At 32.6% G+C, this 69,053-nt stretch overlaps 2 long non-coding RNA genes across 2 annotated transcripts; both read left to right on the top strand.

The window, feature by feature from the left end:
- Nucleotides 1-14,437: 14,437 nt before the first annotated feature.
- Nucleotides 14,438-21,788, top strand: LOC134713924 (uncharacterized). The gene is made up of 4 exons (XR_010106426.1): nucleotides 14,438-15,729; nucleotides 16,271-16,313; nucleotides 20,105-20,186; nucleotides 20,976-21,788. It is a non-coding gene; the product is annotated as an uncharacterized LOC134713924 (long non-coding RNA).
- Nucleotides 21,789-26,990: 5,202 nt separating this feature from the next.
- Nucleotides 26,991-29,248, top strand: LOC134715288 (uncharacterized). The gene is made up of 3 exons (XR_010106649.1): nucleotides 26,991-27,006; nucleotides 28,171-28,267; nucleotides 29,210-29,248. It is a non-coding gene; the product is annotated as an uncharacterized LOC134715288 (long non-coding RNA).
- The last annotated feature ends 39,805 nt before the right edge of the window (nucleotides 29,249-69,053 follow it).

Raw genomic sequence — 69,053 nt, 5'->3', positions numbered from 1 at the left:
TACCCCTAAGAATCAAATGGAAGCTCCCTTTATTGACAACACAAATGGCGATCGCTCTACTGACTGCCGGGGTAAGTATCTTTTAAGATCTTTTAACTGTATAAACACATTATGAATGTTTAACTGTAATGCCGTGGACGAGTTTAAAACTCTAGAAGAACTAGATTATGTATGGTACGATCCCTTTAAAATATATTTATGGTACGACAATTTGTTTTTCATTTGAGGGAATTTCAGTTTTCACGGACGGATTTTGTTCGCCTGTTGCTGGGCCTTTTGTTCAAATTATTTTATTGTTCATATTATGTATTTTGTTCGGCAGAATAAACATATCCCTCTTATTTATGGCTAGATTACTGTCTCTTACTGTTACAAGTCCACGATATTTATGTTAGTCAAAAATCCTGTCAAAAAATAAACATAAATTTATGATCGAATACACCGATATGACTGCTGTTATTTAAAATGTAAATCGATAATTTGTGTAAAAAAACAATTCAAGAACACAGAATTTGCACCCACTCTGTAGAGAATGTAATATTTTTATGTTATTTTATTTTATTTTATTTTATTTTGAAATTTTATTTTATTATATATTAAAAATAATGTAGCCCTGCATACAGTTATAATCAGTTATTAGTTCTGAAAAATTAAAAAAATCTAAAGTGATGTGTAAATTAATTTCCAAGAGTATATATAATAATATATTTTGTACAATGTGTCTCATAAGCTAAATAGATATGGCTGGGTTTTTATTGTTCTATTCACAGGCACTTGTTTCTGTCAATGTGCAGGCACGGATACAGGGGGAAAAGGGGGGGGGGAGTTTCGGGGGTTGGACCCCCCTTTTTAATAGACAATCAATGCATTTGAATGGTGACATATAGTTAGAACCCCCCTTTGTCCTGGGTAAGAATCCCCCCCCCCCTTTTTTTTAAATTTCTGGATCCGCCCCTGATGGGTGGCTTACTTTCCACATGGTGACACCTGTACCAAAAATTAATGAGTGTGTGGATGGTAAACCACATGTCTATTAGGTTCTATTAGGTTTCAATCTATGTATGCCAAGCAACAGGTTGGGAACAAACCCTCTATATGGTGATTATACCTGTATAGAGGGACAATCCTTCTATAGAGGGATAAAATTATCCCTCTGTACTCTATAGAGTGGTATTTTTGTTTAGACTGGATTCATATCAAAATAGGGCAGAATGACATTTTTTACTAATTGATGGCAGTAACTTGCAACAGTTGATACACAAATTGATGTACTTAATTTAAAATGCACATGCCCAGTTTGTTGCTTATCTGACTAAATATACAATCTATTGTTCTCACCATGATTGAAAGCTGTTATGATCAGGTGAATTCCACTCACTTATGCCTCACTGAACAGAATTTCTATTGTTAGCTTTAACATGAAATTTAAAGGTCAACTATTCCTTATGTTGTTGATGATAGGTCTACAATAGATTGCATGTTTTGTCACTTCAACAGAAAACTGGTCATCCCAATTTTTAGTTAGGGAGCTACCATTTGATTTTTAATGTGTGTGTGTTTGTGGGGGGGGGGGGGGGGGGGGGTGAGGGGGGCTAGGATGAAAGATTTTGTCCTGCCTTTTGTTTTAATTGTAATCTCTGTCCTGCCTTTTTATTTTTCAGTCTACACGGTCCTGCCTGTTTTTTTTATTAACTTATCCTGACTTTTTACAACAAATGTTGTCCTGCTTTTTTTTTTGCCAAGTTACTCATCCTGCTTTTTTTTACTCAAAATCCTGTCCTGCCTTTTTTTTCAAATTTCATCCTAGCCCCCCCCCCCCCCCCCCCCCCCCCCCCCCCCCCCCCCCCCCCCCCCCCCCCCCCCCTAAAAATCAAATGGTAGCTCCCTTAAGAGCATATGTTGCACATACATGTATAATGCTAGAGATTATATCTTTATTCAATATAACTAGAAAATGCCATTCTGCCCTAATTTGCTTTTAACCCATTGTAAACAAAAATACCCCTCTACAGAGGGACAATTTTATCCCTTTAAAGAATCATCTCTCCCCCCTAATCCGCCTCTGGGCTTTGAGTCTTACCTGTGTCTTTCTGTACGTATGGAAGTCTATCCACACATTCCAAAGTTGGTTTCTGTTCTTTAACATTAAATTTCTAAACAAAATGTCATGAAACTTGTACACAGATGGTCTGATTAATCATTTTAAAGTTTTAATTGAAAAAACAAAACAAAACAAAAGTGGGAGGGAGGGGGCAAATATGCCCTCTATGCTCCCGTCTCAATCCACCACTGCATAAATTTAAATTTTCTAAAAGGGTGTATACTTGGTTTTGTTAATTTAAAGTCAATAAAGATGTAGACATTCTCAATTTCAATTTGATGATCAAACTTTCTATCGCTTTTAAACATATGCAGAAGAAAGTTCCAAAAACTACACCAATACAATATGAATGACATGTTTTTAAAAGACCACAAAATATTTTGTGTTTGTATATAAATGGTACCGTACATGTATGATGTTGTCGTCATCTGGATCGTCAGGTGACACATTTGTTATCCAAATGATAACTTTAGTTTTAAGGGCATATCCAATAGTTTATTTCTGACTGTGAGATTTTTTCCCTTTAAGATATTTTATTCTTCAATTGACAGAGAATCAAATTTTACCAAAAAAAATATATGTTGTTGATTTCGTTTTTGCAAAAAATGCTGCTGAAAATTGAACATTTTTGCATATTTGGAGTGAAAAACGTTTTTTATTTAAAAAAATTAATTATGATTTTTTTTTCAATATAAACTTATATAATTGGGCACAAATTGAATCTAAATAATTTAAGATGGTAAGAAAAATCTAACTTTACCATTTAAAGCATTAATTCTTACTCAATTAAAGCCAAAAACGTCATGGTGAACCAAAACAACGCCAAGAAATAAAAATTTGAAATGCACATTTTTTATTTTTTTTAAATATTTCTAACGGTGTCAATTTGGCCAAAGTAAGATATGTTATTCTTTGAAAAAAATTAAATGTCATAAGGTTTTGAAAAATATTTGTCACCATACTCGTTTTTGAGGAAAATTGAGAAATATGATATTGTTTACTCTATCCCTTCTGTGAGCCTCACAAATTGCGCCAAAAAATTAAGACGTTTTCCGAAAATAACGTTATATTTCCCCGCTAATTTTCCAAAGGCAGTGCGACGTATGGTGTGGCAGACAAATGTATTTACACTGTGACTTTGTTGGGTAGTTGTCTATATGTCTATATGGCACTCATATCGCATCTTCTTATTTATAATGAACCAGTATCTGGACGAGATAACAATTCAGTTAGTTTAACTATTGTGTTCGTCAAAATTGTGAAACCTACAAACTGTGGAATTACAGACTATTTAAATAGTCCCTCTGGTAGCTTTCATCCCTCTTTCAAAAACAAAAGTATTACGCGTTAGAAATTCGTTTCTGTGTCTCGATCTATAGCACATTAAGCAGGGTTAATTTTCATATTATATTTCCATTTGATTTTATTGTTCTGAATATTCATATAGTATGCCACTTGACGTCCGTCATCCATAATAATTATTTATTTTACCCTTACTTTACAATGAAGCGTTTTGCGTATATCGAAATTAACAAAGAGCACGTGCAATTTCGCAACCAAACACTTGTCTTAAAACTCACTGACTCCGTATTATTTATTCATTTTGCAGTTTCGGGCTTTTTGTTCTTTATGGCTTCTAGCTATAACAAGTCTCTATGTTGACTCTTAGTGTTTTGAGTTATATGGGTTGTTGGGTTGCTGTCATATTAATGTATACTTTTAAATCTTTTTTCAAAACAAAAGGATTAATTTCGGTATGGGCCTTTTATAGCTGACTACGCGGTATGGGCTTTGATCATTGTTGAAGGCCGTACAGTGACCTTTAGTTGTTAATGTTTGTGTCATTTTGGTCTTTTTGTGGGTAGTTGTCTCATTGGCAATCATACCACATCTTTTTATATATATATTCACATCTCTGTACTTATCCGACAGTATATCTTTGCTAAAATTGGGTGCGGCCGTTAAGTTGCTCGGATGTATTAATTTGCAGCTTTGTTTAGGCGAAATAAAAATGCGGTATATCCTATGCATAGTGCAGTGAGAGTCTCGCTTATCTATACGTTAAACAAACATCTAAATGAATGGTTGGAAGGATATACGAACTTCGAATAAAATCTTTAAACAACAACAAAGGGTACATGAATCTTCAAATAAGTCACAATTCTGATTTTAACACATATGCTGCGCCTTTTGCAGTTGTAGATGAAAAAAACCTTTATTAAACAAAAGAGATCAGTAAAACAATAAATTGAGAATAAACGAAAGGGCTGAAAATCAAGCATGACTGTCGTTGTTTTACGCTTCAATATATGAGTTACTGCATATACACAATGGAGATTGTTTTCTGTTCTACAGCCCTCCACTTAGTTTGGCTGCATACAATGTCACTACTGATGTTGACTTCTATTTTATTATTGATTATATTCAAGCAAATGAATTGAAAGAAAAACAAAATATAAATAAAAACAAAATCCCAAAACTGAAAAACTGTTTGAGACAATTATCATTTGCGAACTAATGATTATGCATCACTATATAAAACTGATAAATTGATTGCTCCTGTGATCCAGTGGCAAATATATCACGCATATTTACGACGAGGCGAAAGTGAATCTAAAGTAAATCATTGATACATTATTATGATAAAGAGTTTGCTAGTGGTAATCAAATGTCGTACCAGAATAAAGTTGAATAAGATCAAAATCTTGAGTTAAGCTATTACCCCCCCCCCCCCCCCCCTTTTTTCACCAATTTTGTATTATGGAATTTCGATGGCTGTTTTTTTACCCTATCCTATTTTGGATCCGCGGAGTTTGTGAGGCCTTATCAACTAGTCAAGACCTTCATGAAGACCTACACCTCTTTTTTTTTTTGCTAAATTACATTAGTTTCTTCAAACACCTCAAACACCAATATGTCAGATATTTTCTACTTGTATGTCAGTGTATATATTACAATGTTATCCTATTTCATTTTTTTTTTTAAATATTACAGTGTCATCTTTTGTTTTATAACGTACATTGTTGACGAGTTAAAGGTCGTATTCATTTAAAAAGCTACTGTACATTAATAACACTTCAACTCAAAGCTTGGTGAATGTTAGTTTACGCCGTATTTAATTTTTCTCAAGAAACCTTTTTTTTCCATCTTTCTCAAGTTGAACCAGTTTTCTATTCTGAATGACAAAATCTCTGAAAAGTTTGGTAAAGACTTAATTTCAATTTGCATTCTAATGCAGTAATAAATCATTATGCAGTTGTTCTCTTGTTCCTTCCTGCATGTATTGCCGATAATTTCAATCAAACGGGAACTAAGTGAGTATGGTCTATAATGATCAAGATAACTGCATTTCTTTTATGATAGATCAATAGGACAAACATATCTATAAAGATTTGAGGTCTAATTTCTGTTAATATTTTGTATTAGTTTATGGCCGATTCCCGCCTTGCTCTTTTCTTTGATGAAAGCACCCTCCCTTTCCAGACGGCCATAGCAATATTCCAATGGTGATTCCGTTATGACGTCGTTGAAACAACGTTAAATTACGGGAAACAATAGATGACGTTTACGTTTGTTATTACCTCCCCTGAAACTGTTGGATATGCCCTTAAGTGAATCAATCTCTATGAAATCTTTTAAAAGGTTCAATACCACAAAAAGAAGGTTGGGATTGATTTTGGGGAGGATCATGTCCCAAGCGTTTTGGAATTAGGGGTCCCAAAGGGGCCCAAAAAAGCATTTTTTTTCTACTTTCAGGATATCATCTTGTGTATAAGTATTTCAATTGCTCTGAAATTTTACCACAATATTTGATAACACAGGTAGAAGGTTCATATTGATTTTGGGGGTAATGGTCTCATTAGAGAGTACTTCGAATACTCTCAGATCTGTTCATTGTGTCTTTTTGCGTCGGGATGTATAAGTACCCGGCCACGTCCACTTGTATATTTTGTCTCTCTGATGAGTTAAGCCTTAAAAAAGAATACTGTTTTATATATATATATATATATGTTTGATGAACTCCCTTCACTGCTTAAAAATTACGTATTAAGAAATGATGATTGTCTTGAGATGGTTAGATGTAGATTTATATTTAGACATGTTAGAAGTTACTATTAATTAGTATTAATTTTAACCATGTCTGTACGTCATTTTATATTTTGATATTTTATGGTATTTTCTTCAACATGTTATTTTTGCAAACTCCTTTTGAGGGGATTAATATTCAACAGCTGGTTCATTAGACCACATTCATCATGTTCATTTCTGTGTCAGAAACTTATGCTGTGTAAACTATTTAATCGCAATCCAAATTCAGAGCTGTATCAAGCTTAAATGTTGTGTCCATACAATGTACTTGCCCCAACTGCTCAGGGTTCATCATCTGTGGCCGTAGAAAGCTGCGCCCTGCAGAGCATCTGGTTTTGAAAGTAAAACAAACTTTTGGTGTACAAAATTTGGTTCGTGATAGCAAAATTAACTTGAAATAACTGTCACTTTCTCCCTAGTACCCAGTTAACCCCTAGTAATGCCCTATATATAACTTATGAATTGTGAACCATTTCAACCAATTGAGTTGAATCTTACACAATTTGATTGGATAAAGCTACAATCAATTTACTTTCAAACTGTTAATTAATTTTTTTTCACACGCATATATATTGAGGAAATCAGAACATGCATGAATCAAACAAAAGTTTTCCTATAATTGAATGCATGTTTGATAAATTTAAATGCAAATATATTTGCTGCAACTCATTTAAAACCTTCTTCCCTGATGAGAACGGTAAATATGCTAGATATTTTTACTGGAGGTTTGATGAGATTATTGATGCTGTTATTATTTTTTCCTTGATAATGAACATTTCAGCAACACAGTTCGATCATCAACAAGTTGTAGGTATTCCTTTGGGCACTTATTGTGCCCCTTTTATAGCAGACTTGATTTTGTACTGTCTTAAATCACAGTTCATGACTAAACTCTGTAAAAACCTGATTAAATTGCATTTTATTGATAAATTCAACAACATTTACTCATAATTATCTTGATGCTATTTTCCCGTTTAATAATCAAGAATTTGCTCAATATACTGTGGAAATTTACCCAAACAAACTTACTTTAAATAAACCAAATTTTAACAGTAACAACGGTCCTTATTGTCGATTTTTCAATCCTTATTGTTAATTTTACCTTTTTGGATTGTGATGTTCCTTTGGCACCATCTTACAGTGTTCATATGTCACTACTTGTTCGCTTAATGCCCGTGTCTGTAGTGATGTTTTTCATTTTAACAAATGTAATCTATATATATTATTGGTAAATTACTAAGCCAGGGATTTCGTTACCAAAAATTACTTAAAACCAAATACTAAATTCTTTAGTAGACACAAAGATTTGGTTTTGAATTTTTGTTTAAGGCTAAGTGAGTGTAATTGCACGTCTCTAGCATAATACGGGATTAAAAATGTTATTCATTAGTTATGGCAGTTATCTCCCTTACTCCAAGAAAGAAAAATGGACACACAAAAGAGAAATTTTCTACTTTGTGCGGTCTATCATCATCATCAGACAGAATCCAGAAAGCATGTCTGTGCTGTCGTAAAACCTCATAGAGGATACCTGAATTACTCCAGTTAGAAATCTGTTTTTATTTTTTACGGCACACGTAGGAGAAGGCATTTCAAGATTTTTTATATCAACAGAAAGTAAAAACGCCTCATGCACAACAAAATTACAAACAAATGTGATAATCCTTTTTCTATAGATATCAATAGAATAACATGAAACCTGAATTGATCCAACAATATCGTGTTATGAAGTAGCACTTTTGAACGAAAAATATTGGTGCAACACTTTTAAAGTCAGACATTTGTCAGAAGAACAAAGACGGAAAAAAAAAAAAAAAGATGAGGCCCACAAAAATTTACTCAAAAACCATTAAGAGATCTGTATCATCACTCTATCAATTATCTTAGAATAAGTTAATACTATATGTCATTCAAATCCCATTTTCAAACTTATTTTATATGTGCAGAAATTAAACAGGTGTCTTGAAATTGAAAGTACAAATGTAAGATAAAAATATAACGTGTCATTTTTTCTTGATCAAATTCCAATTTTTTTTGCCAGTATGTTCATTATTCAAAATGAGAATGATTAGAGAATGTAATTTTTTTGTAGATTCTAACATTTTTATTCTCACTAGTCTCAATATTCAAGATTATGAATGAATAAAATATAAGTAGTATTACAGTTAAAGAAAAGAGGTAAGGGAAGTTATGTGACACTTGTAACTGCAATCTAATATTTAATGTAATGAGAGGTGAAATGAGTTAAGACTAACTTTTCGATACCATTTTAAAGTTTTTTTTTTAAATAAATCAAAGTTTCCTGCAACGGATGTTTAACGATCTCAGTGATTATACATGAGGATCTTGCACGGTAAGCTCTATGCTTTAGATCTCACAAAACAAGTTTAACCCCACCGCAATTTTGCGCCTGTCCGAAGTCTGGAACCTCTGGCCTTTGTTCATGTTGTTAGTCTTGTACGATTTTTAAATTTAGTTTCTTGTGTATAATTCGGAGGAGTTAAGTATGATGTCCTTTATCACTGTACTAGTATACATATTTTCAAGGGGCCAGCTGACAGACGCCTATGGGTGTGGAAGTTTCTCCCTTCATTGAAGACCAATCGGTGGCCTTCAGCTGTTGTCTGCTCTATGGTCGGGTTGTTGTCGCTTTGACACATTCCCCATTTCCTTTCTCAATTTTATTTAACCTACTTCATGATTATATAAGAATTGAGAAGCCCGTGGTTTACTGATGGTCATTCATTTTGGTTCATGTCTTTCACTTCACAACATAGTATTTATTTTTCGTAAATATTTTGTTTGAAATATTATTTGGCTGTTGATTTTCTCTGTTTTAATTTTTTTCTCATTTTTTAAGTCCCAATCTTTAATAGCTTACACATTATGGTTTTAATAGCCATGCTTTAAAAAAGGGGGGTATACTGTTTTACCTCTGTCTGTCCTTCCCTCAGTCCATCCGTCCCATGAATATTTTTCGGCGCATTTTTCTCAGGCCCCGACCCTGTCATTTAAACAATTTTACTAATTCATACTCTTTATTTTTCTTTCAGATGCTGTAGGGAAAGCGTACAGAAGAAGAAAATTGAAAGTTGAGTATAGATTACTTTACATAGGCCCCTACCCTGTCATTTAAACAATTTTATTAATTCATACTCTTTATTTTTCTTTCAGATGCTGTAGAGAAAGCGTACAGAAGAAGAAAATTGAAAGTTGAGTATAGTTTACTTTACATAGGCCCCTACCCAGTCATTTAAACAATTTTACTAATTCATACTCTTTATTTTTCTTTCAGATGCTGTAGAGAAAGCGTACAGAAGAAGAAAATTGAAAGTTGAGTATAGTTTACTTTACATAGGCCCCTACCCTGTCATTTAAACAATTTTACTAATTCATACTCTTTATTTTTCTTTCAGATGCTGTAGGAAAAGTGTACAGAAGAAGAAAATTGAAAGTTGAGTATAGTTTACTTTACATAGGCCCCTACCCTGTCATTTAAACAATTTTACTAATTCATACTCTTTATTTTTCTTTCAGATGCTGTAGAGAAAGCGTACAGAAGAAGCAAATTGAAAGTTGAGTATAGTTTACTTTACATAGGCCCCTACCCTGTCATTTAAACAATTTTACTAATTCATACTCTTTATTTTTCTTTCAGATGATGTAGAGAAAGCGTACAGAAGAAGAAAATTGAAAGTTGAGTATAGTTTACGTAGGCCCCTACGTGCAAAATATACCCTGTCATTTAAACAATTTTACTAATTCATACTCTTTATTTTTCTTTCAGATGCTGTAGAGAAAGCGTACAGAAGAAGAAAATTGAAAGTTGAGTATAGTTTACTTTACATAGGCCCCTACCCTGTCATTTAAACAATTTTACTAATTCATACTCTTTATTTTTCTTTTAGATGCTGTAGAGAAAGTGTACAGAAGTAGAAAATTGAAAGTTGAGTATAGTTTACTTTACATAGGCCCCTACCCAGTCATTTAAACAATTTTACTAATTCATACTCTTTATTTTTCTTTCAGATGATGTAGAGAAAGCGACTACAGAAGAAGAAAATTGAAAGTTGAGTATAGTTTACTTTACATAGGCCCCTACCCTGTCATTTAAACAATTTTACTAATTCATACTCTTTATTTTTCTTTCAGATGATGTAGAGAAAGCGTACAGAAGAAGAAAATTGAAAGTTGAGTATAGTTTACTTTACATAGGCCCCTACCCTGTCATTTAAACAATTTTATTAATTCATACTCTTTATTTTTCTTTCAGAAGCTGTAGAGAAAGCGTACAGAAGAAGAAAATTGAAAGTTGAGTATAGTTTACTTTACATAGGCCCCTACCCAGTCATTTAAACAATTTTACTAATTCATACTCTTTATTTTTCTTTCAGATGATGTAGAGAAAGCGTACAGAAGAAGAAAATTGAAAGTTGAGTATAGTTTACTTTACATAGGCCCCTACCCTGTCATTTAAACAATTTTATTAATTCATACTCTTTATTTTTCTTTCAGATGCTGTAGAAAAAGCGTACAGAAGAAGAAAATTATAAGTTGAGTATAGTTTACTTTATATAGGCCCCTACCCTGTCATTTAAACAATTTAACTAATTCATACTCTTTATTTTTCTTTCAGATGCTGTAGAGAAAGCGTACAGAAGAAGAAAATTGAAAGTTGAGTATAGTTTACTTTACATAGGCCCCTACCCAGTCATTTAAACAATTTTACTAATTCATACTCTTTATTTTTCTTTCAGATGATGTAGAGAAAGCGTACAGAAGAAGAAAATTGAAAGTTGAGTATAGTTTACTTTACATAGGCCCCTACCCTGTCATTTAAACAATTTTATTAATTCATACTCTTTATTTTTCTTTCAGATGCTGTAGAGAAAGCGTACAGAAGAAGAAAATTGAAAGTTGAGTATAGTTTACTTTACATAGGCCCCTACCCTGTCATTTAAACAATTTAACTAATTCATACTCTTTATTTTTCTTTCAGATGATGTAGAGAAAGCGTACAGAAGAAGAAAATTGAAAGTTAAGTATAGTTTACTTTACATAGGCCCCTACCCAGTCATTTAAACAATTTTACTAATTCATACTCTTTATTTTTCTTTCAGATGCTGTAGAGAAAGCGTACAGAAGAAGAAAATTGAAAGTTGAGTATAGTTTACTTTACATAGGCCCCTACCCTGTCATTTAAACAATTTTACTAATTCATACTCTTTATTTTTCTTTCAGATGCTGTAGAGAAAGCGTACAGAAGAAGAAAATTGAAAGTTGAGTATAGTTTACTTTACATAGGCCCCTACCCAGTCATTTAAACAATTTTACTAATTCATACTCTTTATTTTTCTTTCAGATGCTGTAGAGAAAGCGTACAGAAGAAGAAAATTGAAAGTTGAGTATAGTTTACTTTACATAGGCCCCTACCCTGTCATTTAAACAATTTTACTAATTCATACTCTTTATTTTTCTTTCAGATGCTGTAGAGAAAGCGAAAAGAAGAAGAAAATTGAAAGTTGAGTATAGTTTACTTTACATAGGCCCATACCCTGTCATTTAAACAATTTTACTAATTCATACTCTTTATTTTTCTTTCAGATGCTGTAGAGAAAGCGTACAGAAGAAGAAAATTGAAAGTTGAGTATAGTTTACTTTACATAGGCCCCTACCCTGTCATTTAAACAATTTTACTAATTCATACTCTTTATTTTTCTTTCAGATGCTGTAGAGAAAGCGTACAGAAGAAGAAAATTGAAAGTTGAGTATAGTTTACTTTACATAGGCCCCTACCCTGTCATTTATACAATTTAACTAATTCATACTCTTTATTTTTCTTTCGGATGCTGTAGGAAAAGTGTACAGAAGAAGAAAATTGAAAGTTGAGTATAGTTTACTTTACATAGGCCCCTACCCTGTCATTTAAACAATTTTACTAATTCATACTCTTTATTTTTCTTTCAGATGCTGTAGAGAAAGCTTACAGAAGAAGCAAATTGAATGTTGAGTATAGTTTACTTTACATAGGCCCCTACCCTGTCATTTAAACAATTTTACTAATTCATACTCTTTATTTTTTCTTTCAGATGCTGTAGAGAAAGTGTACAGAAGAAGAAAATTGAAAGTTAAGTATAGTTTACTTTACATAGGCCACTACCCTGTCATTTAAACAATTTTACTAATTCATACTCTTTATTTTTCTTTCAGATGCTGTAGAGAAAGCGTACAGAGGAAGAAAATTATAAGTTGAGTATAATTTACTTTACATAGGCCCCTACCCTGTCATTTAAACAATTTTACTAATTCATACTCTTTATTTTTCTTTCAGATGCTGTCGAGAAAGCGTACAGAAGAAGAAAATTGAAAGTTGAGTATAGTTTACTTTACATAGGCCCCTACCCTGTCATTTAAACAATTTAACTAATTCATACTCTTTATTTTTCTTTCAGATGCTGTAGAGAAAGCGTACAGAAGAAGAAAATTGAAAGTTGAGTATAGTTTACTTTACATAGGCCCCTACCCTGTCATTTAAACAATTTAACTAATTCATACTCTTTATTTTTCTTTCAGATGCTGTAGAGAAAGCGTACAGAAGAAGAAAATTGAAAGTTGAGTTTAGTTTACTTTACATAGGCCCCTACCCTGTCATTTAAACAATTTTACTAATTCATACTCTTTATTTTTCTTTCAGACATTATTATATAATTTAGGGTCTGACATTTATGATTTAATTACTGTATTTTGTTAAATTTTGCTGAATCAATTATTAATTAAAATAACTTAATTGGACAAAGAATTAATTTTACAATTTAGTTTGATATATAAAGAAGTTGAAGTTAAAGAAATGTCTCCCCATACTTATTTTTATTCATTCCCTAGGCTAGATCTCTTTAGCTTACCTGGTTCAATTACATGTATAGCAAAAAGGTGAACTTTTGCCATCATTTTGTATACATTATAGAAGTAAGATGTGTTACATTGTACATAATTGCCAGTGACTCAACTGTCCACCAGAGCTCACATGAATTGGAAGTAGGCAATTATAGCTACACAACTATAAAACCTTCAACAATGAGAAAATTTTATATCCAACATGAAAAATACCAAACAATTCAAATAAAGACATCAAAGACATAATAAATAATAAAACAATTTATGAAGAAAATATGACAGATATAAACAAACAACCACTGAACTACAGGCTCTTTATTATCAGTATCTGTTCGTCATATTAATATCTGTAATATTATATCTGTTAACATTTCATTAAAATATCCATTAACTCACACCCCTATTCAAATTGAAACCAAACTTCATAACAATATTTACTAAACTGTTAATTTATCATTGCATCATGTAATACCTTTTATATTAATTCTTGCAGGACATGCAACTTTTATTGGAAAGGAGACAGGAAATGTGCTGTCATTCGATTTAAGAAGCAAGACATGTAAGATTTGTGAGTTCCATCAAAACAGAAAAGAGACAGTTCCGGAGCATCAGTGTCATTTGAATTGGCATGGGTCTAGTAAATCCATGGAGGCAGATATGGCAGTGTCCATGGTCCACAGATAAAAAGATGATGTATGTGAAATGAATGGTATGCTTCATATTCAATAAAAGAATTTTGAAATACAATTTCATTAAATGAATTCCCAAAAATGAATTGAAAATATCATATAAAGGGAAATAACTCTTATTTCAAATTGCTTTCAAATTAGAAAGGTGATTATTTTGTGATTTTTACAGGAAACTTTGATTTTGTTCTTATGTATACACTTTTATAACATAAAATCTAGTTGTTAATGCTATAACATGACCAATGTCATGTACAAGTCCAGTTTATATTTATCTAAGTTGCTTTATTTACATTAGCTACATGTAATTAAATAGGGCAGAATATAACAGCTATCACTATTTTCCAAATAAAGAAATATGCTTGCCGTTGTATATCTTGACCGCTCTTGTGTTGGCTTTTTGTAGGTTTATAATTATTATTCAATCTTCATTTCAGTCATACATGCTGATAATGATGCAGCAACATCAGCCAGACTTGGAGGTTGAGTTTGGAAACATACAGAAAAAAGATGACCAGAACCATATGAAGAAGGGGTTATCAACATCTTGTATGATATTTCAAAGAGGTCTTTTTACAAATTAATTTAAGTGTTACAAGTATGTCCATGACCAGGCTTAATGTGCCTAATGCCATGTGAAGAAGGGGTTATCAACAAGCTTGTATAATATTTCAAAGAGGTATTTTTACAAATTAATTTTAGTGTTACAAGTATGTCCATGACATGGCTTAATCCCATTCTTTACTAAATTAAAGCATACTTATAGATCTTATTATATTGATCTGTGAAGACTACTAACTCTAAAAAAACCATTTCAATGAAATTTCAATTTTGTGTTGTTCAGACATATAAAGGTCTTTGTGTTGATTGAATTCACAAACATTACATGTACATTGAAAACTGAAAGAACTATTAGTATATATGTATACATGTATGAGTAATCTTCATGGCCTAAATTATGGAACATAACCAAATAGTTTTTAGTGAGGCTATATAAAGTTTAGAACAGAAAGGTAGACATTAAAAAAATAGAAACTAGGACCTTTTTTTTATAATTGAAAGGCAGATATATTAAGGTGTTTTATGTAAGGGATGTGACAATATAGATGACACTAAGATTGGACTGCAAAGAATTGTACCACATATGTTTGGATCACATGAAAATTGTAAAGATGCTGACTGGTGGAGGTATCATCAAGATCCAGAAAAATGTATGTAAGATCTTTTATACTGGTAATGACAATATATTATTTTCTGTATTGTCTTATTTCTCAAAGAAATAACAGATATAAGAAGATGTGGTATGAGTGCCATTGACACATCTCTTCCATCCAAGTCACATTTTGTAAAAAGAAACCAATTATACATATATATCAATCCTAAAATCCCAAAAATTAATTCTTTTATACAATGTATGCAGAATCTAACCGTGTATTAAGTTTTTGGAATTATGGCAGGGTTTTTAAATTGGTCAACATTGAGGTCCAATGGGTCAAAAATTAAACTTTTGATTTAAAAAAAAAGAAATATCTGGGGGTCTTTTATATGCTGAACATAACCATGTATTTAGATTTTTGATTTTAGGTCAGACCTCTGTGGTCGTATCAAGCTGCACCTTTTTTTTCTAAGAACTCCCCTTTTTTCTTAACACCTCCTGCCCCTTTTTTATAATTTCGGCCCATTTACATAATTATTGAGCATATATACTAACACTAAAGTTTCAGGCTAAGTATTTTGTGAAAATTAAAATTCGATAAACTTTATTTTCATTTCATTCATTTCCATTTCAGGTATAAAAGTTTACCAAATAAACTGCTCAAGTCTGAAGGATTAAAGGTTGAATTGAATAATTTAGTGCAAAGAAATGATTGGTAGGAGTAAATCTTTAAATGATCTTGGATCTACACAGTCAAATGACAGCTTTAACCAGCTTGTATCTGTAAAAGCACCCAAATCAAGGTAATTTATATGTGGTATTTGCATGTCAGTCCACATTCTATAGCAACAATGAATATAAGTATAAAAAATATGTGGTATGATTACCAATAAGACAACTCTCTACAAGAGACCAAATGACACAGAAATTAACAGCTATGGGTCACAGTAAGGCCTTTAACAATGAGCAATTCTCATATGACATATCGGTAGGTAATTAGCTATAAAAGGCCCCAATTCACAAATTTATGTTTAGATATAAGAATATGTGGTAATAGTGCCGATGAGACACCTCTTCCATCCAAGTCACAATTTGTAAAAAGAAACAAATTATACATATGTCAAAGTACAACATTCAACACAATTTAAACAAGAAAACTAAAGGCCAAAGTAATGTAAAAAATTAGGGAAATACAATATGTTACATTGCAACAACTGACAGCTAGTTCAAAGCCAATAACAACAAAAGAACCTGCATGCATGTAAAACCTAATTTTCTTGTCAGACCGGTTGCAGTTTATTAGTTTTAAATGAAAAGATAAATATTGACATTGTCTGTTTTTAGGAACCAAACAACAGTTTGCACTGGTTGGATCAGTTATAATTAAGTGAGTATTGCTCTAAATTATAACAATCATTGGTTTTCACTACTTTAAAACATTTTTTTTTATATTTCACTGTTGTAGTTAAAACATCCATATCTTAATTGTAACTTAATACTTTCTTCTTTTTCTTTAGTGAATCTTAAACAATGTAATTTTTTCGGGATTCATATTATAGAAAAATCAAAATTGACCTTCAGATATCATCCAAAGTCACCTTTGCCTTACATTGTGCTTCATCGTTAGCATACATGTCTGGAGCTGGCATTTCAGCTAACTGCTAGTAGTCTGTTGTAATTTATGTATTATTGTTGTTTTGTTTATTTTCTTTTGTTACATCTTCTGACGTCAGACTCGAACTTCCCTTAAACTGAATTTTAATGTGCTTATTGTTATGCATTTATTTTTCTACATTGGCTAGAGGTATAGGGGAGGGTTGAGATCTCATAAACATGTTTAAACCCATCGCATTTTTGCACCTGTCCCAAGTCAGGAGCCTCTGAACTTTGTTAGTCTTGTTTGATTTTAATTTTAGTTTTTTGTGTATAATTTGGAGTTTTGTATGACGTCCATTTTCCCTGAACTAGTATATATATTTGTTTTGAAGCCAGCTGAAGGAAGTCTCCAGGTGCAAAAAATTTACTCTGCTTAAAGACCTTTTGGTGACCTTCTGCTGTTTTCTATTCTATTATGGTTGGGTTGTTGTCTCTTTGACACATTCCCCATTTCTTCTCTCAATTTTATTCTTGACATCTCATTTCATATTTCCAGCTATATGTATTAGAAGATATATCAGGAGAGAGTATGTACTTGGTCAGTATGCATATATCCTACTGTTATGAGGATGGACAGCCGTGTTATATGGTCACTACAGTGTTTGACAATACCAGTTTTTACCTAAAGATCTGTGTGAATGGAAAACGGACTACCATATTCCATTTAGTAAGTTAAGTTTTCAGACTAAGGTATCAAAACATTAATAATTGGTTAAGATTATTAAAAGGTCCACATGCCAAATATTTCTTTCAAATCAACGTTTCTAATGATCCTAGGAAATATTCGGTAAATTATATACATTAAGTACTAGTTCATTATTATTCGTTGGATACCAATTTTCGTGTGTTTTGTGGATACTCAATTGTTCAACAAATAAAGTATTTTCAATAAGGTGTATAGAGGGATTGGCTTAACCAAAAAATCAAATATCCAAGGAAAAGCAAGTTTTAGCAATCCACAAAAATTGATACCTGTGAAAATAAATGGATCCACAGTATAAAGTGTTATTCAAATCAGTATTATTTAACTTAAACTTCCACAAGCTAATAACAGCTTCAGATTGTTACAGTTAAAGTAGACATATTTTTTTTACCACTTACCTTTTCATTTCCTTACAGATTTCTCATTTGAAACTTGGCAAGGAGATCAAGGATTGACCATAAATGACCCGTTACCCCTGTGGGCAGAATATTTTTATAAACAGACTGGTCTTTCTCCTTATTTACAAGATAGTCAGTGCAGTAGAAACAGTGCTTTACCAGATAGTCAGTCTAAGTACAGTAGAAACAGTGCTTTACAAGATAGTCAGTCTCAGTACAGTATAAACTGTGCATTACATGTCAAGTTAGTCAGTCTCAGTACAGTAGAAACTGTGCATTACATGTCAAGTTAGTCAGTCTCAGTACAGTAGAAACAGTGTCTTACAAGATATAGTCAGTCTCAGTACAGTAGAAACAGTGTCTTACAAGATATAGTCAGTCTCAGTACAGTAGAAACAGTGTCTTACAAGATATAGTCAGTCTCAGTACAGTAGAAACAGTGTCTTACAAGATATAGTCAGTCTCAGTACAGTAGAAACAGTGTCTTACAAGATATAGTCAGTCTCAGTACAGTATAAACTGTGCATTACATGTCAAGTTAGTCAGTCTCAGTACAGTAGAAACTGTGCATTACATGTCAAGTTAGTCAGTCTCAGTACAGTAGAAACAGTGTCTTACAAGATATAGTCAGTCTCAGTACAGTAGAAACAGTGTCTTACAAGATATAGTCAGTCTCAGTACAGTAGAAACAGTGTCTTACAAGATAGTCAGTCTCAGTACAGTAGAAACAGTGTCTTACAAGATAGTCAGTCTCAGTACAGTAGAAACAGTGTCTTACAAGATATAGTCAGTCTCAGTACAGTAGAAACAGTGCTTTACAAGATAGTCAGTCTCAGTACAGTATAAACTGTGCATTACATGTCAAGTTAGTCAGTCTCAGTACAGTAGAAACTGTGCATTACATGTCAAGTTAGTCAGTCTCAGTACAGTAGAAACAGTGTCTTACAAGATATAGTCAGTCTCAGTACAGTAGAAACAGTGTCTTACAAGATATAGTCAGTCTCAGTACAGTAGAAACAGTGTCTTACAAGATATAGTCAGTCTCAGTACAGTAGAAACAGTGTCTTACAAGATATAGTCAGTCTCAGTACAGTATAAACTGTGCATTACATGTCAAGTTAGTCAGTCTCAGTACAGTAGAAACTGTGCATTACATGTCAAGTTAGTCAGTCTCAGTACAGTAGAAACAGTGTCTTACAAGATATAGTCAGTCTCAGTACAGTAGAAACAGTGTCTTACAAGATATAGTCAGTCTCAGTACAGTAGAAACAGTGTCTTACAAGATATCATATAGTCAGTCTCAGTACAGTAGAAACAGTGTCTTACAAGATAGTCAGTCTCAGTACAGTATAAACTGTGCATTACATGTCAAGTTAGTCAGTCTCAGTACAGTAGAAACTGTGCATTACATGTCAAGTTAGTCAGTCTCAGTACAGTAGAAACAGTGTCTTACAAGATATAGTCAGTCTCAGTACAGTAGAAACAGTGTCTTACAAGATATAGTCAGTCTCAGTACAGTAGAAACAGTGTCTTACAAGATAGTCAGTCTCAGTACAGTAGAAACAGTGTCTTACAAGATAGTCAGTCTCAGTACAGTAGAAACAGTGTCTTACAAGATATAGTCAGTCTCAGTACAGTAGAAACAGTGTCTTACAAGATATAGTCAGTCTCAGTACAGTAGAAACAGTGTCTTACAAGATAGTCAGTCTCAGTACAGTAGAAACTGTGCCTTACAAGATAGTCAGTCTCAGTGCAGTAGAAACTGTGCCTTACAAGATAGTCAGTCTTAGTACAGTAGAAACTGTGCCTTACAAGATAGTCAGTCTCAGTACAGTAGAAACATTGTCTTACAAGATAGTCAGTCTCAGTACAGTAGAAACTGTGCCTTACAAGATAGTCAGTCTCAGTACAGTTGAAACAGTGCCTTACAAGATAGTCAGTCTCAGTACAGTAGAAACAGTGCCTTACAAGATAGTCAGTCATTGTTATTTTTATATCCTGCTTGGTTCTTGAAATATATAATAGAAATACTTGTAAACTGTAAATATTAATTAGTGGTATGATTGCCAATGAGACAACTACCCACAAAAAGACCAAAATGACACAAACATTAACAACTATAGGTCACTGTACAGCCTTCAACAATGAGCAAAGCCTGTGTTCGAAAATATTTTTGAAACACAATATTGCTATATGTATAATATTTAATTATCCTATATTTTTCTTGCAGACTTATATAAAATATCATTCATACAATAACATTATGAAACAAGTTTATTTCTACAAGCTTTGATATATGGGAGATAACTCAATTTTATATGTGATAATTGTTGATTGATCAAAGTTTTGAAATGTTGTGTTTTCATGTTATATGATTTACTTATTTCTAGAATACATTGATATCATTTAAAAAAATTACAGCAATTTGTATCTTATATACCGGTATGGGATTCACATTTGCATGGTTGCAGTTCCTGTACAGGTTAATTACTTGATCACTGAAGTAAGTTGCTTTTGCATTAGTTCAATTTACACATTGAGATGTTTCTTTCAGATTACAATTGAGGATGAAGATATTTTTTATATTAGGCCATCTGATATAATCAATTTGCAGCTATGAAAAGTTAAAATTGCCGAACAAATGCAATGATATATATTTGTCTGTCTGTCAAACCCTCCATATGTCTTGTAATGGCAACTCCTCTTTAACAAATGGGCAGATAGGTTTAATATTTACAAAGTTGCTGTGAGTACACAACCTGAGCACATGTATGACGATAAATAATGATGGTTAAAAATATTTTAATGGAGATAATTGAACTATTCTGAGTTTAATATTGCAATATTTGTCAACACTGGACTTGTAAACACAACTCCTCATAAATTGCATGATCGTTATTGATGAAACATTACTTATAATGTTACAATAAGCAATTGAGAATGTGCACAATGGAAAATAATTGTGGTTTTAAAATATTTCAAGGGAGATAATTGAATTAACTTAATCTTTAATGCAATATGTTGCAACAGGTCTTAATGTAAGATCATTATGTGACAACCCTCTTTAATGGCTTGAATGAAATTGATCAACTTTTTACAGTTGCAGGACACAATCATGGAATAATTATTATTAACTGTTTAAGTCCCTTTATAAATTTCAAAAGCATTGAATTTGTGTTCTCTGACAAATTCTTATAATTTTGTTTGCCGTGTAGCAGTGATCCTTCCCTCCCCCTCCCCCACCACACAATTTTTAAAAATCATATCTTTTGCTTTAACATTTCTGATACAGGTATCCAAAAGAATCAAATTTCATATCACACTAGAACAAAGGGATAAAGCAGGGAAAAGACATCAAATCTCTTATGGCCAACAACTCAAAAGACAAAGATTATTTGTTGGTGACCATGTGCGCAATGGAGTCAATGGTGAAAGTTGGAAAGTTTATTTTTTATACATTACTTTTATTCTCAAAAGTTGTAATAACCAGCATGCCTTGCAATATTTTGCATTTCCTCAGTAATGGCAAGAGTATGAGAAGGATTTAAAAAAAAAACATAATACAAATATAAATAATGTGAAGCAACTAATATAAGATTCATGATATTGCTCATTATCTTCCAGAATACTTTAATAATCTTTACCATATAATGGCCAAATAAAATCTATCAAAGAATCTATAACCAGAACTACAAAGATTTTGTAGTCTTGCTTTATGTAAACATGCATTTTATTATACATGTACCCTAAATATTAAGGAGAGATACATATTGATGTGTAAGTTTGTTCATCTGTACATTTGTCTGTTTGTCCGTAAAAACAGTCCGTAAAAACATGTTTTTATGCTACATAGCTAAAAATAAAAATGTGAGAAAAAAAATCTGGCTATTCTATAAAATTCCACATAGTATAAACAATTTTTAATAACACAGAGTTCAGATTTTTTCTTTATATTTTAAAAGTGAAGGGAAAGTGATGCATGATTCCTATTTGAAAAAAGATGTTATTGTTACTTCACAGCTGGGTAAAGGGTTGATGGACAATACAATTGCAGGAGAGTTTTGTCACAGTACTAGGTGCTGCAGCTAAAGAAAATTGCAGATTTTATAAGGTGAGAAATATTATACAATGATCATGATAAATATATAACATTACTGTCAATGCTTTAGACATTACCAAATGATGTTTTTATACTGCAACTAAACACATTGATAGCTATTCAAATTTTAACATACTCTTTTCAGACTTTTTTTCATCTCAAATGAACCCATAATGGTGGGAAATGTGGCTCTGATGAAATCAACATTGCACAAAATATTAATTTCTTACTATAATCAGGAAACAACACCACATTTACATGTAGTTGCAGTTAGAAGTATGCCAAAGAAATATTGTGTATTTTTATGTCCCCACTTTTATAGCGCAGAGGGCATTAAGTTTCATTATTATACCTTACATATATTTCAAACAATTATATATATTGGGTGAAACTTTATCACGTGACATGGAATAGTTCGGTTTATTTTCATTCAATTGCAAGGAAGGACCAATAACCCTAAAAATTAACACCAGCCGCAGATGAGGAAATAAGGCATTGGACATGAATAGAGCTGAGAGTGCCAGTAACCAAAGATATCTCTTATAAACAGTCCTTTTCAGGGCCATCAATATTTTACAAAAAGATTCTACTTTTGTTGTAAATTCAAGAAAGTTTGAATTTTATTGGTGTCACTTTACATGCTTTAGCTGTTCTAGAATTACAACTTACAATTTAAAAATATTAAAAATTGTTGAATTTCAAATTTTTGTTTTATAACTTTAGTTTTATTGCCTCAACCTAATGGTATGAAAGAACTTTCAAGATTGGTCTGTTAATATTGTAGTGTGTTCTATATCAAACATTTTTTAGAGGTGAGACTCTAATAAACTTTTTGTTGTTGTTGTTGTTTGTCCTTTCTGAATTGTTTCAATTTTTAGTATAGAGGTAATTTTTGTTAGCAGAGGTGATCCAAGAACGAAGGAAAAGACTGAGAGAATATTGCAGGAGGTACCCACCACATTCTACTAACCATTGCATCAAAAGAAAGAAAAAGGCTGATGAGCTAAATAATACGGTTTATCGCTTTTATAAGATAAACCAATTTAATTAAAGAGAAATGATTATTGCCTCATTCGAATCCGGTTCTTGTTTCCTGCCATTCAACGTCACATGACTCGTCAGCATTACATTGCACTAGCCAATCTTGCAGATATGTAAAAGTTTCAAAAAATGCAATCGTAAAAAATCTTTGACATCCGCATATCATATCCTAATATTTTGAAATGAAACTATCGTAGAGGCAAGACAATTCTCCAAGAAAGGATTTTCATTTGCAAGGGTCAGCAAACGACGATATTAAAAGGTAAACCGAACTGTCACCACACGATCCGATGCCATCAACACGAGGAACACATCCAGCTTCTTTCGACATGTTTATGTTTGTGAGATTATTAGAACAATTTAATAATGTATCTTCGCCATAAAAGTTATACAATGCTCGAATGACAGGGACAGCTTCCAATTTGTCAGTGGCTCATTGACCGGTGACCAATTTAATGGCAGAACAAAATCTTCACACCAGGAGCCCCCGTTTAGAATTCCACACAGCACACGATGCACTTGTAAGGAAAACACGATTTAAAAGAAGGAGAACTACTGATCCAAAGAATTCACTACCTGATTGCAGCGGTTTGCATATTTCGTCAAGCTTTAACCTCGGTATGTTGAATTTATATATATAAGAAAAAAATGGATGTTTTGTGGTGTATAATTATTCTAATTGATATTTATCTCATTAGGAATAAGATAATCTGATGGTGATAAGATAAGATTACTGAAAGGATTATTTATTATTATAATTTGATGTCATATATCTAATTCGTGGCCTTTTTTACATGTCTGCTTTAATGTACATAAATTATATAACCATGCAGTGGTTTTGAAGACGCACCTAGCGCTATTACACACAAGTACACACGAGGGCAATAAGTGCAAATTCCTCATCCTTATTTACGTTATAGATTCTTCCACTATTGTACACAATTTTACACTATGTGTTAGATGGCTCAGCTGACGTGTAATAGATGAAATACACTATATATATATGAGAGTTGGAAGACAAATTTTGTGGCGGATGACGCGATAGCTTTAGATTAAATCCATCAGAGTCGATGGCTTAGATTAAAATATTTACAAGTGGAAATCTTTTGAACATGTACAGTCTTAAAAATATTTCCTAAACTGTTTGATACACTTAAATCGGCATTACTGTATATAAAAAAAAAAAAATGTACATAAATTATGCCTACTGTTTTCTCGTTTGACTTGTTTAACATTTTTCTTTTTGGTTTTTAATTACTCTTTAATGCAGTATCATGGGCTCTGCTCATTGTCGAATGCAGTACAATGACTTGGTTAAATGCAGTATGGGCACTGCTCATTGTTGTAGGCAGAAAACTGACTAAATGTTATTAATGCGACTTGGGCTCTGCTCATTGTTGACGGCAGTACACTGACTTATTGATATTAATGCAGTATGGGCCCTGCTCATAAATGAAGGCAGAAAAGTGACTAATTATAGTTAATGTGGCATGGGCTCTGCTCATAAATGAAGGCAGAAAAGTGACTGCTAATAATTATAGTTATGTGGCATGGGCTCTGCTCATTGTTGAAGGCAGTAAAATGACTTTTTGTTATTATTTTATTTGCCGTTTGTTCTACTGTGAAGACGATTGTCTAATTGAATGATACCAATTCTATTTACACGAGTGAGCTTCTCACTCTCAGTTACATGTATATATTTATTCTTTTCAATTTGCGTTTATTTTCTTGTTAGCTTGCTTGTTTTAATTGTTGCATGTTTGCCTAGCTATTTACATTATGCATGTGTTCCTGTTGTAAAATATGCTTATATTAAATTTGATATTTGATTTTGATATGAAATATCACGTCAGTTGAACTCGTGAGAGATTTGCAGAGCTCATGTTTACGTTGTTGAATCCTACATACCAAGCCCGACCCTAAATTTTCTGACTTGCGTAAATATAGTTCATATAGTGATACAAGCAAATATAGTTATACAAGCAATAAGCTGTATAGGTTTCAAATAGCTTACTTATGCTAATGGAAAGGACAATTAGTTTACCAACAAGTCAACTTAGAGCAACTAAGAGAATTATGTGCACTATTCACACAATTATCAAATTACTTTATAACTCACGAAGCAGCAGACAGAGCATGGTACACAACATCCTCTATACTTTGAAGTGCGATAATGTTATTGTATATATACACATGATACATGTACATGTATTGTTTAGATTATTTTTGATTGTCTTATCTAACTCAGATATGTGAACATTGATGTTTTAATACGTTTGTATTTTACTATCATATTTATTTTACATGTCGGCACGAACTATGGGCTTCCCCACATCTATTTTTAGAAACAAAACAAATATGCGGTATATAAGTTACTATTAAGGACTTTTACAGACGAACACGCATATTATCCAGATGGGAAACTCGTGAATTTTTAAATTTATTTCAAATACTCTTGATCTATTTCCTTCTATCAAAAGGAACATTTAGCATTCTTATCTATTTACAAAGCTGAAGGACACAATCTTTTTAATTCTAGTCGGAATAAATCAACTATCCATTAAAGTAATACCATGGAATTTTACTCTAGCACCTCGTTCTTTTAGGTCACAAATATATTCGACCAAAACTTTTCAAGATAGAACTTTCCAAAAACATGTATTCGAATTTTTAAGTACTACTAGGAATGCATGGGGTAGCCAATTTAGTACAGGAAACGCCTAGTTATTTTAGGTCACCAAATATATACGACGTAAAACTATTCAAGTTTGAACTTTCCAAAAAAGCGGCACATACTGCTTAGCTGTATCCGAATTTTAAGTACTACTAGGAATGCATGTGATTGCCAATTTAGTCATGTTAGTACAGGATATGTGGTACTTTCTATGTATTGACTGAAATGATTTTTTTTTTTTTTTGTGTACGTTCTACTCCATTGGTTTCTAAAATATTGGTCACGTTACTTGTTTAAAATTAATATATAGATTAGCCTATACAAATGTACACGACTTTGAAGGAGTGCCTAGGATAGCACTTATTATATATACAGGTAATGTATTTTCGTAAACTTTGTAGAGGATAATAAAATGGAAAATGGAAAACTAATATTAGTGCATATTACAGATTAACAAAGCAATTGAGTAGATTCATGGCATACCACCATCTTGCATTGTACTTTTGCAGTGACCAATCAGTCTAGTTATTACCCAAATCTCCGAATGTGTACACAGATCAGTGACACAGATGTTCAGTTTTATTGATTATACTGTTTATTTTTATGAAGAAACTTCCTGATTTATCGCATTATATCTCTTAGAAATATTTAACAATTTCCGATTCCAAACATATGTGCTTTAGCATACATTTTGTTCAACTAAGCCGGTTAAGGCGAGATAACTCTTTTAGTAAACCCATTGACAATTCATGATCGGTTTATCAGTGGATGTATTACTGCTAAAATTATGCGTTTTATGATGATAAATATATATATAACATGGATAATACAACGAAAGAAGTGATATCTTCAAAAACAGCACCTTTATAACGAAGCTATTACAAACGGGAAAATATGATTGTCTAAGATTCAAACATATTAACAAAGAATAATGCCTTCTTAGCTAGTTCACCTAAATGGACCTTTAGGTTGTAGGAAAAGGGGGGGGGATTCTGGTGAGTGTGTATAGACACACTCAAGTGGCAAGATTAAGGGGTTATGATCGTTTCCCGTAATTGTACGTCGGATCATATTAGGTTTTTACTTTCCTGCGGTACCGCAGGAAGTTCTGTTGAGACCATCTCATGTCTACCCTGAGTGGCCGGTTCTGAATTGGTACCAGTTCGAGCTTGACTGTTAATGATACATAGTATGGCCTATGTATTCAGTGTTTTATAATATAAAAAATGTTAATCTTTACTCCCCTGAAACCAGGGGGTGATGCGAATAAGACCCGACGTATTTGGGGATCATAACCCTCGTTCTCTTTAGAATTTAACCTGGAGGAACTTGAGCATCCATTGCTACCAATGGTGCACAGATTTGTCAGTTAAAACTAGCATGTCGGCATTCTGTAATCATGTCAGACCTCGTCATTCTAAGTGAACTGTGGCCGTTATTTCCACATTAGTTATTTGTTTGTTATGTTTTTGCCTAAAAATGGATTCTGTGATTAAAGCAGAGTTGTGGGTAAATAAACTTGTACAGGGTAAATCTGAAAATAACGTATGAAAGAATTGTTACTAAACTTGAGTATAAATTATATAGTTTAGTGGTGAAATGTTAGAGGAGCAAGTACAAAAGTACCCATCAAATCACCAGTTCATTCAGCAAGGCAAACATTGATGAAATTAATTCAATGCTGGAAATTCTTCAAATACCAAATTCTAATTAATTTTAATGAAAATAATGTATATTGACACCTTTAAAATCTGTTTTTGTGCTTGCATGCTAATTTTAGACAATTAATTGTGAACATTTATGCCATGAAAATTTGTGACATTATCCAATCAAAATAAATGCAAAATTAAGAAATAAGTCCTTCATGTCATGCTCTATGCTCATTTTAACATGGGTAGGCATTATATTTGTCGATATTTTACACTGAGCATTTGCGAGGTGTAATATGTAGTCAAATATAATGCCTACCCATGTTAAAATGAGCATAAAGCATGACATGAAGGAATTATTTAGATTCTAATAGGACAAATACAGTATTTTTATAGGTCGAAGTGTACGAAACTACTGAAAAATGTTTGGCTGTTCATTACATATCATATTTGATAATATAAAAAAGAAGATGTGGTATGGTTGCCAATGAGACAACTTCACATGAGACCAAAATGACACAGACATTAACAACTATAGGTCACAGTACAGCCTTCAACATTGAGCAGAGCCCATACCCCATAGTCAGCTATAAAAGGCCCCGATTAGATTAAAAAGTACGAGCAGGGTAAATATATGTTGTTTGATGATAATATATTTAACTTGAAAAGAACAGGTACCAACTTGTTCACATGTAAGTGTGGTCATCACTTCTGGACTCTTTTTTTCTGAGTTTTGATATGTACTATATGTTTTTATTATACACCTTTAAATATTGGCTTAATTCAGTATCACTTGCAGTCTGTGCAATCATATTTCTGTTTAGGGGCATTGAGTTTTTGATGAATTTTGTAGTTGCATCAATTTGAAACACAGTTTTCATTTTATTAGATGTAGGAAGATGTGGTATGAGGGCCAATATGATAAGTTATAATGATTAGAGTTTACAGTGTCTTATAACCAAACCTTTAATCAGTAATAATAAAATTGAGTAATTGTTTACAACGAATAATTATTGTTTAACAGGTTTCCAGAGACCAAAAGGAAACAAAAAATGCAGCACAATTTGCAAACTGAAGACAATATAAGATCATGCATGGTGTTCCAACTAAGTACACAACAGGTACAACACATTCTAATGCAAGTTTTTTGTATCAATGGTTCTGATTGGATGGCAGTTAGCGTAAAATTCTCTATCTCCTTGTATATCACTCAGGAAGCTGACATTTTTGAATTACGAAATTTATTGACATGTTATTTTTACAATAATTAGCAAAGCAACTCACCTGTTGCACCAAAAATCTTCTTTTTATCAAATTTTATTACATTTTAAAGTCACTAAGAAGTTAGAAAATTCCCTGTGATGGATGTTTTATGTCATAAAGTGTACCAGGTTAATAATCTATGATGTAACCTAGTTTTGGCCCCCAAAGAAGATCACACCTTTTTGTGGAACATTTAATTAACACTAAAATAATGATTGAAATTGAATTATGTGTGTCACCAGGAAAACAAAATGTGTGCTATAAAACTAATTGATCAGGGGGCTTTACTTCAAGCACATGTTATAACATCCAACCTCTTTTCTAAATAGCTGCCGACGGAAGAACAATGTACAAAAATTTCCACCTGGAATAGAGGTTTGTTGATTATTGAATTTAATGGGGGCAAAAAGAGTGGTATCTGCTCCAAAAAGTTGTGTTGAGACACTATTATTGACAAATTTATAGTCAAGGGGGGATAACTCTAAATAGTTTGACTTTTCAAAAAAATCAATTTCAACAATTGATGACATTTGTCTCTTCAATTATTACATAATATGCTCATTGGTTCTGACTGTAATGAAAGTATTATATATTTAAATTCACAATTGGTATTTATAATTGTAGTGTATGCAAATTTTATACATGTATCTTTTGATATGATTGATTTTAAAACATAAACTGTCACATCTGTGGCCTGCATCATCATAACATGTGTTTGTTTTTATTTTGACTTTAGAGGGCCATAAATTTTATCAGTAATAAATTTATTTCAAAATTGATACATGAAATATTAATTGCAGAGTTAATCCAGCAAGACAAACAGTGGAGGAAATATTCCAGAAGAATTCAGAGTTTTGTTTGTGGAAACCAAACTGAAAATAATGATGGTATGATTTCATGTTAATATGTTGAAATTTAATGAAAAAATATTCAATGTAGTATTTATTTGCACCAGTTATAATTATAGTAATCAGCATGAGGTTTATACAATGCTGAATCAGTAAATGATAATTTAGATCTTGATTGAGACAATGTATGTTTATTCTCTTTATATTATTTCTGTTTTGTGTGCAGTTGGTTAGGTTTTGTTGGTGGATGAAGCTTTATAAGTGCATGGCAATTTAAACATCTGACTTTTATCAACAAACTTGTTTTGTGGGTTTGCTTTACAAATCTTCTATTTAATTTTAAGAATTTTATGATATATATATATAAATATTATATAAATATTATATTAAATTTTGTTCAATATTTTTACATTTGCCACTTTCTGATAGTTTCCATTAAATATAAATGTTTAACAGTTGTTACATTACATTTTAGGTCGCAGCTCTGTTTAATAAGAAGCCATGATGGCATAACTGAAAAATCCAGAGGCAGAACAAAATGGTGAAAAATGAAGAATAGGAGATGTCATTTATTACTTCCATAATGATCAAGTAAGTATCCACTGAAAACAGTTAGGCCAGGATTTTTTAATTTGTTGGTTTACGGATCCGCCGACCCGATTTTGCCGATTTCCAAAATAAAAATAAAATCGAATTTTCAGGCTTTTTTTTATTCTCGTCGACCCTAAGAAATGCATTATCCCTGAAAAATAATTAAAATATCCTTTTTTATGAAATAAAATGCATTAATCACTAACAGAAGTGATGACACTTTCTGTTGTGAAAAATGAAACTTTCAGTTTACGTTTCTAAAAATAGACAAATCAATTATTAATGACCTTGAAATGTTGTTTGCGCAAATAATTTTGCGGAACGAAACCTGTGTTTAAAACCAATTACACAATAAGTTCGTTTCCCTTTTTTGTCACCAGTCCGTAAGATGCATGTTCTTATATAAATAGACTTGTCCAAATGTGGACAGGTGGAAGTTCAAGACATCAAGTTAAAATACTGAATTTTAACAAATCATTTGATATTTTCTTGTTTCATAGATAATAAAAAAAATATCGTCCATTTGGATAAAAAACGGGAATGCATGACAACAGATTATTTAACCTGATATTCTCGATTTTCAAATGGACGAGTCTATTACGTTTGTTGAAACTTATTTTCGTACGACGTTTTTACTTTTTTTTTTCTTTATCAGTTTTCGTGCTTATTATTTTTCACCAAGTTTTGATTAAAAGCTAAGTCAAATAACTGACGTGAATCTGTTTTTCTTGTTTGTGAATTGACGATTTAATTTCGTCTTTGTCAGTGTACCACCCCCCCCCCCTTTTTACGGGAAATTATTAGACAATGTCATGCGATGTTTACAGCTGAGCAATAATAATTATCAAACTAAAATTTAAGAACAATGAAAAAATAGTATGACAAACATATATTAGAAAGGTGAAATATATTTTTATTTTGCATAACAGTTTTCTGTCTTGAAAGATCTTTTTTTTCTTTTTTTTTCCGACCGACCGACCCGACTTTTTCATGGAGTAAATCCGTAAACCAACAAATTAAAAAACCGTGGCCTTATGTGTTTTATTAATTTTTTTATGAAAAAAAATTGAAAAAAATAATCATTTTGATTGTTTAAATTTATATTAAAAAATGACAACAAGACTATTTAGCAGTATGTATAACTATATATAGAAAACTAAAGACTGAGAAAGTCAATCCCCACAACAACCAAAATGAAGTAAAGAGAAAAACAACCTCAGTCTGAAGATACCTGTCCAGGTAGGGTACCACGTCTTCTTGCAGATTCACTCCTTGTGGTGAACTGGCATGTAAAAAATTCAGCTCAGTGCATCATTATTGGTCTAGTACAAAATAGGGTAGTTATTTATATCTGATTATTATCTCTTCATCTCAATTATGCACTTATAACGTTCCACTTGATAACAAAACATTCATCCTTTAATCTATTTGAAAGCGATATATTTATTCAGTTGTAACTTTTGGGTCTTTTTATTTATGTTTTGATTTGACCTAAGCAAGACACAGATAATATGGTATTATCAAATATATTTTGTATTCCATTCTCGATCATATATAAAATAATTGATGCATAATGCCGAAATATATATAACAAAAAATTGCTAAAATAGGTGTTGAAGAGATGGACCCAAAGCAAAGCCAAATCAGAACAAGAAATCAGATTTCAAAAAAAAGAAAAACAGCATAAAAAAATAATGCGCACGAGTTACAACATACAAATAGAATGGAAACATGGAATGTGTCAAAGAGACAACAATTTACCCAACCTAAATGTACATTACAATCCAAGACCACCAATATCTTGCTATTAAATACATAATTATCTACTTTATTGGGTGTTAAGTTTCTCAGCATTCAAAAAGAAAATAATTGCAAAATAAAAATTTATAAATTAAATGTTTAAAGGAAAACCATATGTTGTCACTTTTTTAATTAATGAAATGTCATTAAGTATTGGCATTTGGTTTCAAAATAAAAGTTTTATTTGAGATCATGACAAAATCGATTATCGAACAGTAACTTGTATCTTTTACAAGTTGAATTTATTATACTTAGTCTAAGACAGTAGTTTCTGAGCACATTTTACAAAGTACAGTTTATCTGTTTGAAATGAGATGTACCAATCAGCATTAGTTTTTTCAGAACCCTTTGATATCGTTGAAATCATGCTATGGCAATGTGTTTTACAGACTACCAGAGCCAATCATCCTGCAATTACGCCAAAACAGTATTGGAAAGTCTGATTATATTTGCGTTAAAAGACCATATCATCGATGGGCTTCCAACAGGTTGTATATGACTTTTTTTGGCTAAAACCACTTTTTGACACCAATGGTCTGGGCGGGAGGAAATCTTTGGTATTACAAAATAGAATACAGTTAGCACAATCAGAACGTTTGAAATAAGACATATCACAAAATTGCTAATGTCAGTTGATTGTAAGATTTGCCTCCAAAATGTTTTATGAAAACTTGAAAATCGTTGTATAATGGTTTTGGGAATAAAATAAGTGTACATTTCTTTATTTCTGTTAAAATAATTTAAGTTCTTGGATAATCCAGAAATGTCAATGTTTTTATTTCAGTTCTATTTACAATAATTATTCTATTTCCCATACAACATTTTGGAAGCATGGGTTTTGTCAAAATTTTCAAAGCCTGTTAGTGAGATATTTTGTTCTTGAGAAATTTGTTATTTACAACATTTTGAAAGCCCAGCGATGATATGATAATGGAACTGGAGAGTGGGGTCGCTTCTAGTATTATCAGAAAATTGCTACTTTGCGCTGTATCTCCTTCTCGTGTTGTAGGAAATAAAACAAACAAACAAATCTCAACATTGTCTATGACATTCGAAACTGACCAGTTATGTATTTTGACGAATTCAATTGCATGGGAGGTCGCTCGATAGCGAACACGTACACTGGTTTATAACATCTCGCAAGTGCTACCGTGGAGATCTATTGAACATGGTCATGGACGTCTGTTGAAATCAAATGTATGATCAACAATGATTAACAATGAACAATGATTATCATCGCTAGCATTACTGCTTATTCTTTGGCCTTTCAGTGTGAATATTGACAAATAAATAGAGAAGCTCGTTTCTGCTTAGACCCGAAGAACAGATATTTAACAGGCTGTTAGTTTTCTGGTTTAAATTGTTTTACATTGTCTTATCGGGGCCTTTTATAGCTGACTATGCTGTATGGGCTTTGCTCATTGTTGAAGGCCATACGGTGACCTACAGTTGTTAATGTTTGTGTCATTTTGGTCTTTTGTGGATAGTTGTCTCATTGGCAATAATACTACATCTTTTTTATATTTGGACAATTTTGAGTAAATTATGTATCAGAAAAATGTGTAGTTTATGTTTTCAATTAACCATGATTTACTCTATTCAGAAGCTTTGTGAATAGTTTTACATTCACAAATTTTTATAAGTCCTGTCTACATGTAGCTCCTCTTTTAACTGTCCTATGACGGAAAACCGAAAGTAAAAAATCTGCATAAAAGAGTCCCAAATTTTTTTTCTTGCTTGCACATCGTTTCTTTCTAGCTACAATCAAACAGAGAAATATGGGGTCTAATCTAAATGTAGTGAATCATAACTGATTAAATCAGTACTGAAACAGTACCAACAAAATCAGTCTTTAAACAGTAAAAACAAAATCAGTACTGAAAAGGTACTGACAAAATCAGTCCTTATACAGTACTGACAAAATCAGTACTGAAACAGTACTGATAAAATCAATACTGAAACATTTAATTGATTTCATTGAAAGTATAACACTATAAGTATTTAGTCTTTCCTTTCCTAACAGTACTAGGGTAGAAATGTACCAAAAAAATGTGGATAAATTCTTGGTAGTGTATGCAAGTGGGGGGGGGGGGGGGGGGGGGGATATTCCTACATGGTTGATATTCTGACAGAATTATTTTGATATTTAATTTCAGGCTCCAATTATATGTAAGAGGAAGAAGTGATATATTGTGACAGATTCTGGAATGTTCAACTTTATTTGGAAACTGTTGGATAAGTACGGACAGAATTTACACCAGAAACCAGCATCATCAGATCTTGTCTTGCAATTGGAAACTATAATTTTTATGTAAACTGCTGAAACTTGAGAACCAATCTTCACTATGTGTCTACATGTATATGCAATGTATTGTCAGAATCCATGCACTTGAGAAACTAAAGATTAACTTTAATTTAAAACTGTATGCTTTAGTGTTGTCTAAATCCATAAAAAAAATCCAAGATCACAAAAGGACCTACTTTACCTACCTGTTCCAATGATGAGACCTACTTTACCTACCTGTCCCAATGATGAATACAGATTATTGATTCTTGTAAAAAAGAAACACTCAAGAAAATATTGATATAAAAGTATTGAGAATATAAAACTGATCAGCTAAGGATTGTACATGTACATGATTTATACATGTCAACAATTACTAGTTGACCCTAACCTTGAAGTTATTGCAACAGAAGATTTTAAAGTTTTAATCTTTAGCATTATACCCCAAATATTCACAGAAAAAAGTCCCATAAAATCCTACTTCCAGAAGACTTAAAAAAATCGCCATTTAAAGAGATTTGCATTGAAAAGGGAGACAACTCTGCAAAAAAGGCAGAAATATTAATTAAAAACTTAAACAAAATAATAACTTTACCTCTTCTATTTATCAGAATGTATTGATTCTTAATATCTAAGCCGTCTTTAAAGTATGATAAACAACTCTGAAAGTGTTTTCATATGTTTTATTAAGCTACAATCTAGATTTCATAATTCATTTGTTGACCATTTATTGTATTTTTCAACATGTAAAAAATCTCAAATTTTATAAAAAAAAATAATTAAGCATGTATTCTTCTTTTTGTGGTTTGAAGATTCTTTAAATAAGTAAGATGCTGAAAAAATATAATAGACAGATGTAAACAATACCAAATTTTCAAATTATTTTTTCAAAATGGTTACAAAGCAACAAATTTGCAATTTCTTTAAATGAAAAATGCACAAAAGAAATAAAAATTTCCTTTAACACTTCAGTTTTGTACATTTCATGAGCAGAAGTTACATAATTTAGTAAAATACGATCTTATAACCCCATCAAAGTATTATACTTTACATAAATTTTAAGAAAATCAACCATAAAAAGACTTATTTTTGCAGCGTTATCTCCCCTTCAAATGTTAATTTAAAATTTCTGATTTTGAGTTTTTCTCAATTTAGATTTTATGGGACTTTTTTCTGTGTATATTAAGGGCTTAATGCTATAGATTAGAACATTTTCTGTTGCAATTAGATAAGGGTTAAATCTTAGTTTGACTGGACTAATATTGAAATTAAAGTTCACATAATGTATGCATGTTAACAACTACCAGTATATTGAAATTAACAATATTAATAAATGTCATATGAGGAATAAAAAAAAAAAATGTTTCAAAAGATGAATTTTAAATGAGCTGTTTTAGTTTAATTGTTTTGCTGCCTGTAGTGAAGTTTTCTGCAGATATGATCCATGATATGCAAACTGCAATATATGCAGTTGTCTTTAAGTGCCAGTCTTTGTAAGAATCAGGCAATTTAGGTAAAAATCAAAACATGGGCAGAAAAAACCCACTGAGCTAATCATGCTATTTAATACTAACCATCATCCTGAGTTAAAAATAATTGGTCTTTCGTTTGTGTGTGTCTGGTAATATCAAATAACTTGGTTAGAAAATTGGTTAGAATGATAGCAAATTACAGAGTTATCTCCCCTTTTTCCTTAATTTCTAGTGCATTTCAACCAAATTGTATCTTCTATTACCAGAACAGAAAACGGAAATGAATGTTTTTTTTGTGCATAACTTCTTTTTATGGACTGAAATCAATGTCAAATTGGGTGGGTTTTTTTGGTCATGTTTTCACCACTGCCTGATTCTTAGGCAGACTGGCACTTTTAAATACAAAAGGTAGATAATGAGATTTGTACATTTTGGAAATCACAATACCAAGTGGGAGTTCTGGTATATACACATGCCTTTGCATCATCTTTTATCTCTGACCTAAATGGCCATAATTCACACCATTTGGCATTTGTTGTACATCTATATGCTATTCAGTTTCTATTCCAAAAGTTATACTTTCTGGATATATAAGGAGAAATAAAATATAGTTTTGTTCAATGAGACAGCAACCAAACAAAACACACAAAAGAATTATGTACACGTATTGTCTGCAAAAACTTGTCACTAACTGATATCTTTTTACCCATGGTAAATTTTGAAATTATTGCGTGCATTTATTATTGCAATTTTCAAGAATCAACTAAATTTTTAGTTTAATTATTAGGATAATAAAAAATTCTGCATTAAGGGGGTTCGCGGGTCTAAATCATTTATATAGGATTTCTCTATATTTTTCTATAAATGAACTTTGTCTTATAGTTAATAGAAAAATAAAATAAAAAAGTGGGGTCACCATTCATTTGCGCTCACAATCTGCCTTCGAAAGAAGCATACATTTTTGTAAAAGTGTTTTTTTTCTGTTGAAGTAATAGGAGAAATAAAGTTAATATCAAAATAAAAAAAGAAATTTATTACAGAAATCGCTCAAATTTTACAATAATTTAGTTGAAGTACAGCTTATATGGAAATTATATTAAAAAATATAGGTCACTGATGAGTTGAAAAAGATATTTCAATTTGAAAGCCAAAAAAATGGCATTTTTCCATCAAAAGGAGATAATTTGGAACTTTTTCTATGCTGTATACATTTTAAAAGTCATCTGGGGCCAACACGAATTGATTGTTTTGAATGATTTTTGTACCATATGATAAAGTAACAACTACAAAAGATAACAAATAAAATTTGTAATGAAAAACAAACGTTTAATTTTTTTCTGAAATTTGTATACCCTCGAGCCTCCTTAAGACGCTTATTAATGCAGTTATTGGAATGTGAGTTCTTATTAATGCGATACTCACCCTGTTACATTATTTGCATTTATTAAAACATCATTATAATTTCTGAATTTACAGTATTGATCATAATCATGATAATGATCCAGATGACTTATCATGAAATCAGATAAATATTGTTTTGTAAAATTAGATATGCAATGAAATTGCTACAGATTGCAACTAAGAAATCAACCTCTTTTCAAATTTATGGATAAGTGTTGTTTATCAGATACTGTTAAAAGGCGGTATGTCATTTGTCAATTTCATGTTTTAAAATTTTGTGTTTTTCAAACACCAATGTCAAGTTTAAAAATTTGTGTTTTTCAATTACTATAAGTGCATGTACATATAGAAGTTAAACTATATGTATGCAATGCTTCACAAATGTAAGGAGTACATGTCTGTCTTGCAGTTGTCATTGACCTCATTTGCATGGCTCTTTGGTCAATAGTAATTAAGTCCTCTTTTAATATGTTACAATGTGTAATCAATATGTCAACTATATTTGGTATATAGAATGATTATTAAATATATAAATTCCTTTAATTGAAATATTAAATAAGAGAATGTGACATGATTGTAAATGAGACACTCCACAAGGGACCAAATACTGTAAACCAACTTAATTTTGTTAGCGATTTATTTTCGCGACTTTCGCGAGTAGAAAAATAACTTGGAAATTAAATCGTTGTGAAAAGGAATAATTTGTATCTTTCCCTATCAAACTACATTAAGTAAATAAGAAAATCGGGAAATTAAATTGCCGCAAAGTTGAATAGCTGGGTATAAGCGTGAAATAAAGTATCCGCGAAAAATTAGTTGGTTTACAGTAACACTGAAATAACTATAGGTTACACTATATGACCTTCAACAATGGGTAAAACCTATTCTGCATAGTTGGATATAAAAGGCCTCGAAATGACAAATGAACAATTTAAAACAATTCAAATAAAAAAAAACCTTACCCGAAAAATTTATGTACAAAATAATGAATGAAAAACAAATATGCCTGTCTTGCAGGGTTTATCTGAACTTAACCTGAGTTTCATGGTTCTATCTGTTTCTTGAATACTTAACTTGTTAAAAAATATTTGGTTTGTGGGATGATTTTAACAGATTCAGATTTAGGGTGATAGCTCATTGGTTGGTTATAGATGTATATGGAATAGCTGGAGTTGGCCTAGTCTAAATAATCATAAGGGCTGGCAAGGTTATTTTAATTTTTTCTGGGACACCTTCCTACGACGTCATAACGCTGAAGCCATTTTTTACGTTGGGACTTTCAGAGCAAATTGTTGGGATTAACAGCATTATGTATTGCTCAAATCAAAAACATAAGTTAGGTTCATTAGAACACATTCATTCTGTGTCAGAAACCTATGCTTTGGCAACTATTTAATCACAATCCAAATTCAGATCTGTATCAATGAATGTTGTGTCCATACTAGCCCAAACTGTTCAGGGTTGGACCTCTGCAGTCCTATAAAGCTGTGCCCTGCAGAGCAGGTGAACGGAAAAAAAGTCACAATAAATAAAATTATTTGAAAGAAGTATGTTGGAATACTCATAACAAACATATTTTTTTTCATGTACTTATAAAAAAAATAAAAACCATAATATATAAAATGTTTTATAAGAAGAATGTTTGAATGCACATGACAAAAGTCATTTTGTATATCAGCTGTATATGTATGAAATAAATAATTTAAAAAAATGCAGTTTTGTTAAATAAAAATAACACTACATGTACTTGTAAAAGTGTATCAGATCAATTCTTTTAAGTAAAAGCTTTAAAAATGTATATAGGTAATGCACACATCGATATTAACAGATTTCTTTTTATTAATGGGTATTCTTTTCATTATTTTTTTAAAAAATAAATACATTAAAAAAAAATGATAATAGTAAAAGTGTAATAATTTCTGTTCTCTTTTTCAAAACAAACTCTTAAACAAACAGGATAAGCCATTTGTTTCCTTTTCATTCATGATAAGCCCTAGTTGTTTTTCATGGGTAGGGCTTCCTACCAATAGAGGAAGTGAAAGGTCTACAAACTAGAGGCTCTCAAGAGCCTGTATTGCTCACCTGATTCTACTTGGGTTTTTGAAATCATATAAAAAAATATAAAATTTGGCTAAAAATAATAACACAACTTCATAAGGAAAGGAATATTCAGACTATGTTTGATTTAATTCAATTCAGTGGTTCTCAATAAGAAGACTTTTGTATTCATTTTCCATAGGGTCCTATTTTAAACTAAGTCTCCTCACTGGCAGCCATCTTGGATGATGGATCAGCTACAAAGTAACAACACTTGGTCAGCACCTCATAAGGAACATTCATGCCATGTTTGGTTTCATTCCACTCAATGGTTCACTAAAAGAATTCATTTGTATGCATTTCCCATAGGGTCCTATGTTGAACTAAGTCCCCCGCTGGCGGCCATCTTGGATGATGGATCGGCTACAAAGTAACAACACTTGGTCAGCACCTCACAAGGAACATTCATTCTATGTTTGGTTTCATTCCATTCAGTGGTTCTCTAAAAGAATTCATTTGTATGCATTTCCCATAGGGTCCTATGTTAAACTAAGTCCCCCGCTGGCGGCCATCTTGGATGATGGATCGGCTACAAAGTAACAACACTTGGTCAGCACCTCACAAGGAACATTCATTCTATGTTTGGTTTCATTCCATTCAGTGGTTCTCTAAGAGAAGTCATTTGTATGCATTTCCTATAGCCGGGGTCCTATGTTAAACTAAGTTCCCCGCTGACGGCCATCTTGGATGATGGATCGGCTACAAAGTAACAACACTTGGTCAGCACTTTTTAAGGAAGATTCATGCTATGTTTGGTTTCATTCCATTCAGTGGTTCTCTAAAATAATTCATTTGTATGCATTTCCCATAGCCGGGATCCTATGTTAAACTAAGTCCCTCGCTGGCGGCCATCTTGGATGATGGATCGGCTTCAAAGTAACAACACTTGGTCAGCACCTCATAAGAAACATTAATACCATGTTTGGTTTCATTCCATTCAGTGGTTCTCTAAAAGAAGTCATTTGTATGCATTTCCCATAGCCGGGATCCTATGTTAAACTAAGTCCCTCGCTGGCGGCCATCTTGGATGATGGATCGGCTACAAAGTAACAACACTTGGTCAGCACCTCATAAGAAACATTAATACCATGTTTGGTTTCATTCCATTCAGTGGTTCTCTAAAAGAAGTCATTTGTATGCATTTCCCATAGGGTCCTAAGTTAAACTAAGTACCCCGCTGGCGGCCATCTTGGATGATGGATCGGCTACAAAGTAACAACACTTGGTCAGCACCTCATAAGAAACATTAATTCCATGTTTGGTTTCATTCCATTCGGTGGTTCTCTAAAAGAAGTCATTGTATGCATTTCCCATAGGGTCCTATGTTAAACTAAGTCCCCCGCTGGCGGCCATCTTGGATGATGGATCGGCTACAAAGTAACAGAACTTGGTCAGCACCTCACAAGGAACATTCATGCTATGTTTGGTTTCATTCCATTCGGTGGTTCTCTAAAATAATTCATTTGTATGCATTTCCCATAGCCGGGGTCCTATGTTAATCTAAGTCCCCCGCTGGCGGCCATCTTGGATGATGGATCGGCTACAAAGTAACAACACTTGGTCAGCACCTCATAAGAAACATTAATTCCATGTTTGGTTTCATTCAATTCGGTGGTTCTCTAAAAGAAGTCATTTGTATGCATTTCCCATAGGGTCCTATGTTAAACTAAGTCCCCCGCTGGCGGCCATCTTGGATAATAGATCGGCTACAAAAGTAACAACACTTGGTCAGCACCTCACAAGGAACATTCATTCTATGTTTGGTTTCATTCCATTCAGTGGTTCTCTAAAAGAATTCATTTTTATGCATTTCCCATAGCCGGGGTCCTATGTTAATCTAAGTCCCCCGCTGGCGGCCATCTTGGATGATGGATCGGCTACAAAGTAACAACACTTGGTCAGCACCTCATGAGGAACATTCATGTCATGTTTGTTTTCATTCCATTCAGTGGTTCTCTAAAAGAAGTCATTTGTATGTATTTCCCATAGCCGGGGTCCTATGTTGAACTAAGTCCCCCGCTGGCGGCCATCTTGGATGATGGATCGGCTACAAAGTAACAAAACTTGGTCAGCACTTCATAAGGAACATTCATGCTATATTTGGTTTCATTCCATTCAGTGGTTCTCTAAAATAATTCATTTGTATGCATTTCCCATAGCCGGGATCCTATGTTAAACTAAGTCCCCCGCTGGCTGCCATCTTGGATGATGGATCGGCTACAAAGTAACAACACTTGGTCAGCACCTCATAAGAAACATTAATTCCATGTTTGGTTTCATTCCATTCAGTGGTTCTCTAAAAGAAGTCATGTGTATGCATTTCCCATAGGGTCCTATTTAAAACTAAGTCCCCCGCTGGCTGCCATCTTGGATGATGGATCGGCTACAAAGTAACAACACTTGGTCAGCACCTCATAAGAAACATTAATTCCATGTTTGGTTTCATTCCATTCAGTGGTTCTCTAAAAGAAGTCATGTGTATGCATTTCCCATAGGGTCCTATGTTAAACTAAGTCCCCCGCTGGCGGCCATCTTGGATGATGGATCGGCTACAAAGTAACAACACTTGGTCAGCACCTCACAAGGAACATTCATGCTATGTTTGGTTTCATTCCATTTAGTGGTTTTCTAAAAGAATTCATTTGTATGCATTTCCCATAGCCGGGGTCCTATGTTAATCTAAGTCCCCCGCTGGAGGCCATCTTGGATGATGGATCGGCTACAAAGTAACAACACTTGGTCAGCACCTCATAAGAAACATTAATTCAATGTTTGGTTTCATTCCATTCAGTGGTTCTCTAAAAGAAGTCATTTGTATGCATTTCCCATAGTGTCCTATGTTAAACTAAGTCCCCCGCTGGCGGCCATCTTGGATGATGGATCGGCTACATAGTAACAACACTTGGTCAACACCTCATAAGGAACATTCATGCCATGTTTGGTTTCATTCCATTCAGTGGTTCTCTTGAAGAAGTTTAAAATGTTAAAAGTTAACGACGACGACGACGACAACGACGACGGACGACGACGACGGACGACGGCCGCAAAGTGGTGAGAAAAGCTCACTTGGCCCGTCGGGCCAGGTGAGCTAAAATGGAAAGGTGCCACAAGAAGCCGCTTACTAATGCAGATGTATCTAACAACTTTATGAATGTGTGATCTAGACTATCCTGATACTGGAACAAGTCCTGATAGTTGACACCGTTTGCTTGTATTATAATTAAATTGTTTTCAAGAAAACTTATTTCCATATTTTGTTAACAGCTATCCTGGTTGATATATCACAACTGCAATGTTCAGGTTCCTCAAATAAAACGTCACCATGAAATAAATATTTTGTCTATGGCAAATTGTAGGAATTGTATCAAAGTAATTTTCCATTTACAAAAAGGTTGGAATATACAAAAATAGGAAAATGAAGTAACATTGTTTATGAGACATCTCTCCGCCAGAGACCAATTCACATAGAAGATAACAACTATAGGTCATCGTACGGACTTTAACAATGACCAAAACCCATACCGCGTAGTCAACTATGATAAAAGGCCCAGAAATTACGTTCATTTGTATATATTGCACATAATAACAATTGAATGTGTGCTTGCTGAACGTTCAGTGGCAAACATTTAAGGCATATGATAACACGGATGAGAATACAAGTACCCGGCCACACCCACTCTTATGCTTGCCCCGCTGATGAGTTAGGCCTTTTTTCAATGATTTGTATAGTTCGTTCTTAAGTCATGCGCCTGTAATTCAGTGAATGTCGTTTGTTTATGTGTTACATTTTTGTTTTTATCGTTCATTTTTATGGCCCATGTATGGGCATTATGTTTTTTTGGTGCGTTTGCCAGTTCGTCCCGCTTCAGGTTAAATTTTTTGGTCGACGGGTAGTTTCTGATAAAGTTGAAGTTGTACGTACACATGTTCCCTATGATACGATCTTTCTATTTTCAATGCCAAATTAGATATTTAGCCCCATTTTCACGGTCCACTGAACATAGAAAATTATAGGGGGATGGGGCATCTGAGTACTATGGACATATTCTTGTTTGTACATAATTAAGGCAGTTAGTTTTCTCGTTTGAATTGTTTTACATTGTCATTTCGGAGCCTTTTATAGCTGACTATGCGGTATGGGCTTTACTCTTGTGTAGAATTGTCTCATTGACAATCATACCACGTCTTCTTTTTTATATATAGATTATAATTAAGTATCATATGAAAATTATGTAAAGTAGGAAGAGCTCGATATATGGACTGCCATAAGAAAATGAATGGAAAATGAATGCTTGGTATGTGCAAAATCCCCCCTTTTTTGGACCTTTCGAGGCCACCTGTTCTTATACATCCAGCTATAGCATAGAACACCATACCTTAATAGCAGGGGATATCATTGTCTGTCATATAAGTCATATTTCTATGTTAACTTTATACGATACGAATATGAAAATAAGTAGGTGTGTTATGATTGCCAATGAGACAACTATCCACCACAGTTCTAATTTAAAAGTCAATATTTACTACACTATATATAAAAATATTAATTTTCGCGAACCATTTAGGTCACGGAAATTCCAAAATATGGCATCAGTAAGGAGAGTTGTGCAAATAATGTGAATACACAGAACCCCCAGCCAAATTATTTTTAGCTAAAAGTATTCATCATTTTCTACTTTATACGTACTAACAACATTCCATTTTTCTATAATTTCGATTAAAATATTCCTAAATCTGAGTTAAAAAAAGTCAAATGCCCAAAATAAACATTGACTGATTGGTTGAAGTACTGTGGCGTCAATGATAAGCATAGCAAGCCTCGATGTAAAGCACACGCTTCACATGAATAAGGAGAGTTTTACAAATAATGTGAATTGAATAGAATAGAATAGAATATTTGTATTTCCCAAATTACAGGGCCCATAAAGGGCATAAAACCAGATACAATTGATTTACATAATTAGTAACAACAGCAATAATAGAGGCATATACATATATAATTGGAATATAAGCATTGGTCAGAATCAAGCTAAAAACCACATATATATTGTGAATAAAAGAATTATAATTATACATGTATATGTATTTTTTTTCAAATTATTTACTTGACTAAAAGTCAGTGTTCATGCCTGGTCTCCTTAATTCAAAACAGTCACAAATATAACAACCCTCTTTTTCCATAAGAGTAACATTTTCTTGGGTCAAGAGCCATAAAAATTTAGAAGATTTATTTAAATTTATAAAATCATAACAATTGTTAGAAATGTCTTGAAAAAAATCGTCCCTTTGAATATCATAAAGAGGGCATTCTAATAATAAATGAAGCTCATCTTCAACTTTACCAAGCGAGCAATTAGTACAAAGACGAACAGATCTTTCTATATGCCTTTTTGGATATCTGTCTGTCTCAATTTTTAGAGAGTGAGCACTATTCTTAATTTACATATTGACTGCCTTTTTTTGAAGTCCTGCAATTTTAAATATTTTTCTTTTTTAAAACAATTTTTGATGGAAAAATAAGTACCAAGCTTCCCTTTTTCAGAGTTTATTGTTTGATACTTCAGTTTATTCCAAAATGTGACATAACTTTTACATAGACATAACTTTTACATAGTTTATTGTTAACATACTGACATAAAGAACATGGCCAACTATTTTCCTCAGTGTAAGCCAGTACGAGTTATCGCGCATGATTTAGATTTCTTATCCGTCTGATCAGTCTTTTCTGTGTGTGATATCTTATCAAGACAACATGCTGATTTTGTAAAGACAATGTTGACACTCGTAAATAATTTGAAAACCCTAAGTAAACAATATTATAAATATATGACATTGTAGCATGCTAGGTTCCGCATGAATACGAGTTGTATAAACTGACTTTATTTCCAAAAGATAAAATTCGATTTTACCGAATATCAAACATGGGCGTCAAGTTGGTTACTTATTCCCTATTCCCTATTCGTTACCTATTCCCTATTTGTTACCTATTCGTTACCTATTCCCTATTCCCTATTTGTTACCTATTCCCTATTCCCTATTCGTTACCTATTCCCTATTCCCTATTCGTTACCTATTCGTTACCTATTCCCTATTCGTTACCTATTCCCTATTCCCTATTCGTTACCTATTCCCTATTCCCTATTCGTTACCTATTCCCTATTCCCTATTCGTTACCTATTCCATATTCCCTATTCGTTACCTATTCCCTATTCATTACCTATTCCCTATTCCCTATTCGTTACCTATTCCCTATTCCCTATTCGTTACCTATTCCCTATTCCATATTTGTTACCTATTCCCTATTCCCTATTCGTTACCTATTCGTTACCTTTTCCCTATTACCTATTCGTTACCTATTCGTTACCTATCCCCATTCCATATTCGTTACCTATCCCCATTCCCTATTCGTTACCTATTCGTTACCTATTCCCTATTCCCTATTCGTTACTTATTTGATTTTAAATATCCTTCCCCCTTTTTAATTATGGCATGGAATGGTTTAATATGGCTGCCGTTACCATGGAAACGGCCGAAATGTGAAAAAAATCAGGTTTTGGTTTTTGGTGAACTGTTTGGATATGCTTCAACTCAGAATCATCATCTTTTAAAACAGTTTAGGTGCCCACTATATACAGGTGTTGGATGATTTTGGCGATCATTGGAACATCTATATTGCTATGGAAACTACACCAAAATTTTCAAAATTCTCAAAATGCTCAAAACTTCACAGTAATGATGAGCAACATTGGAAGATGTGGCATTTGGAGTTGGAATTTCCAAAATAGGTCTTGTTACCATGGAAACAATGCAAAAAGGTCAAAATTTCAAGAATAAGAATTTTGAGCAAACTGGATGAAACTTTACAGGAATGGTAACTGGCATAGGCAGAGTTGGATTTTGAAGTTGGAATTTTCAAAATGGCCGCCGTTACTATGGAAACAGCAAAAATATCAAAAATTTCAAAATGTTCAAACTTAATGAAACTTTGCAATAATGTTTCTAGACATCTGTAGATGGATCTTGATTCGACGGGATGAAATCACCGTGTTAGCGCTTGCATAAAAAAGAAGATGTGGCATGATTGCCAATGAGACAACACTCCACAATAGACCAAAATGACACAGAAATTATCAATTATAGTTCACTGTACGGCCTTCAACAATGAGCATATCCCAAACCGTGTAGTCACCTATAAAAGGCCCAGACATGACAACCTCAAACAATTCAAACAACAAAACTGACGGCCGTATTTCATATTACAAAAAAATATTGCCTGTGGAACACCTTTTTTTGCTCTCTATTTTCAATCCTCGAAAATCTACAGTGCCGTTATACACATGCATGTTGTTTGCTTTGATTCCCTTCCCGAAAAGAAAGAAATAGCCTAACTCCAAGTTACTATATTCCTGCATCACGTGATGTTTACCACGTGGAGCTTACATTTGAATATATACCTAATATGGAAACAGAAACTACAATTCAAAACATAAAGTTCGAAGGCACAAATAAGAAAAAAGAAAGTTTTTTTTGGGGGGGGCAAAGGGTGCAGGGGTAATTCTTTCGGTGTTCAAAGCATACATGAAAGATTAGCCACTGCCCCTTTTCTGTTCTATGAATTCTAACCCTGAGTTTTCTATCTGTTCCATGCCAAGAAATCCTCGCTAAAAATTCCGGTCGACCCCATACGACAGTCATTAGAAGATAAAGATTTCATTTCATTCAAGAAATTAATTTATGACCTTCATGTACGTGTCGCTTAGAACACGGCCATATACCAAATGGTCAATATTAATCATCCATGTAATTTGCTCTATGGGGTGTTTGCAGAATTTTCAACGGAGGCAATTTCTTGGCATGATTTATACCCCAACACTGACGAAACCAGTTCAGTGATAATATATGTCTCCGAAATAAAAGTTACATTTATTATAGGCGATGATTTTTGCAACCCCGGCAGCGAGATTCGAACATGCAACCTTTCTTCCTTGAGATTGTTCAGCATACCCTTGTACCACTGGCATCGTCTCGAAAATGTTGAAATTTAAGTACTTAAGTCTACTACTCAATATAAAAAAAAAATTAAGAAGATCCTATCCCAGTTTGATTTCTTTAAGAAATTATGTGTTCAGATGATACATTTTTGTTGCTAAATGCATGATTTTTACGCAAATATAGGAAGAATCAACTTAGTCTGTCATTTTCCCATTGAAATATACATGTTCCTTTATCTGAACAAACAAAGTGTTTTCAACTGCATTATGTCAGGAACATATATATTAGATATACTGTTCCCAGATTATGTATACCCCAACACTGACGAAACCATGTTTTGTCACATCTATTTCAACTTTGCCAAAAAATATTCAGGATATTTTAGTGACTTTTTGTCTCTTTTACCATACTACATCTTTAAGAAATGACTTTGGATTTTTAGCGCATTTCAAGTTTGCGATTGCGCTTGTACACTAAACATTATATTTTTAACTAGTGTACATGTTATACCTATTAATTTGATACTATTCTTTAAAATCTCAATGTACAATTATTGAAAAAAGTCATTATTCCCCTAAAAAGCACAGTTTTCAGAGCCCTTCTTTTTGAAAATATTCTTCAAAATTCCAAGAAAAATAAATGGTTTTAACAGAAAAAAATACATGTCATTAGAGTCGACTTGACTCTAAACCGATAATGATAGAAGTTTGATGCACAGTAAATCACATTGCTGGTTATCTGAGGATTAATTTGAGCCCTTAACCACATCTGTACGTCAGCAAATGGCGATGAAACAAGTCTCTGAAATGGCCCCAAAAATATCTTAAAATTTGCTTCATTGGTTATTTTCTGACGAGTTCAGTGATTATGTATGTCTCCGAAATAAAAGTTACATTTATTATAGGAGATGATTTTTGCAACCCCGGCAGCGAGATTCGCACACGCAACCTTTCTTCCTTCAGATTGTTCAGCATACCCCTGTACCACTGGCATCGTCTCGAAAATGTTGAAATTTAAGTACTTAAGTCTACTACTCAATATCAAAAAAAAAAAATTGAGAAGATCCTATCCCAGTTTGATTTCTTTAAGAAATTATGTGTTCAGATGATACATTTTTGTTGCTAAATGCATGATTTTTACGCAAATATAGGAAGAATCAACTTAGTCTGTCATTTTCCCATTGAAATATACATGTTCCTTTATCTGAACAAACAAAGTGTTTTCAACTGCATTATGTCAGGAACATATATATTAGATATACTGTTCCCAGATTATGTATACCCCAACACTGACGAAACCATGTTTTGTCACATCTATTTCAACTTTGCCAAAAAATATTCAGGATATTTTAGTGACTTTTTGTCTCTTTTACCATACTACATCTTTAAGAAATGACTTTGGATTTTTAGCGCATTTCAAGTTTGCGATTGCGCTTGTACACTAAACATTATATTTTTAACTAGTGTACATGTTATACCTATTAATTTGATACTATTCTTTAAAATCTCAATGTACAATTATTGAAAAAAGTCATTATTCCCCTAAAAAGCACAGTTTTCAGAGCCCTTCTTTTTGAAAATATTCTTCAAAATTCCAAGAAAAATAAATGGTTTTAACAGAAAAAAATACATGTCATTAGAGTCGACTTGACTCTAAACCGATAATGATAGAAGTTTGATGCACAGTAAATCACATTGCTGGTTATCTGAGGATTAATTTGAGCCCTTAACCACATCTGTACGTCAGCAAATGGCGATGAAACAAGTCTCTGAAATGGCCCCAAAAATATCTTAAAATTTGCTTCATTGGTTATTTTCTGACGAGTTCAGTGATTATGTATGTCTCCGAAATAAAAGTTACATTTATTATAGGAGATGATTTTTGCAACCCCGGCAGCGAGATTCGCACACGCAACCTTTCTTCCTTCAGATTGTTCAGCATACCCCTGTACCACTGGCATCGTCTCGAAAATGTTGAAATTTAAGTACTTAAGTCTACTACTCAATATCAAAAAAAAAAAATTGAGAAGATCCTATCCCAGTTTGATTTCTTTAAGAAATTATGTGTTCAGATGATACATTTTTGTTGCTAAATGCATGATTTTTACGCAAATATAGGAAGAATCAACTTAGTCTGTCATTTTCCCATTGAAATATACATGTTCCTTTATCTGAACAAACAAAGTCACGGTTTTCAACTGCATTATGTATACCCCAACACTGACAAAACCATGTTTTGTCACATCTATTTCAGCTTTGCCAAAAAATATTCAGGATATTTTAGTGACTTTTTGTCTCTTTTACCATACTACATCTTTAAGAAATGACTGAATTTTTAGCGCATTTCAAGTTTGCGATTGCGCTTGTACACTAAACATTATATTTTTAACTAGTGTACATGTTATACCTATTAATTTGATACTATTCTTTAAAATCTCAATGCACAATTATTGAAAAAAGTCATTATTCCCCTAAAAAGCACAGTTTTCAGAGCCCTTCTTTTTGAAAATATTCTTCAAAATTCCAAGAAAAATAAATGGTTTTAACAGAAAAAAATACATGTCATTAGAGTCGACTTGACTCTAAACCGATAATGATAGAAGTTTGATGCACAGTAAATCACATTGCTGGTTATCTGAGGATTAATTTGAGCCCTTAACCACATCTGTACGTCAGCAAATGGCGATGAAACAAGTCTCTGAAATGGCCCCAAAAATATCTTAAAATTTGCTTCATTGGTTATTTTCTGACGAGTTCAGTGATTATGTATGTCTCCGAAATAAAAGTTACATTTATTATAGGAGATGATTTTTGCAACCCCGGCAGCGAGATTCGCACACGCAACCTTTCTTCCTTCAGATTGTTCAGCATACCCCTGTACCACTGGCATCGTCTCGAAAATGTTGAAATTTAAGTACTTAAGTCTACTACTCAATATCAAAAAAAAAAAATTGAGAAGATCCTATCCCAGTTTGATTTCTTTAAGAAATTATGTGTTCAGATGATACATTTTTGTTGCTAAATGCATGATTTTTACGCAAATATAGGAAGAATCAACTTAGTCTGTCATTTTCCCATTGAAATATACATGTTCCTTTATCTGAACAAACAAAGTCACGGTTTTCAACTGCATTATGTATACCCCAACACTGACGAAACCATGTTTTGTCACATCTATTTCAGCTTTGCCAAAAAATATTCAGGATATTTTAGTGACTTTTTGTCTCTTTTACCATACTACATCTTTAAGAAATGACTGAATTTTTAGCGCATTTCAAGTTTGCGATTGCGCTTGTACACTAAACATTATATTTTTAACTAGTGTACATGTTATACCTATTAATTTGATACTATTCTTTAAAATCTCAATGTACAATTATTGAAAAAAGTCATTATTCCCCTAAAAAGCACAGTTTTCAGAGCCCTTCTTTTTGAAAATATTCTTCAAAATTCCAAGAAAAATAAATGGTTTTAACAGAAAAAAATACATGTCATTAGAGTCGACTTGACTCTAAACCGATAATGATAGAAGTTTGATGCACAGTAAATCACATTGCTGGTTATCTGAGGATTAATTTGAGCCCTTAACCACATCTGTACGTCAGCAAATGGCGATGAAACAAGTCTCTGAAATGGCCCCAAAAATATCTTAAAATTTGCTTCATTGGTTATTTTCTGACGAGTTCAGTGATTATGTATGTCTCCGAAATAAAAGTTACATTTATTATAGGAGATGATTTTTGCAACCCCGGCAGCGAGATTCGCACACGCAACCTTTCTTCCTTCAGATTGTTCAGCATACCCCTGTACCACTGGCATCGTCTCGAAAATGTTGAAATTTAAGTACTTAAGTCTACTACTCAATATCAAAAAAAAAAAATTGAGAAGATCCTATCCCAGTTTGATTTCTTTAAGAAATTATGTGTTCAGATGATACATTTTTGTTGCTAAATGCATGATTTTTACGCAAATATAGGAAGAATCAACTTAGTCTGTCATTTTCCCATTGAAATATACATGTTCCTTTATCTGAACAAACAAAGTGTTTTCAACTGCATTATGTCAGGAACATATATATTAGATATACTGTTCCCAGATTATGTATACCCCAACACTGACGAAACCATGTTTTGTCACATCTATTTCAACTTTGCCAAAAAATATTCAGGATATTTTAGTGACTTTTTGTCTCTTTTACCATACTACATCTTTAAGAAATGACTTTGGATTTTTAGCGCATTTCAAGTTTGCGATTGCGCTTGTACACTAAACATTATATTTTTAACTAGTGTACATGTTATACCTATTAATTTGATACTATTCTTTAAAATCTCAATGCACAATTATTGAAAAAAGTCATTATTCCCCTAAAAAGCACAGTTTTCAGAGCCCTTCTTTTTGAAAATATTCTTCAAAATTCCAAGAAAAATAAATGGTTTTAACAGAAAAAAATACATGTCATTAGAGTCGACTTGACTCTAAACCGATAATGATAGAAGTTTGATGCACAGTAAATCACATTGCTGGTTATCTGAGGATTAATTTGAGCCCTTAACCACATCTGTACGTCAGCAAATGGCGATGAAACAAGTCTCTGAAATGGCCCCAAAAATATCTTAAAATTTGCTTCATTGGTTATTTTCTGACGAGTTCAGTGATTATGTATGTCTCCGAAATAAAAGTTACATTTATTATAGGAGATGATTTTTGCAACCCCGGCAGCGAAATTCGAACACGCAACCTTTCTTCCTTCAGATTGTTCAGCATACCCCTGTACCACTGGCATCGTCTCGAAAATGTTGAAATTTAAGTACTTAAGTCTACTACTCAATATAAAAAAAAAAAAAAATGAGAAGATCCTATCCCAGTTTGATTTCTTTAAGAAATTATGTGTTCAGATGATACATTTTTGTTGCTAAATGCATGATTTTTACGCAAATATAGGAAGAATCAACTTAGTCTGTCATTTTCCCATTGAAATATACATGTTCCTTTATCTGAACAAACAAAGTGTTTTCAACTGCATTATGTCAGGAACATATATATTAGATATACTGTTCCCAGATTATGTATACCCCAACACTGACGAAACCATGTTTTGTCACATCTATTTCAACTTTGCCAAAAAATATTCAGGATATTTTAGTGACTTTTTGTCTCTTTTACCATACTACATCTTTAAGAAATGACTTTGGATTTTTAGCGCATTTCAAGTTTGCGATTGCGCTTGTACACTAAACATTATATTTTTAACTAGTGTACATGTTATACCTATTAATTTGATACTATTCTTTAAAATCTCAATGCACAATTATTGAAAAAAGTCATTATTCCCCTAAAAAGCACAGTTTTCAGAGCCCTTCTTTTTGAAAATATTCTTCAAAATTCCAAGAAAAATAAATGGTTTTAACAGAAAAAAATACATGTCATTAGAGTCGACTTGACTCTAAACCGATAATGATAGAAGTTTGATGCACAGTAAATCACATTGCTGGTTATCTGAGGATTAATTTGAGCCCTTAACCACATCTGTACGTCAGCAAATGGCGATGAAACAAGTCTCTGAAATGGCCCCAAAAATATCTTAAAATTTGCTTCATTGGTTATTTTCTGACGAGTTCAGTGATTATGTATGTCTCCGAAATAAAAGTTACATTTATTATAGGAGATGATTTTTGCAACCCCGGCAGCGAAATTCGAACACGCAACCTTTCTTCCTTCAGATTGTTCAGCATACCCCTGTACCACTGGCATCGTCTCGAAAATGTTGAAATTTAAGTACTTAAGTCTACTACTCAATATAAAAAAAAAAAAAATTGAGAAGATCCTATCCCAGTTTGATTTCTTTAAGAAATTATGTGTTCAGATGATACATTTTTGTTGCTAAATGCATGATTTTTACGCAAATATAGGAAGAATCAACTTAGTCTGTCATTTTCCCATTGAAATATACATGTTCCTTTATCTGAACAAACAAAGTGTTTTCAACTGCATTATGTCAGGAACATATATATTAGATATACTGTTCCCAGATTATGTATACCCCAACACTGACGAAACCATGTTTTGTCACATCTATTTCAACTTTGCCAAAAAATATTCAGGATATTTTAGTGACTTTTTGTCTCTTTTACCATACAATGACTTTGGATTTTTAGCGCATTTCAAGTTTGCGATTGCGCTTGTACACTAAACATTATATTTTTAACTAGTGTACATGTTATACCTATTAATTTGATACTATTCTTTGATACTATTCTTTAAAATCTCAATGCACAATTATTGAAAAAAAGTCATTATTCCCCTAAAAAGCACAGTTTTCAGAGCCCTTCTTTTTGAAAATATTCTTCAAAATTCCAAGAAAAATCAATGGTTTTAACAGAAAAAAATACATGTCATTAGAGTCGACTTGACTCTAAACCGATAATGATAGAAGTTTGATGCACAGTAAATCACATTGCTGGTTATCTGAGGATTAATTTGAGCCCTTAACCACATCTGTACGTCAGCAAATGGCGATGAAACAAGTCTCTGAAATGGCCCCAAAAATATCTTAAAATTTGCTTCATTGGTTATTTTCTGACGAGTTCAGTGATTATGTATGTCTCCGAAATAAAAGTTACATTTATTATAGGAGATGATTTTTGCAACCCCGGCAGCGAAATTCGAACACGCAACCTTTCTTCCTTCAGATTGTTCAGCATACCCCTGTACCACTGGCATCGTCTCGAAAATGTTGAAATTTAAGTACTTAAGTCTACTACTCAATATAAAAAAAAAAAAAATTGAGAAGATCCTATCCCAGTTTGATTTCTTTAAGAAATTATGTGTTCAGATGATACATTTTTGTTGCTAAATGCATGATTTTTACGCAAATATAGGAAGAATCAACTTAGTCTGTCATTTTCCCATTGAAATATACATGTTCCTTTATCTGAACAAACAAAGTGTTTTCAACTGCATTATGTCAGGAACATATATATTAGATATACTGTTCCCAGATTATGTATACCCCAACACTGACGAAACCATGTTTTGTCACATCTATTTCAACTTTGCCAAAAAATATTCAGGATATTTTAGTGACTTTTTGTCTCTTTTACCATACTACATCTTTAAGAAATGACTTTGGATTTTTAGCGCATTTCAAGTTTGCGATTGCGCTTGTACACTAAACATTATATTTTTAACTAGTGTACATGTTATACCTATTAATTTGATACTATTCTTTAAAATCTCAATGCACAATTATTGAAAAAAGTCATTATTCCCCTAAAAAGCACAGTTTTCAGAGCCCTTCTTTTTGAAAATATTCTTCAAAATTCCAAGAAAAATAAATGGTTTTAACAGAAAAAAATACATGTCATTAGAGTCGACTTGACTCTAAACCGATAATGATAGAAGTTTGATGCACAGTAAATCACATTGCTGGTTATCTGAGGATTAATTTGAGCCCTTAACCACATCTGTACGTCAGCAAATGGCGATGAAACAAGTCTCTGAAATGGCCCCAAAAATATCTTAAAATTTGCTTCATTGGTTATTTTCTGACGAGTTCAGTGATTATGTATGTCTCCGAAATAAAAGTTACATTTATTATAGGAGATGATTTTTGCAACCCCGGCAGCGAAATTCGAACACGCAACCTTTCTTCCTTCAGATTGTTCAGCATACCCCTGTACCACTGGCATCGTCTCGAAAATGTTGAAATTTAAGTACTTAAGTCTACTACTCAATATAAAAAAAAAAAAAAATGAGAAGATCCTATCCCAGTTTGATTTCTTTAAGAAATTATGTGTTCAGATGATACATTTTTGTTGCTAAATGCATGATTTTTACGCAAATATAGGAAGAATCAACTTAGTCTGTCATTTTCCCATTGAAATATACATGTTCCTTTATCTGAACAAACAAAGTGTTTTCAACTGCATTATGTCAGGAACATATATATTAGATATACTGTTCCCAGATTATGTATACCCCAACACTGACGAAACCATGTTTTGTCACATCTATTTCAACTTTGCCAAAAAATATTCAGGATATTTTAGTGACTTTTTGTCTCTTTTACCATACTACATCTTTAAGAAATGACTTTGGATTTTTAGCGCATTTCAAGTTTGCGATTGCGCTTGTACACTAAACATTATATTTTTAACTAGTGTACATGTTATACCTATTAATTTGATACTATTCTTTAAAATCTCAATGCACAATTATTGAAAAAAGTCATTATTCCCCTAAAAAGCACAGTTTTCAGAGCCCTTCTTTTTGAAAATATTCTTCAAAATTCCAAGAAAAATAAATGGTTTTAACAGAAAAAAATACATGTCATTAGAGTCGACTTGACTCTAAACCGATAATGATAGAAGTTTGATGCACAGTAAATCACATTGCTGGTTATCTGAGGATTAATTTGAGCCCTTAACCACATCTGTACGTCAGCAAATGGCGATGAAACAAGTCTCTGAAATGGCCCCAAAAATATCTTAAAATTTGCTTCATTGGTTATTTTCTGACGAGTTCAGTGATTATGTAGGTCTCCGAAATAAAAGTTACATTTATTATAGGAGATGATTTTTGCAACCCCGGCAGCGAGATTCGAACACGCAACCTTTCTTCCTTCAGATTGTTCAGCATACCCCTGTACCACTGGCATCGTCTCGAAAATGTTGAAATTTAAGTACTTAAGTCTACTACTCAATATCAAAAAAAAAAAATAAGAAGATCCTATCCCAATTTGATTTCTTTAAGAAATTATGTGTTCAGATGATACATTTTTGTTGCTAAATGCATGATTTTTACGCAAATATAGGAAGAATCAACTTAGTCTGTCATTTTCCCATTGAAATATACATGTTCCTTTATCTGAACAAACAAAGTGTTTTCAACTGCATTATGTCAGGAACATATATATTAGATATACTGTTCCCAGATTATGTATACCCCAACACTGACGCAACCATGTTTTGTCACATCTATTTCAACTTTGCCAAAAAATATTCAGGATATTTTAGTGACTTTTTGTCTCTTTTACCATACTATATCTTTAAGAAATGACTTTGGATTTTTAGCGCATTTCAAGTTTGCGATTGCGCTTGTACACTAAACATTATATTTTTAACTAGTGTACATGTTATACCTATTAATTTGATACTATTCTTTAAAATCTCAATGCACAATTATTGAAAAAAGTCATTATTCCCCTAAAAAGCACAGTTTTCAGAGCCCTTCTTTTTGAAAATATTCTTCAAAATTCCAAGAAAAATAAATGGTTTTAACAGAAAAAAATACATGTCATTAGAGTCGACTTGACTCTAAACCGATAATGATAGAAGTTTGATGCACAGTAAATCACATTGCTGGTTATCTGAGGATTAATTTGAGCCCTTAACCACATCTGTACGTCAGCAAATGGCGATGAAACAAGTCTCTGAAATGGCCCCAAAAATATCTTAAAATTTGCTTCATTGGTTATTTTCTGACGAGTTCAGTGATTATGTAGGTCTCCGAAATAAAAGTTACATTTATTATAGGAGATGATTTTTGCAACCCCGGCAGCGAGATTCGAACACGCAACCTTTCTTCCTTCAGATTGTTCAGCATACCCCTGTACCACTGGCATCGTCTCGAAAATGTTGAAATTTAAGTACTTAAGTCTACTACTCAATATCAAAAAAAAAAAATAAGAAGATCCTATCCCAATTTGATTTCTTTAAGAAATTATGTGTTCAGATGATACATTTTTGTTGCTAAATGCATGATTTTTACGCAAATATAGGAAGAATCAACTTAGTCTGTCATTTTCCCATTGAAATATACATGTTCCTTTATCTGAACAAACAAAGTGTTTTCAACTGCATTATGTCAGGAACATATATATTAGATATACTGTTCCCAGATTATGTATACCCCAACACTGACGCAACCATGTTTTGTCACATCTATTTCAACTTTGCCAAAAAATATTCAGGATATTTTAGTGACTTTTTGTCTCTTTTACCATACTATATCTTTAAGAAATGACTTTGGATTTTTAGCGCATTTCAAGTTTGCGATTGCGCTTGTACACTAAACATTATATTTTAAACTAGTGTACATGTTATACCTATTAATTTGATACTATTCTTTAAAATCTCAATGCACAATTATTGAAAAAAGTCATTATTCCCCTAAAAAGCACAGTTTTCAGAGCCCTTCTTTTTGAAAATATTCTTCAAAATTCCAAGAAAAATAAATGGTTTTAACAGAAAAAAATACATGTCATTAGAGTCGACTTGACTCTAAACCGATAATGATAGAAGTTTGATGCACAGTAAATCACATTGCTGGTTATCTGAGGATTAATTTGAGCCCTTAACCACATCTGTACGTCAGCAAATGGCGATGAAGCAAGTCTCTGAAATGGCCCCAAAAATATCTTAAAATTTGCTTCATTGGTTATTTTCTGACGAGTTCAGTGATTATGTATGTCTCCGAAATAAAAGTTACATTTATTAAAGGAGATGATTTTTGCAACCCCGGCAGCGAGATTCGAACACGCAACCTTTCTTCCTTCAGATTGTTCAGCATACCCCTGTACCACTGGCATCGTCTCGAAAATGTTGAAATTTAAGTACTTAAGTCTACTACTCAATATCAAAAAAAAAAAGAAGAAGATCCTATCCCAATTTGATTTCTTTAAGAAATTATGTGTTCAGATGATACATTTTTGTTGCTAAATGCATGATTTTTACGCAAATATAGGAAGAATCAACTTAGTCTGTCATTTTCCCATTGAAATATACATGTTCCTTTATCTGAACAAACAAAGTGTTTTCAACTGCATTATGTCAGGAACATATATATTAGATATACTGTTCCCAGATTATGTATACCCCAACACTGACGCAACCATGTTTTGTCACATCTATTTCAACTTTGCCAAAAAATATTCAGGATATTTTAGTGACTTTTTGTCTCTTTTACCATACTATATCTTTAAGAAATGACTTTGGATTTTTAGCGCATTTCAAGTTTGCGATTGCGCTTGTACACTAAACATTATATTTTTAACTAGTGTACATGTTATACCTATTAATTTGATACTATTCTTTAAAATCTCAATGCACAATTATTGAAAAAAGTCATTATTCCCCTAAAAAGCACAGTTTTCAGAGCCCTTCTTTTTGAAAATATTCTTCAAAATTCCAAGAAAAATAAATGGTTTTAACAGAAAAAAATACATGTCATTAGAGTCGACTTGACTCTAAACCGATAATGATAGAAGTTTGATGCACAGTAAATCACATTGCTGGTTATCTGAGGATTAATTTGAGCCCTTAACCACATCTGTACGTCAGCAAATGGCGATGAAACAAGTCTCTGAAATGGCCCCAAAAATATCTTAAAATTTGCTTCATTGGTTATTTTCTGACGAGTTCAGTGATTATGTAGGTCTCCGAAATAAAAGTTACATTTATTATAGGAGATGATTTTTGCAACCCCGGCAGCGAGATTCGAACACGCAACCTTTCTTCCTTCAGATTGTTCAGCATACCCCTGTACCACTGGCATCGTCTCGAAAATGTTGAAATTTAAGTACTTAAGTCTACTACTCAATATCAAAAAAAAAAAATAAGAAGATCCTATCCCAATTTGATTTCTTTAAGAAATTATGTGTTCAGATGATACATTTTTGTTGCTAAATGCATGATTTTTACGCAAATATAGGAAGAATCAACTTAGTCTGTCATTTTCCCATTGAAATATACATGTTCCTTTATCTGAACAAACAAAGTGTTTTCAACTGCATTATGTCAGGAACATATATATTAGATATACTGTTCCCAGATTATGTATACCCCAACACTGACGCAACCATGTTTTGTCACATCTATTTCAACTTTGCCAAAAAATATTCAGGATATTTTAGTGACTTTTTGTCTCTTTTACCATACTATATCTTTAAGAAATGACTTTGGATTTTTAGCGCATTTCAAGTTTGCGATTGCGCTTGTACACTAAACATTATATTTTAAACTAGTGTACATGTTATACCTATTAATTTGATACTATTCTTTAAAATCTCAATGCACAATTATTGAAAAAAGTCATTATTCCCCTAAAAAGCACAGTTTTCAGAGCCCTTCTTTTTGAAAATATTCTTCAAAATTCCAAGAAAAATAAATGGTTTTAACAGAAAAAAATACATGTCATTAGAGTCGACTTGACTCTAAACCGATAATGATAGAAGTTTGATGCACAGTAAATCACATTGCTGGTTATCTGAGGATTAATTTGAGCCCTTAACCACATCTGTACGTCAGCAAATGGCGATGAAGCAAGTCTCTGAAATGGCCCCAAAAATATCTTAAAATTTGCTTCATTGGTTATTTTCTGACGAGTTCAGTGATTATGTATGTCTCCGAAATAAAAGTTACATTTATTAAAGGAGATGATTTTTGCAACCCCGGCAGCGAGATTCGAACACGCAACCTTTCTTCCTTCAGATTGTTCAGCATACCCCTGTACCACTGGCATCGTCTCGAAAATGTTGAAATTTAAGTACTTAAGTCTACTACTCAATATCAAAAAAAAAAAGAAGAAGATCCTATCCCAATTTGATTTCTTTAAGAAATTATGTGTTCAGATGATACATTTTTGTTGCTAAATGCATGATTTTTACGCAAATATAGGAAGAATCAACTTAGTCTGTCATTTTCCCATTGAAATATACATGTTCCTTTATCTGAACAAACAAAGTGTTTTCAACTGCATTATGTCAGGAACATATATATTAGATATACTGTTCCCAGATTATGTATACCCCAACACTGACGAAACCATGTTTTGTCACATCTATTTCAACTTTGCCAAAAAATATTCAGGATATTTTAGTGACTTTTTGTCTCTTTTACCATACTACATCTTTAAGAAATGACTTTGGATTTTTAGCGCATTTCAAGTTTGCGATTGCGCTTGTACACTAAACATTATATTTTTAACTAGTGTACATGTTATACCTATTAATTTGATACTATTCTTTAAAATCTCAATGCACAATTATTGAAAAAAGTCATTATTCCCCTAAAAAGCACAGTTTTCAGAGCCCTTCTTTTTGAAAATATTCTTCAAAATTCCAAGAAAAATAAATGGTTTTAACAGAAAAAAATACATGTCATTAGAGTCGACTTGACTCTAAACCGATAATGATAGAAGTTTGATGCACAGTAAATCACATTGCTGGTTATCTGAGGATTAATTTGAGCCCTTAACCACATCTGTACGTCAGCAAATGGCGATGAAACAAGTCTCTGAAATGGCCCCAAAAATATCTTAAAATTTGCTTCATTGGTTATTTTCTGACGAGTTCAGTGATTATGTAGGTCTCCGAAATAAAAGTTACATTTATTATAGCAAATGATTTTTGCAACCCCGGCAGCGAGATTCGAACACGCAACATTTCTTCCTTCAGATTGTTTAGCATACCCCTGTACCACTGGCATCGTCTCGAAAATGTTGAAATTTAAGTACTTAAGTCTACTACTCAATATCAAAAAAAAAAAATAAGAAGATCCTATCCCAATTTGATTTCTTTAAGAAATTATGTGTTCAGATGATACATTTTTGTTGCTAAATGCATGATTTTTACGCAAATATAGGAAGAATCAACTTAGTCTGTCATTTTCCCATTGAAATATACATGTTCCTTTATCTGAACAAACAATGTGTTTTCAACTGCATTATGTCAGGAACATATATATTAGATATACTGTTCCCAGATTATGTATACCCCAACACTGACGCAACCATGTTTTGTCACATCTATTTCAACTTTGCCAAAAAATATTCAGGATATTTTAGTGACTTTTTGTCTCTTTTACCATACTATATCTTTAAGAAATGACTTTGGATTTTTAGCGCATTTCAAGTTTGCGATTGCGCTTGTACACTAAACATTATATTTTTAACTAGTGTACATGTTATACCTATTAATTTGATACTATTCTTTAAAATCTCAATGCACAATTATTGAAAAAAGTCATTATTCCCCTAAAAAGCACAGTTTTCAGAGCCCTTCTTTTTGAAAATATTCTTCAAAATTCCAAGAAAAATAAATGGTTTTAACAGAAAAAAATACATGTCATTAGAGTCGACTTGACTCTAAACCGATAATGATAGAAGTTTGATGCACAGTAAATCACATTGCTGGTTATCTGAGGATTAATTTGAGCCCTTAACCACATCTGTACGTCAGCAAATGGCGATGAAGCAAGTCTCTGAAATGGCCCCAAAAATATCTTAAAATTTGCTTCATTGGTTATTTTCTGACGAGTTCAGTGATTATGTATGTCTCCGAAATAAAAGTTACATTTATTAAAGGAGATGATTTTTGCAACCCCGGCAGCGAGATTCGAACACGCAACCTTTCTTCCTTCAGATTGTTCAGCATACCCCTGTACCACTGGCATCGTCTCGAAAATGTTGAAATTTAAGTACTTAAGTCTACTACTCAATATCAAAAAAAAAAAGAAGAAGATCCTATCCCAATTTGATTTCTTTAAGAAATTATGTGTTCAGATGATACATTTTTGTTGCTAAATGCATGATTTTTACGCAAATATAGGAAGAATCAACTTAGTCTGTCATTTTCCCATTGAAATATACATGTTCCTTTATCTGAACAAACAAAGTGTTTTCAACTGCATTATGTCAGGAACATATATATTAGATATACTGTTCCCAGATTATGTATACCCCAACACTGACGAAACCATGTTTTGTCACATCTATTTCAACTTTGCCAAAAAATATTCAGGATATTTTAGTGACTTTTTGTCTCTTTTACCATACTACATCTTTAAGAAATGACTTTGGATTTTTAGCGCATTTCAAGTTTGCGATTGCGCTTGTACACTAAACATTATATTTTTAACTAGTGTACATGTTATACCTATTAATTTGATACTATTCTTTAAAATCTCAATGCACAATTATTGAAAAAAGTCATTATTCCCCTAAAAAGCACAGTTTTCAGAGCCCTTCTTTTTGAAAATATTCTTCAAAATTCCAAGAAAAATAAATGGTTTTAACAGAAAAAAATACATGTCATTAGAGTCGACTTGACTCTAAACCGATAATGATAGAAGTTTGATGCACAGTAAATCACATTGCTGGTTATCTGAGGATTAATTTGAGCCCTTAACCACATCTGTACGTCAGCAAATGGCGATGAAACAAGTCTCTGAAATGGCCCCAAAAATATCTTAAAATTTGCTTCATTGGTTATTTTCTGACGAGTTCAGTGATTATGTAGGTCTCCGAAATAAAAGTTACATTTATTATAGGAGATGATTTTTGCAACCCCGGCAGCGAGATTCGAACACGCAACCTTTCTTCCTTCAGATTGTTCAGCATACCCCTGTACCACTGGCATCGTCTCGAAAATGTTGAAATTTAAGTACTTAAGTCTACTACTCAATATCAAAAAAAAAAAATAAGAAGATCCTATCCCAATTTGATTTCTTTAAGAAATTATGTGTTCAGATGATACATTTTTGTTGCTAAATGCATGATTTTTACGCAAATATAGGAAGAATCAACTTAGTCTGTCATTTTCCCATTGAAATATACATGTTCCTTTATCTGAACAAACAAAGTGTTTTCAACTGCATTATGTCAGGAACATATATATTAGATATACTGTTCCCAGATTATGTATACCCCAACACTGACGCAACCATGTTTTGTCACATCTATTTCAACTTTGCCAAAAAATATTCAGGATATTTTAGTGACTTTTTGTCTCTTTTACCATACTATATCTTTAAGAAATGACTTTGGATTTTTAGCGCATTTCAAGTTTGCGATTGCGCTTGTACACTAAACATTATATTTTTAACTAGTGTACATGTTATACCTATTAATTTGATACTATTCTTTAAAATCTCAATGCACAATTATTGAAAAAAGTCATTATTCCCCTAAAAAGCACAGTTTTCAGAGCCCTTCTTTTTGAAAATATTCTTCAAAATTCCAAGAAAAATAAATGGTTTTAACAGAAAAAAATACATGTCATTAGAGTCGACTTGACTCTAAACCGATAATGATAGAAGTTTGATGCACAGTAAATCACATTGCTGGTTATCTGAGGATTAATTTGAGCCCTTAACCACATCTGTACGTCAGCAAATGGCGATGAAGCAAGTCTCTGAAATGGCCCCAAAAATATCTTAAAATTTGCTTCATTGGTTATTTTCTGACGAGTTCAGTGATTATGTATGTCTCCGAAATAAAAGTTACATTTATTAAAGGAGATGATTTTTGCAACCCCGGCAGCGAGATTCGAACACGCAACCTTTCTTCCTTCAGATTGTTCAGCATACCCCTGTACCACTGGCATCGTCTCGAAAATGTTGAAATTTAAGTACTTAAGTCTACTACTCAATATCAAAAAAAAAAAGAAGAAGATCCTATCCCAATTTGATTTCTTTAAGAAATTATGTGTTCAGATGATACATTTTTGTTGCTAAATGCATGATTTTTACGCAAATATAGGAAGAATCAACTTAGTCTGTCATTTTCCCATTGAAATATACATGTTCCTTTATCTGAACAAACAAAGTGTTTTCAACTGCATTATGTCAGGAACATATATATTAGATATACTGTTCCCAGATTATGTATACCCCAACACTGACGAAACCATGTTTTGTCACATCTATTTCAACTTTGCCAAAAAATATTCAGGATATTTTAGTGACTTTTTGTCTCTTTTACCATACTACATCTTTAAGAAATGACTTTGGATTTTTAGCGCATTTCAAGTTTGCGATTGCGCTTGTACACTAAACATTATATTTTTAACTAGTGTACATGTTATACCTATTAATTTGATACTATTCTTTAAAATCTCAATGCACAATTATTGAAAAAAGTCATTATTCCCCTAAAAAGCACAGTTTTCAGAGCCCTTCTTTTTGAAAATATTCTTCAAAATTCCAAGAAAAATAAATGGTTTTAACAGAAAAAAATACATGTCATTAGAGTCGACTTGACTCTAAACCGATAATGATAGAAGTTTGATGCACAGTAAATCACATTGCTGGTTATCTGAGGATTAATTTGAGCCCTTAACCACATCTGTACGTCAGCAAATGGCGATGAAACAAGTCTCTGAAATGGCCCCAAAAATATCTTAAAATTTGCTTCATTGGTTATTTTCTGACGAGTTCAGTGATTATGTAGGTCTCCGAAATAAAAGTTACATTTATTATAGGAGATGATTTTTGCAACCCCGGCAGCGAGATTCGAACACGCAACCTTTCTTCCTTCAGATTGTTCAGCATACCCCTGTACCACTGGCATCGTCTCGAAAATGTTGAAATTTAAGTACTTAAGTCTACTACTCAATATCAAAAAAAAAAAATAAGAAGATCCTATCCCAATTTGATTTCTTTAAGAAATTATGTGTTCAGATGATACATTTTTGTTGCTAAATGCATGATTTTTACGCAAATATAGGAAGAATCAACTTAGTCTGTCATTTTCCCATTGAAATATACATGTTCCTTTATCTGAACAAACAAAGTGTTTTCAACTGCATTATGTCAGGAACATATATATTAGATATACTGTTCCCAGATTATGTATACCCCAACACTGACGCAACCATGTTTTGTCACATCTATTTCAACTTTGCCAAAAAATATTCAGGATATTTTAGTGACTTTTTGTCTCTTTTACCATACTATATCTTTAAGAAATGACTTTGGATTTTTAGCGCATTTCAAGTTTGCGATTGCGCTTGTACACTAAACATTATATTTTTAACTAGTGTACATGTTATACCTATTAATTTGATACTATTCTTTAAAATCTCAATGCACAATTATTGAAAAAAGTCATTATTCCCCTAAAAAGCACAGTTTTCAGAGCCCTTCTTTTTGAAAATATTCTTCAAAATTCCAAGAAAAATAAATGGTTTTAACAGAAAAAAATACATGTCATTAGAGTCGACTTGACTCTAAACCGATAATGATAGAAGTTTGATGCACAGTAAATCACATTGCTGGTTATCTGAGGATTAATTTGAGCCCTTAACCACATCTGTACGTCAGCAAATGGCGATGAAGCAAGTCTCTGAAATGGCCCCAAAAATATCTTAAAATTTGCTTCATTGGTTATTTTCTGACGAGTTCAGTGATTATGTATGTCTCCGAAATAAAAGTTACATTTATTAAAGGAGATGATTTTTGCAACCCCGGCAGCGAGATTCGAACACGCAACCTTTCTTCCTTCAGATTGTTCAGCATACCCCTGTACCACTGGCATCGTCTCGAAAATGTTGAAATTTAAGTACTTAAGTCTACTACTCAATATCAAAAAAAAAAAAGAAGAAGATCCTATCCCAATTTGATTTCTTTAAGAAATTATGTGTTCAGATGATACATTTTTGTTGCTAAATGCATGATTTTTACGCAAATATAGGAAGAATCAACTTAGTCTGTCATTTTCCCATTGAAATATACATGTTCCTTTATCTGAACAAACAAAGTGTTTTCAACTGCATTATGTCAGGAACATATATATTAGATATACTGTTCCCAGATTATGTATACCCCAACACTGACGAAACCATGTTTTGTCACATCTATTTCAACTTTGCCAAAAAATATTCAGGATATTTTAGTGACTTTTTGTCTCTTTTACCATACTACATCTTTAAGAAATGACTTTGGATTTTTAGCGCATTTCAAGTTTGCGATTGCGCTTGTACACTAAACATTATATTTTTAACTAGTGTACATGTTATACCTATTAATTTGATACTATTCTTTAAAATCTCAATGTACAATTATTGAAAAAAGTCATTATTCCCCTAAAAAGCACAGTTTTCAGAGCCCTTCTTTTTGAAAATATTCTTCAAAATTCCAAGAAAAATAAATGGTTTTAACAGAAAAAAATACATGTCATTAGAGTCGACTTGACTCTAAACCGATAATGATAGAAGTTTGATGCACAGTAAATCACATTGCTGGTTATCTGAGGATTAATTTGAGCCCTTAACCACATCTGTACGTCAGCAAATGGCGATGAAACAAGTCTCTGAAATGGCCCCAAAAATATCTTAAAATTTGCTTCATTGGTTATTTTCTGACGAGTTCAGTGATTATGTATGTCTCCGAAATAAAAGTTACATTTATTATAGGAGATGATTTTTGCAACCCCGGCAGCGAGATTCGCACACGCAACCTTTCTTCCTTCAGATTGTTCAGCATACCCCTGTACCACTGGCATCGTCTCGAAAATGTTGAAATTTAAGTACTTAAGTCTACTACTCAATATCAAAAAAAAAAAATTGAGAAGATCCTATCCCAGTTTGATTTCTTTAAGAAATTATGTGTTCAGATGATACATTTTTGTTGCTAAATGCATGATTTTTACGCAAATATAGGAAGAATCAACTTAGTCTGTCATTTTCCCATTGAAATATACATGTTCCTTTATCTGAACAAACAAAGTGTTTTCAACTGCATTATGTCAGGAACATATATATTAGATATACTGTTCCCAGATTATGTATACCCCAACACTGACGAAACCATGTTTTGTCACATCTATTTCAACTTTGCCAAAAAATATTCAGGATATTTTAGTGACTTTTTGTCTCTTTTACCATACTACATCTTTAAGAAATGACTTTGGATTTTTAGCGCATTTCAAGTTTGCGATTGCGCTTGTACACTAAACATTATATTTTTAACTAGTGTACATGTTATACCTATTAATTTGATACTATTCTTTAAAATCTCAATGTACAATTATTGAAAAAAGTCATTATTCCCCTAAAAAGCACAGTTTTCAGAGCCCTTCTTTTTGAAAATATTCTTCAAAATTCCAAGAAAAATAAATGGTTTTAACAGAAAAAAATACATGTCATTAGAGTCGACTTGACTCTAAACCGATAATGATAGAAGTTTGATGCACAGTAAATCACATTGCTGGTTATCTGAGGATTAATTTGAGCCCTTAACCACATCTGTACGTCAGCAAATGGCGATGAAACAAGTCTCTGAAATGGCCCCAAAAATATCTTAAAATTTGCTTCATTGGTTATTTTCTGACGAGTTCAGTGATTATGTATGTCTCCGAAATAAAAGTTACATTTATTATAGGAGATGATTTTTGCAACCCCGGCAGCGAGATTCGCACACGCAACCTTTCTTCCTTCAGATTGTTCAGCATACCCCTGTACCACTGGCATCGTCTCGAAAATGTTGAAATTTAAGTACTTAAGTCTACTACTCAATATCAAAAAAAAAAAATTGAGAAGATCCTATCCCAGTTTGATTTCTTTAAGAAATTATGTGTTCAGATGATACATTTTTGTTGCTAAATGCATGATTTTTACGCAAATATAGGAAGAATCAACTTAGTCTGTCATTTTCCCATTGAAATATACATGTTCCTTTATCTGAACAAACAAAGTCACGGTTTTCAACTGCATTATGTATACCCCAATACTGACGAAACCATGTTTTGTCACATCTATTTCAGCTTTGCCAAAAAATATTCAGGATATTTTAGTGACTTTTTGTCTCTTTTACCATACTACATCTTTAAGAAATGACTGAATTTTTAGCGCATTTCAAGTTTGCGATTGCGCTTGTACACTAAACATTATATTTTTAACTAGTGTACATGTTATACCTATTAATTTGATACTATTCTTTAAAATCTCAATGCACAATTATTGAAAAAAGTCATTATTCCCCTAAAAAGCACAGTTTTCAGAGCCCTTCTTTTTGAAAATATTCTTCAAAATTCCAAGAAAAATAAATGGTTTTAACAGAAAAAAATACATGTCATTAGAGTCGACTTGACTCTAAACCGATAATGATAGAAGTTTGATGCACAGTAAATCACATTGCTGGTTATCTGAGGATTAATTTGAGCCCTTAACCACATCTGTACGTCAGCAAATGGCGATGAAACAAGTCTCTGAAATGGCCCCAAAAATATCTTAAAATTTGCTTCATTGGTTATTTTCTGACGAGTTCAGTGATTATGTATGTCTCCGAAATAAAAGTTACATTTATTATAGGAGATGATTTTTGCAACCCCGGCAGCGAGATTCGCACACGCAACCTTTCTTCCTTCAGATTGTTCAGCATACCCCTGTACCACTGGCATCGTCTCGAAAATGTTGAAATTTAAGTACTTAAGTCTACTACTCAATATCAAAAAAAAAAAATTGAGAAGATCCTATCCCAGTTTGATTTCTTTAAGAAATTATGTGTTCAGATGATACATTTTTGTTGCTAAATGCATGATTTTTACGCAAATATAGGAAGAATCAACTTAGTCTGTCATTTTCCCATTGAAATATACATGTTCCTTTATCTGAACAAACAAAGTCACGGTTTTCAACTGCATTATGTATACCCCAACACTGACGAAACCATGTTTTGTCACATCTATTTCAGCTTTGCCAAAAAATATTCAGGATATTTTAGTGACTTTTTGTCTCTTTTACCATACTACATCTTTAAGAAATGACTGAATTTTTAGCGCATTTCAAGTTTGCGATTGCGCTTGTACACTAAACATTATATTTTTAACTAGTGTACATGTTATACCTATTAATTTGATACTATTCTTTAAAATCTCAATGCACAATTATTGAAAAAAGTCATTATTCCCCTAAAAAGCACAGTTTTCAGAGCCCTTCTTTTTGAAAATATTCTTCAAAATTCCAAGAAAAATAAATGGTTTTAACAGAAAAAAATACATGTCATTAGAGTCGACTTGACTCTAAACCGATAATGATAGAAGTTTGATGCACAGTAAATCACATTGCTGGTTATCTGAGGATTAATTTGAGCCCTTAACCACATCTGTACGTCAGCAAATGGCGATGAAACAAGTCTCTGAAATGGCCCCAAAAATATCTTAAAATTTGCTTCATTGGTTATTTTCTGACGAGTTCAGTGATTATGTAGGTCTCCGAAATAAAAGTTACATTTATTATAGGAGATGATTTTTGCAACCCCGGCAGCGAGATTCGAACACGCAACCTTTCTTCCTTCAGATTGTTCAGCATACCCCTGTACCACTGGCATCGTCTCGAAAATGTTGAAATTTAAGTACTTAAGTCTACTACTCAATATAAAAAA

Source organism: Mytilus trossulus, chromosome 4 (assembly GCF_036588685.1).
Source record: "Mytilus trossulus isolate FHL-02 chromosome 4, PNRI_Mtr1.1.1.hap1, whole genome shotgun sequence".
In the NCBI taxonomy this organism is placed as follows: Eukaryota; Metazoa; Mollusca; class Bivalvia; order Mytilida; family Mytilidae; genus Mytilus; species Mytilus trossulus.
The sequence above is the reverse complement of the archived record's forward strand: the minus strand, read 5'-3'. Positions and strand labels throughout refer to the sequence as shown.